The sequence below is a fragment of the Microchirus variegatus genome (assembly GCF_963457635.1).
Source record: "Microchirus variegatus genome assembly, chromosome: 6".
Taxonomy (NCBI): domain Eukaryota; kingdom Metazoa; phylum Chordata; class Actinopteri; order Pleuronectiformes; family Soleidae; genus Microchirus; species Microchirus variegatus.
The window spans coordinates 146,599-218,687 of record NC_139807.1 but is presented as its reverse complement, the minus strand read 5'-3'; the positions used below and the strand labels follow the sequence as shown (position 1 = coordinate 218,687).

The following is a 72,089-nucleotide window of genomic DNA, read 5'->3' as shown; positions in this document are numbered from 1 at the left end:
TGTGGCAGGTTTAGCAGGTTTAGCTGTACTGTGGCAGGTTGCATTAAAAAAATACCACGTTGCCTGACATTTTGTCCATATTTGGCACCAAACGCCACAATCTCTCGCCTCCTCTTGGATCTGTGCGACAGTTTCCTGCCGTCTTTTCCACGCTGATAATTCTTCAATCAGCGTGTGACGAGATTAAAAACAGAAATAAATATATATATATATATATATATATGTGTGTTTACTTGGCAGCTGTCACACATCATCGGGGAGGAGGAGGAGGAGGATGGAGGGGGAGCAGACATCTTAAAAGGCCCATGATAGAAACTGTAATGAGATCTTCTCTGTGCGTCACAGCTGGACTCTGAGTGGTTCAGTGGCCTCGCCGCCGATCTTTCCACCATAAATCTGGGTTATTTGTGCGTTTTTTTGTTTTTTTTGGTGGGCTAACTGTGGCACATGATGACGTTGTTAGAGCCGCACGCTTTGCTCAGCTGTGGGGAATTCAGTCAGATCAGCTCTGTGTGTTTGGTGCTTTCAACTCAGGCCAGAATGGTTCTTTTTTTGGGGATTTAATGCCAGTGTAAATAGCAAATAATGGAAGCATGACTTATTCAGCCTGACACAGACTCACTGTGGCGCATCCGTCTGTGCTAGTGTTTGCTGGAGGTGTGTGTGTGTGTGTGTGTGTGTGTGTGTGTGTGTGTGTGACTTCCACATCAATGTTTCAGCATCTCTTCTCTCTGGCAGACTCCACAGAGGTCGGGACGCCGCTCGCAGTGACTTCTTCATTTATAAAGAAGAAGAACTTCAAATACAGTTTCCAGGGTGTCGAATATAAAACTAAAAAAGCAAACGACTCGTCGTCTCGTCTGTGAACATTATTCAGACGTGTGCAAATTAAGGCTACGTTTACGCTTTACGTTTCCGTTTATATTAACCTGCATAAATAAGCTGTTGAGAGCCGTCATAACTACGCCAAGCCTGTGGGTGGCAGTGTAGGAAGAAGGATAAAGCAACAACAACAACAACAACAACGACCTCTGACCCTAGATGTATGGACGTAACTATACAAGTGACAGAGTGACAGCAGCGATGATCGCGACATCCCAAAATTCTCACTCCACTCCTCCGGGACAATAACCTCATTCTCAAAGTTCATCCACCTGACAGCTGTCCGCCCAGGACGGACACAATAGGTAATAAAGGAGCTGTGTTTGCAAATGCACACATGTAAAAATGATCATAACCAAATGTAAAAAGGTCGCATTTTTGGAGGGTAGATTGCCTAAAACTCTGTTTTCCTCAGTTTTTCTCCGTTTACATGCAAACGTGAAAACAGGGTTTTCCTAAATCTCCACTTTTACCAGAGTTTTTTAGAAAGAAATGTTTTCAGAGTTGAAAACGTTGCATGTGTGAAAACGAAATGCACAAACGTAGGGCAAAGTCTCTGTTTTAAAAAAAATACCCGTGCTAGTGTAAACGTAGCCTAAAGCCGCGCTTGTATAATAATAAACCTGCATAAAAAAACTTTAATTTTCACTGAAAAATTCTGCTGAGGAAAGAATCCCCCGGAGCAGAATCCACTCTCGTCTAGACTTTCACGCCCGGAAACAGACGAGAAGGCCTTAAAATAGAAAATGTTCACGTCGACGATCTAATCACAACTCATCAAACTCATTACTGAAGAAGATGGACGAGCCAAAGACGGAAAAACGGGGAAATATTTCACTCACTTCACTTTCACAATTGCTTTATCGAGATGATTTGACGATAGGTTTAATGGCTCCAGAGGAGTTTCATGTTTTCCTCTTATTGAATTAAATGATTTAATGAACTATTTATGTATTTATTCTAGTTTTGGGAAGAAGGCTGGAGTCTACAGCATTTAATTACATATGACTGTTAAACACTTGATTATACTGAAGCTAATTATGGGTGAAATTAATATTCATAAGGATTTCAAAAATAGGCCATAGTGGAACGATATTTGGTAGATTTAAAGGAGGACTTTCGTCATGGAACTGTCAAATGTTCCTTATTCTGTAGGCAAATGTCTGCATAATGTAGTGAATACTTATACCTAATATATTCGTATATACATGTTATTTAAAACACCTATGCATAAATGTTAAGATTTATGATAAATCTTTACAAAACGTTGGGAAAAAAAGTCTGAGGACTTCCCACGTAATCCCCCTGCGACCACACACACACACACACACACACACACACACACACACACACACACACACACACACACACACACACACACACACACACACACACAACACAACTCTCTATTTGGGAAGCCACAAAAATCAATCAATAGCAAGTCTAGACTTGATGAATAGCGGCCACAAGAAACACGGAGCGATTTAATCAGCCTCACACAGAGGCGAGTTGAAACTGGGTGTCAGGCCACAAACAGATAGAGAGCACCCCCCCCCCCCCCCCCCCCCCGAGGTTAATCTGAACTTTCAAAGAAATCCAATTAAAAAACGCCGCCGCTCAAGAGACAAACACTTGGGTGCATCTGACGCAGCGGCTTCTGTATACGGAGGGAAAATGAGGTATTTTCTCACCACGACACCTGAGGGAGAATGCACTATACGGTCTTATTATTAAAGTCTGTTCTGCTTCTTTTTTTTCGGCGCTGACACAAAGACCTCTGCGGGGGTCACACCAGGGTCGTTCTCTCAGGGCGATGCAAAGAAACGGATAAGAATACAGTGGCGTCCGTTAATTAATCTGCATTGTTTCCTGCAACACCAGCTATGTTACTTATGTCGTCATGTGCAATACAATTCTATTTTATTTCATACTTTATTGTTCACAGAATAACAATAAAGGGAATGGTGAATCTTCACGAGGAAGCACATGAAATGAAACATGAGACCAAAGCTATAATAAATGAAAGGTCCCCCCTTAGGTAAAGTCACAACACACTGGTGTATGTGTTCAGGGCAGGTCTCTGGTCTCATATTTTAAGTTTCAAACTGATCGGTCAATTTTCAGCCAAGTTACAGGGCACTTCCTGTTCCGTAATGGTGGAAATATTCAAATTGGCCGACTTCCTGTTTCATAATGGTGGCTAAATTCAAAATAGCCGACTTCCTGTTGAGTTTGGCACACACACCTGACCTCCACGCTAACTTCCCAGAGTTTTTGTGCACGTTAACCCTTCAAAGTAGACGGTAAAGGCTCCAGTTCTTTCTTTGATCGTCACAGAATAAGAACGAGGTTCACACTGGATTTCGATTAAGCCACAAAAGTCTACTTCAGTCCATCACGTTATTGTGGAAATATGTGACGGATGAAGTCATACTGAAGAGTTCTGGCGTTCAGTTGAGTAAACAGAGAAGTATTTAAAGGTGTATTTTTAAACTCTGTGTAAACCACAGCAGCACCTGCAGCAAACACTCAACAACAGAGCTGTTTGTGACTCACACTGAACGTGTGATCTGAGCTCACTCTCGTTAAACGCTCAGCAAAAAACCCACTTCTTTTCATCGGCGTTCCCTGACCGTGTGTAAGAGTTGGCCGTTTTTGTGTTTTTATGTAGTTTTATTGACCTCGTTTATGTTTTATTAGTTTCATATTCCATTTTTATGGTTTTTTAAATACATTTTCTGTCTTTTTCATGTATTTATGTGATGTACAGCACTTTGGTCGATTCTCAGAAATGTCTTTCATGGCAAACTCCATAGCCAGAAGTGATGTTGATGTGATGTTTGCCATCGTTTGGCTCATTTTGTTCGATTAAAAGAGATCAGCAACAACAGGAAGAAGCTCCCGTTACTGTTTTTCTCAACAAAATGCACCATTTAAAACGTAATGGAAGGATTTATCTTAATCAACATTGGATAAACAAGTGTTTATAGGTCAGAATCACTCCATGAATCCAACAAAAAAGCCACAAAAAAGTAATTTTTGCCATTTTCTTTGAGTAAAAACAGTAAGTTCTATCATTCTATGAATGACTATAATGTTTTTTTAATAAATAAATACATGAATTAACCCTTTAAGGTATGCACCAATAAAATGTGTAATTTTTTAAAATACAGTATTTCAGACACAGGCCTCTACCAAACAGTTGAGACGTCTGTTCATAATAAACCTTGTTTGCAATTCATAAAGTACAAAATTCAGAAGTCACATTAAGTGTTAGTGAGTTCAGCATTGATGCATTTTTCAATGAAATATAGTGACTTTGAGTAGGTTGAGACGTACCTTAAAGGGTTAAGTGATTAAATGAAGAACTTCCAGTGGGTTTCATTCAAAATTCCCCTCAAAACGACCAAAACCTCACTGTGAGACCGAGAGCAGGTGTCAGATAAATGTGAGTCGGTGTGACGGCGTCTGCTGGACAGGTTTTAAATGACGGGAGACGAGCGTGAACCTGAGGGAAATTTAGAAAAAGGCCGTCGGAGGCAGACGGAGCAGGTGCAGACGACACACGGACACGGGATTTACTGCATTAGAAGTTGAACGATGTTCCACAGCGTGAGAATTTGAAGCACCCTGATGGATGGACGCATGGTCGCAGATCTTAAAATTCAAAATGAAAACGACCTCTTTTCTTAAAAACACTCACTTCAGACTGAACGTCGTGACTTTGCCTGGTGTTTCCTCTTCACATGAAAGCCAGCATTTCAATTTCAAAGCCGCCTGTTTACTGGAAGCAGCAGCAGAATCAGAATCAGCAGCAGCAGAATCATAATCAGCAGCAGCAGCAGAACCACAGCCTCCTCTCTGCATAAATCCTGGCCCGTCTCCTGACTGTGGAACAAATGAGTGTCTTAAATTAAATTTGCGTCCATTAGACCGGCTGCTGTGGGTAATTGGTTTTCTGTGCGGATCAAAACGATCACAACTCAGGGTCTGGACGAGAGGAGATGTGGGCGGACGGAGACACAAGAGCACAGATGTTTCAACTGACACTGAGGGAAGAAGATACCAAGATATCACAGCGTTTGAGTTCAGTCTTCACCGGCTCAGAGGAACGAAACGTAGACGATCTTTTTATCAGTCGTTATCCATGAACGTCTTGTTTCTTAGTAAAGTCTGAGTGTAGCTCTCGTGCCGCTTTGTAACATCACTGCAGCTACAAAGTACGGTGGCCCAGAGGTGTCAGGCCAAATACAAACGCCACAACACAAACACAAAAGCACACATGTTCATTACATTCATGAAATTAGGGAAATACACTATTATAACTTAAATATTACATATGTTGATTAAAAAAATAGCGAAAAATGGCAAAATTATATTTAAAAAAGGTCACTTCACAACACTACTTTAGTTTCAAGACTAATTATTTGTGTTGTAGCAGAATTTGACCATGTTTACAGTCCAACACACGTAAATATCCTTCGTTTAACATTAAAAATCCAAAGAAATAAAGCAGGTAGTCCAGAGAAACGTGTGTGTGTGTGAGTGTAAATGTGCAGCAGAGGACTGATGGTGATGTCAGATCACCGATAAACAAACACCGGTCATTACTCAGGCTTCCTCAGGGGGGCGACGTAAGTTATGCAGCGGAGCTTTAATAAACTTAGACAGAAAAAAAAAAACTGCAAATGAAGCAAATCTGATGACAAACTTCACGGATCAACACAAACAAACTCAATCTTGCGTTTATTTGAATCTGCTCGGATCACAGCGTGATCTCTGATGATGAAATCTAAGACGATGTCTTTTCTTTACTCTTTTTTATTTATTTATTTCACGAGCCGAAGACATGAAAACTCTTCCATGAAGAGGGAACGTGGTGGCAGGAGCACTACGGTATTTATAGACGCAGCAAAACATCCTGTTTACTCCACTAAAGCCTGTATGGAGGATCATGAAGTATTCATGTTCCCCCCCTCAGTCTGCGCCTGCTATTTATGGTTTTATATATAAAGCAGAATCTGGATCACATGATTGTGAAGACAAACGTCCACTAACTGAGGTCAGAGTCTCTTTAACTGAACTCTTCTTTGTCCATTCGTCGTCTCTTTGTCAAACGAAAAAGGCCTAAATGCTGATGAAGGTCTCGTGGATTCAGCTGCTGAACGACGACGGGTCCCCGACTCACATTTGCATATACTCAACAATATGCAAAGCGGAGGACAGCGCTCATTTACATATGCATGTGTGCAGACGGTATCTGTTTGTGATGAGAGGATAAACAAAGCTGAGCTCGTTTCACTCCAGCAAAGCTCGTCGCGCTCCGACGCTCACATTTTTGCAGCTACGAAACACGGCACTTTTTTTTCTCTCTCCTGTCGCTAATGTGACGACTGAAGGTTTAAAGGTGATTTACTGTCGGTGAAAATATGCAAAGAAGTGGTGTTTAGCATTTAAATGTTACTGTGATCCAAAATGAAAGGAATTCAAGAGTCACACTGTGTTTATGTTCATACAGTGAACTCATGTACGTTTCCCTGCTTTTTGTTTTATTTCTTATTTGTATCTATGCATTCTGTTCTATTCTAATATTCATTGACAACATGTATGAAATAGAAGGAAAGAGAGCGATAGAGCATCTTCAAACCTTGGCTGAAGTTCCCTGTGTTGTTGCTTTTCAGGAGAAAATGTGTCCACTTGAGACGTTTTTGAGATGTGTGCTGAGGCTTTTTACTCCCAGTATTGTTTCAGTGTGACCAAAGCTCAGCAGCTAACTGCTCTCTGCTTGTTCTGCTGGTATATTTATGATATTATGGACCAAAACATGAACAGTGCGTGCAGCCTGCAAATGAAAAACGTTGTCATTTTAGGGCTGTCTCTTCGTTATGGTCGACCAAACAATGGTCGTTCAGTTCCTATGGAAACAAAACACACCAGAAACTCTATTTGAAGCTATGTCTTATCAAATTAAAATCAATGTTTTGTTGCCTCGCAAAAAACAACAATTATATTTACATTAAATGCCAATAATTAGTCATAATGGCCTCAAATGACGACCAGTGGTTGACCAAGAAAATCCTCATTCCTAATATTTTGTGGAGACACTTACTGCACCATTGTTATCAGATTTATTTGCAAATTTAAGTACGTTGTTGTCTCTCTGGTGAACAAACATATAATAGTATGTAATGAAAAAAGAAATAGGGGAAAGGAAAAAAGGAAATATTAAGCAAATATAGTAGAGTGACTGCTCTTTCTTCAATCTAACTCATTTATGTCTTATATATGATAAATATCTTACATATAGAATCTTTAACAACACTTTAATTTCACTTATACACAAATTATAGTCGAGGAACACAACTTAACTCACTGATAAATGAAACAGAAAACATTGGCTGATGTGTTCATAGGCAGTTGGACAGGTGTACTTAATAAAGTGGCCAACGATTGCACGTCATGTCGTGTGATTCATAAAACAATGGTTTAGTCAAAGCCGTGAGATCATTTCTGTCTTCAGATTAAACCATGAAATCTCTTCTCAGATCAATTTGATCATGAAAATGAGCAAAAAAAAATCTGTTAGTGTCTGAATCCGTGCAGAGTTAAGTGACAGAGAGACGACACTGATGAAGCAGTGAGAGCACAAAGGCACAAAGGCACAAAGGCAGCGCACTGAGAGCCAGGTCTATAACCTCAGAGCATGAATACTCATGGAATTGATTTATGTCTCCATTTCCTTCAGGGGGAACTTCAGTGAGTGTGTGTGTGTGTGTGTGTGTGTGTGTGTGTGTGTGTGTGTGTGTGTGTGTGTGTGTGAGACAGATTGACAGTGAAAACCTCAGAGGCTCTGGCACAAACTGAGCAGCAGTGGAGACGTTACACAAGTATTCAGTACAGCGGCAAACTAGGATTGTTTTTGTTGTCCAACTCTGGAGGCCATAGTAAAATATGACTGTCAAATTAAAAAAAATGTTTTGTTTTTACTTTTTTGTCAAATTTTGGACTTTTTAAAAAACTTTAGCCAAATTTGACAAATTTTTTATCTATGCTTTTTATTTCTTCAAATTTTGAAAAAAAAAAAATTCATTTCAGGAGATTTCACTATTCTAAAAGCTTAGAAAATGTCCTCATGTCCTCCCTCACAAGATCCTGTACTAAATGAACTCAAACATCAAATGTTTAGATTTGGACTTCACTGACACTCAGAGAGAAAGACTTCATTCAGCAGCTGGAGATCAAACCCCTGACCCTCTGATTAGCGCACAGCTAACTCCACGTCCACTCCTCACTCATATATTCTGCACGTTAAGAGAGAGAATAATTACCGTCTCGACACTTCCTCGTTTATCTTCCCCGTTTGTCCTGGGGTTTATTTGTCTTTGCCATATTTTTTTATTTTATAGTTTAATCCTCACGCTGTTACCTTTTATAGCAGCAGACGGCGTTTGTGTGTTTTTTAATAAGGACCTGTCTCTTTGATGAGGCTGTTTGTGTTGATGAACTGGCAGAGCATCACTCAACATCTGCACTTTCCCTGCAGTGAAAACAATGTGTGATCTTTGAAGCGTGACAGTGAAGAAGCCAAGTCTTCTTTATTTATTTATGCACCAACTCAACCTGTAAAGACTGAAGTGTTCGTGTTTTAAGTGTTTATTCACAAAGAAGTCGAAGCTGAAGTGCGGATGTAAAAATGATAAATTCAGCCGACCTTTGAAACCCTGTAACACAGAGCGTATCGCAGCGTACTTTGCGTTATCGTAAATACGCGGCGGTTTGTGCTATCGGAAAAATACCAGTGGTTTCTGAAAGCTGAGAAAGTTGTGCGTCAAAGCCAATGTGTGGTTATTACAGTAATTTCACTCACGCTGTTGCAGGAAGACGACGAATCAGCGTCTTTGTCTTTTATCCATTTTTTCCATTTAACAAATGTTCATACATCAAATTGAACACAAACACTGGTTTTTCTTGATTTTAAATTGTTAATACGCTATTTTAACATGGACTGAAATGTAAACCACTGACAGATGTTGAAAGTTATTCTGAAAAAAATGGGCAAAATTATGGTTAAAATAAGCAAAATATGTCCAGAAGCTTCGGTGTTAAAGGGTTAAACGTGGAAGAGCGATGCTTCGTTCACACCGGCTGCATGTTTTTTTCCCCGCTGGATCATTTGGTACATTTTGTCACGCGCTAGCAGCAAGTCGTTTTTAGTTCCTGCTCTGTCGAAGTTCCGAGTGAGCTGAGCCGACACTAAAACGTGACGTCAACAGATTTGCCGGCCACCGATTGGTCAGAGAGCGTCGTCACTGGAAGAGTCGCGAGCACAACGTCCGACGTAAGAATCAAAGCGAACGATACCGTAGATTAAAGTTGAAAATCCTTTTAAAATGTGCGTTAATCTCTGACATTTAGAGAATAAAATGTCTAAAATTCAACTGATTCTAATGATTCACTTACACCCAAAACAGCTGCTTTTACAAGTCACGCGTTTGTGCGTTTGTGTCGCGTATGAAAAAACAACGTTGCGGCAGTTTTGCGCAGCCGTGATCCGATGACTCCGCCCACGTTGAGGAGAAGGAGGAGGAGCTACAGTCATGGAAAACAGTGTCGAGTCGAGCCAAACGAGGAGGTTCCCCGGACTATATATGTAGTACGAAACGTGCCATAGACTTGTTGTTTCTGGTGTCGGAAACACCCCCTGGTGGCGACTAACTGGTACTTGTGTCCGTCTTTATTGACGATGACGCTGTTACGAGAGAGCGATAATTGTCTATATAAAAACAAAAAACCCTCCAATCACGATGTGAACGACACAGTGGATTCTGTTTAAAGCCCTTTTTGCTTTTATTGAGTAGATGTTTTTAAACAAAAATAATCGTAAAACACAAAAACAGTCACATGGTTTACATGGAAGGGTTTTGACGTCGCCTCTTTGTCTTATATGTGTATATATATTTATGTAAATATAAATAAATGTGGTTTTCACACAGGAAACACAAGACGATGAGCAGCGAGTCTATGAAATCACTTTATTCTCAGTGTGCGGTGATTCCATTCATTGTCTTTTTTTTTATGTTTTTCTCTCTTTTGGCAGGAAAGTTACAGACTGAAATCTCTGTCTAAAAGGTCATGCAGTGAGGCTAGAACAGGTGGAGCTCACACACACACACACACACACGCACACACACACACGCACACACACACGAGGACACGGATAACACAGAGTACATCAACAACCTTTGCCTACGTCGCACACCACACTGTTAGCATGCATACACTTTGTCAACGGATAAGAGGAGGAAGAGGAGGAGGAAGAGGAGGAGTTTCCACAGTATAGAAAATAATGCACATTTCTTTTTTTTTTTTACAAAATACCAAAACCACATCAGGACAGAAAACAGGACCGACTACAGACAGGAGGAGGAAGAGGAGGAGGAAGAGGAGGAGGAGGAGGAGGAAGAGGAGAACACTGCACCAGAGTTTAAGCATCTTCTCAACAACGAGTACAAAAGGACGACGGGAACGCGGCGGAAGAAGAGATAAAACATCGGACGCACAACGTTTACATTCAAGTCACATCGAGAAAGGAGTATAGTGGCGTCGCTTTTTCAGGCAGTTTTTTCTTTTATTTTGAAATCACGTCAACAATAATAATATTAATAATATTCATAATAATAATAAAAATGGCTGCTGCTGCGTGTATGAGCGTGACTTCAAAAGTGGGCAGTTTTTGTCGGGCAGTGGTTGTTGAGTGCAATCATATGATGGATGGTGATGGTTTTGGGGGCAGTTAGTGTAGCTTTCTGGTCAAAACTCTTGGAAAAAAACAATCATATTTTTAAAAATGGTTCTAATTTAAAACCTAAGAGCTATAGGTTACCTGAGAACTTCAACGTAAAGAAGAGAGAATAGTAACTGAAGGATGAATCTACGTCTACGTCTACCAGCGCTATTCTTTGGTCTGATAATAACGATAGTGTTTGTTTGTGTGGAATGATCTGAATTCACAGGGAAACACGTCAACCACGGATGGTTTTATAATATAATATATAATATATAGATTAAATCGCGGTCACAAAGCGCCGGCTAAAAGCGACGATCTCCAGCTTTGATTAAAAATACAGCGACGATGTGGCACGAAACGTTTAGAAAAAACCTCCCCAAAGAAGAAGAAACGACTGCGGCTCACAAAGACGGTTTTTGCTAACAAAAATAGCACATTTAGCGTTTCCATCCTCGTGTGGATTCCAGGCGGGAAGGGAGTTTGTGTTTTTATACACGGCAGCACGAGACTAAGAGTAGTTTTTAATCCAATCTGGTGGATTATTATTACGTCCAAAAAAACGACAAAAAAACAGTTGAAATGATTGAATTTGTGTTGGTTTAACTCCGGCTAAAAGGGCCTTTTTTCAGTTTGTGTGTTACCAGCATAAGTCTGGTGGAATGTCTGAAATATTAGGAATGTTGTTATTATTTTTTTATATAATTATAGAAGAAAAGGGTCTATGGACTCGGGGGTCTATGGAGAAAAAATGACCCTCAGATTGGAGCTATGAAAACCTGCAGTTTGACAAAAACAACAAATAAAAAACAAATCATCATCCCCTCCCTTTCCTCTCGTGTTAATAATAATTGTTAAATATTACGTCACACTGACGCACGGCCGCTAGCGCAGAGGCTAAAACAAGCTAACGTTTAAAACAACACACGCACGCAAACAGTAAAGAAGATTGTCTGTTATTGCTGATTCGCTCCCACAGGACAAAACTTCATTTTTTCATTTCCCGCTAACAATAATAATTATATTGCACTATTGTCACTGTCTGTTCACACACAGTTGTGTTTGTGAAGTTTTTCTTTTTGTCTTATACAAAAAAAAATAATGCAAATAAAAACTGTATCCGCACACACACACACACACACACACACACTTTTAAAACCACAAAACATTGAATTTAATTGAATCGCGAGTAAGATATTTAAAATGAATAATGGTTATGGAGAACATTTATAGTTTTCCTCCCCATGGAAGAACAATAGAGAGTCAGTGTTTCACCAGCTGTACAAAATAATAATAATAATAATAATAATGGACCAAAAAAACACATTATTGCCTCAAATATCAGTGTATTTATATAACAAATAAAACTTCACTTCACCAGTTAACTGCATGCTCAAAAAAAACATACTAAACGCCTTATTTTGACTCGTGGTTCACAGTAAACAAAGAACAATGGGGTGAATCCTCACAATGGAGAATTACTATAATAATATAATATATATATATACATCGTATGTATCAAATATTTAGCAAGAAAACACGACAGGAAGAAAGAATATGATATGGTTTGGATCAATTTCTCCAAAGTTAAAAATATGGCTTATACTCTTGTTATAATATGTCATATTTCACTCGTGTATATTTATATTTATTTATATATATATAAATGTATATATTTTGTTGTTGTTGTTATAATAACCCGAGTCTATTTACAAAAGAAAAAAAAAAGATGGTGGATGATGTGAACTGAAACTGTGCAGAAAATATAAATAACTAGATTTAATAAGTTAGTTAAGGGAGGTTTTAGCTCACAATTCCAGGACACTAAGGAGGAGGAGGGGGCGTGGCCAAAGGTGTGACTGCAGGTTTGGGGTGGGCGGGGCTTACAAAGAGACTGTGGGCGGGGCAGTACAGCATTGGTTCAATGTAAGAAGAAGTGACTTCACAAAATAAAAACCCCCAAAAAACCAGAACACTGTTACTTCTTATTGAACATATCCATGAGCGGAGCCGGGATGAACTTCATCACCGTGTCCACGATGCTCTCCTCCTCCTCCTCGTCGCCGCAGCCGGTCGGCACCGCCTTCTTCGGGCGGGTGAGGCTGCCCTCGGACGCCTGCTCCATGGCCGCCGCCGCCTCGGCTTCCTTCTCCTCCTTCTTCTTGATGCCGTACTGTGAAGGACAAGAAAAAAAGACAACACAAGGCTATCAGAGAGAGAGTTCACTCCATTCACGCAACAAAGCCTCTGTCGGCCTCTGGTGGTCGTATTGGCAAAGTGCAAGTGTGGAAGCGCTCACAAACAGATGCACAGAGACACTTAAAACAACATAGATGGAAAGAACCTGAAACTGAAGCTAAAGCTAAACCCGAAGCTGAACCTAAAACTGAACCTGATGCTAAAGCTGAATCTAAAGCTAGAGCTGAACCTGAATCTAAAGCTAAAGCTGAACCTGAAGCTAAAGCTAGAGCTGAACCTGAACCTGAACCTAAAGCTTAAACTGAACCTAAAGCTTAAACTGAAACTGAACCAAAAGCTAAAGCTAAAGCTGAACCTGAAGCTACAGCTAAAGCTGAACCTAAAGCGTAAACTGAAGCCCGAGCTGAACCTGAAGCTTAAACTAAAGCTGAACCTGAAGCTAAAGTCCAAAGCTGAATCTGAACCTGAGCCTAAAGCTACAGCTAAAGCTGAAACTAAAGCTGAAACTAAAGCTGAACCTAAAGCTTAAGCTGAAACTCAAGCTAAAGCTGAACCTAAACCTGAACCTGAAGCTAAAGCTGCACCTAAAGCTAAAGCTGAACCTGAACCTCAAGCTAAAGCTAAAGCTAAACCTGCTGCTCGAGGGCCAGACTGGGACAAAAAACTGTCACGATCTCCGTGTTCTTCTTCTTCAGTTCCTCACTGTCGTGAAATGATTGGACCGACCCGTTCGGTCTGTTGGTAGCGGCCGGCCCCCATGTTTTCCCTTTCACCCCAACCTGTCTAGGCACATGGCTGCACATCTTTAAGTGAAAGGGGAGTTTTTTCCTCTCTCCACTGTTTGTCTCTAGTGTTTGTTCATTGTGTGAACTGTTGGGATTCTCTGCTCTCATGACGTTATCATTATGCACAAAGCCTTGAGATAACGTTAACGCGATACAAATAACTTGAATTGAACAAACTCGACCTCTCCTCACAGAAACATCTGCCGCCTGTTCCCCTGGATGTTGACGACAAGCTGAGTAACCTTAAAATAAAATCAGATTTTTTCTTGTATCTCAAAGACTTCAAAGAGCGACAGGAAGCCGTGAGCTCGCTCTGCTGAAGACACTTCCTGTGAATTTTAAAATCTAAAGATAGAAACGTGTGAGGCGTGAACTCATCCTTTCATGCATTTCTGCTAAATTGCTAAGCGATTGATTAGCGAGCGCTCTGAGTAATTCAGATCTTCTTCATCAGAATGATGTGTTTTTCAAGTGGAGATGAAGGAGAAACATCTTTTTTTCCCCCTGGTTTTATTTGTGTTTATGTTTGTGTTTGTGCTCCTGACTCTAATCTCACCTTCCTGGATATTTTATGTCCTAATTACAGCGTTCAGAGTTCTCTCCTTGTGCAGCCGCGCTGGACAATGCTGGAGATTAGCTCGCAGACGAATCCCCGGACGCTCGCAGACTTCTATTAAATCAACGGCGTGTTTAGGAGAAAGCAGCGCAAAATTGCAATTTAAAACAACAACGGCCGAGGAATTAGCTTCAGCAGCGCCGAGGGTGAAATAACTCTCTGTGAAGTGAAGGGAAATAAAGAAAATTGAATAAAAACATTCATCATGTCGCTGCAGTGGGACTCATGGTTGTTACCTGTTTCTTTTTTACCTTTTATTGACTATTTTTGCCTCATAATTTACTCATATTCAGCTGGAAAACAGCCATTTTTTACTTAAAATCACTGCATGATTTAGCTCATTATTTAATTTTTAGTTTTAAATGAGGTTTTTATGTCATATTTTCACCCTGTTTAAATAAACATATATATATGAAATATGTATGAAATATCATTGTTTGATTTCCTTTTAAACCTAATTTACTATGGAAGCCCACAAGGAGGCGTCTCAAAATCTCGGAAAAACCTCAAAAAATGCCATGTTACATAAAAAATTGAAGTTATTTAATGCAGAAAAGAAAAAATCTCCTTATTGTTGATGCTACATTTTGGTCTTCGTGAACAGAAACGATCTGAAAACAGGCAAAACTATCAAACCTGACTGAGGGAGCGTTTGTATGTATACAGCAGCAGAGCAGAGCATAGGCTAGAGGTGTTTATTATCCCATCAAAGTTTTTCTTGATGTTGTTCATAATGGAATCATATCGTATCGTATATCGGGAGATAGGAGTTTGAGTTTTTTATATCGGTGTCAGGGACAAAGGAAGTGATATCGACCATGGTAAAACAAGTCGTCTACACAAAATAAACAAAATGGACGTCAAGACGCTCAGAATCTGTGGAAAGACAAGTTGTCGTTCCTTGGTGTTGTTTTGTCGCAAGCTCTGGATTTCACACCTTAAAAGTCCACCGTGGTTTGGGAATTCAGATCAAAACCACCTCCGTACAGTCTTAGAAATAAGGGTTCCAAAAGGCTCCTTCAACAAGGGCTGAGGTTCTACCTGGACCCATTTGCTTCTGAAAAACCCTTTCCCTGAAGAAAGGGTCTTTCAAGGGTTCTTGGTCACACTAACGGTTCCAGTAAGAACCATTTTGATCCAGAGAACCCTTTAAAACCCCTTTCCTGAATAAAGGGTTTTTTAAAGGGTTCTTGGTGGGGTTGGTGGGGGTAGGTTTCTCCTCAGATCTCATGTGTTTTTTTAGCTGTTCAAACTGACAAAACATCAAGCTAGCTACAATCTGGATACGCTTTAAAGCGGACCTAGACCGGAAGTTCCAATTAACGCTGTTTTTTAGTGTGTATCTGCGTCATTACCTTGTTTACGAAGCCCTGAAGGTTCTAAACAAACAGTTCAGCCACTGCTGAGAACGTCATTATGTCACTTCCGGGTATTGGCCAATCACAAGACAGTTGGGAAGGCTCTACGCTGGCTGGCCAATCATAACACACTGTCTTCTGGGAGTGAGATTTATGTCTGAAATATCGCGGCTGAGGAGAGCGTCAGTAAGGAGAGATTTCAATTGGCTCGTTTACAGCAACTATGAGGTTTTTGACCATAAAAACAAGTTAATGTATGTAAGTAGACCTCCATAACTAACATATATGTGCAACAGGACCACTCTATGTGACCCTTAAACATCCTATTTGTGCTGCAGTCCAAACAAAGCCTGAAATGTGAGCAGCAGATCTTCTCAGCGATGGACAGATTTCAGGCTCAGGACAAAAAAACCTTAGTGTTTATTGAGCTGAAAAAATGAGCCTCAACAATCAACTCCTTCACTTTAATTAAAGCCTAAAACCTCCCTGAGTCTCCGCAGACGTCGAGCGGTTAATATCAGTTGCGACTGCAATTGAAACCATGAACTTGTGAACCTCAGCTGCAGCAGCGGCTGCTCTAAGCCGATGGTTTTCCTCTGCTCAGTGTTCCTTAAGTTAAGTACATTGTGAGTGTGTGAGCTCTTTGGACCGAGCAGAATCAATAAGGCTGCAGAGCGCGGGGAGGTCAGCGCTCGGCTGAGTGAAGCTACGTCGTCAGGCGGAGACGTGGAAAACCAGGCCCGGAATCCACTGTGACCTCGGATCTGCCAGACGATCACTGATGTGATTCTGCTGCAATAAAACATCTGACTCATGTCTGTCTCTGCTGCTGCTGCTGTGAGGACGTCTTTAAAGACTTTATATAAGAAATTATATTAAGAAAAGTAAAGTCTCTGTTTGTTATAACAGCTTAACTAATGGGGTGATATCAGATTTGAGTTTTCCTGAAGAATTCTGAAGAATTTAGTGGAAATAATCTGCCGAGGGAGTCAGAAGATTTTGTTTGGCGGGAATATTTAATTCTTGTAAATTTAGTTAATTTCAAAAACAATAATGTGCTTTAAAATGAAGAAAAACTACCTAAAATTGACCAAAATGTAAAACTTTAAACGTTTCTTACGTAGATAGAATTCCTTTGCTTGTGGTAATTTACTAAAACGAGTCGATTCAGCTGATTTTTTAAGGATTTACACTTTAGTTCTTCTTATATTAGCACAAAACAATCCTTTCTTTTTCGCTCAATTTAGCTTAAGGCTGATATTTCGGGCCAAAAGATCGCATTTTCTACTGACCTTTGTCATCTAAGTTAGATCAAATATCGTAGAAAAATAGGATATTTAAGTGATAAAGTGTTGGTTTCAAGAAAGAAACTTGAATTTTCCGCACAATTTAAAAACGAATCTAAGAGGACAGATATTAACGCTGGTCGGTCATTTTTGGCTCACGGGTCGCCAGTTGCTAACCGCTGAGTTAGCTTCTTACTGCTAATTAAAGCTTAGCATCAGCTGTCGTATCTCATTAAGACAAAGTTAGATGCTTTTTCTTATAATCAAGTTATTTTTTAAGGCTTATTCTACTACTTTTACTTCTACTTTATCTAGTGCAGCATGTTTCCTCATAAGGAAAATAAAGACGTATGTGTGGATTTTCGCCTGAAACTCTTATATTCGGCTCTGAAAGTTGTAGAAGAGTTCCCTCTTGTCTTAATAAAGCAGAAGATCGGTGGATGAATCTTCTCTGTATCTATTGTTTGCTCTGTGCTCTCGCCTCTTCCAGCTCTGGTATCGTTTTATTCAGCCTCACAAAAGCTGGCGTCACTGGAGGCGAAGACGAGTCACGCTCAGTCGGCCTCTTCTTCCTCTGCTCGACGATATCAAACACTTTAACCAAAGGGTTCGCTGTCATGTCTTTTCTCTCTTTTCTCTCTTTTCTCTCAGTCGTCTGTCAGAATTCATCCAGAACTTAAAGTCAAGAGTCAGTGAAGTGAACAGAGCTGCTGCTCAGACTCTGAGCTCTTGTCTTTAAAGAAGTGTAAACTCAGCTCAAAGTCCTCGAACATTCGGTAAACTCTGTGTAACTTCATGGACGTGAAGGGAATGTAATAACTCTGACTTCCTCCGGAGGCACTAGATGTATTAAAGGGGTCCAGACAAAAGAAAATGTCAATAGCTTTACAAAACAACAACATTTGAGCTGAACCTGCACTTCCTGTGACTTCAAAATAAAGGTCAAACGTGTTTCAACAGCTAAATTCTTTAACATGACCTTGGGATCATTAGAAATGTAAGAAATGGAGCTAAAAATACGTTTTGCTTTGAGATGTTTTCATGATGTTAAGCCTCCACCAAACCCCATGAAAAAAATAAGTGATTTTACATCACAGCACACGGAGGTTGTGGATCCACTTCTGCCTCCTTTAGTCCATTCAAATGCGTTATTTTGTGACTTTGGTGTTTAAAATCCTTCACGTAGATTCACCTCAGTGACACAACCTTAACAAACGACGCAGCAGTTGACCAGCAGCTGTGGCGTTCCCACAAGCTAAAATCGCTTATATTTTACATGGAGTTTGGTGTGGGAGAGTGATCGAGTTACAGAGCTCGGGTTTACAGCCAGGAAAGATAACATAGACTTTAGCAGCCATAGATTTAGGGCCAATTCCAATTCCTATCTTCAACCCTCAATCTCAACCCTTAATCTTAACTGGCCTCAAAACCAAGTGTTGAGGGTTATTTTGTCACTTAGAAATGGGACACCCCTTAAATGCAGATACGTCTTCAGACTGTAGGGGGCAGAATAACGCCAAAGCTGCGTCCAGTCTGTCAACTCCAAAAAAGAAGAAGAAGAAGACATTTACGTCAGGATTATTTATTCTGATCCGTTCTTGATCTGTCAGTCAAGTTATTAGGTTGTCAGTTAGTTATAAGATGATACTCATACAAATATTCAGCTGACAGTTACCACACACCACGACTTATTGAAAAGTAAACCACACCGGCCGACTATTGACAAAAGATGGTAAAATAAAAATAAATGTTACTCAACAATGACGTCAGTAATCCATAATATGGGCCTAAACTAAGATAATACAATGGTTTTCATCATTGTTATATATTAACAAAGAAAATACTTCATTTGTATTGCACTCGTTTCGCTGCTTTCGGCCCCATCTTTGTTATGTGAAAACACGCGATGCATTCTGGGTAGCCCTTGCTCCCAAGGGTGGTCTCGGAAAATCTCAATATTGAGGGCGATACAGCCCTTAAACTTGACCCTCAACTTAATTTTTCTGAGAATCGGGACAGAACTTGCACTAGAGGGAGCATTTTTGAGATTTAGGGTTAAGCAAGGAATTGGAATTCACCCTTAGTCTTCAGATACACTACCATTCAAAAGTTTGGGGTCAACTACACAGTTTTTGTTGTGTTTTCCATTAAAAGTCAGACTTTTATTCATCAAAAGAGTTGCACAATAAATAGAAAATCTTGTCAAGACATTGACAAGATTGGAAATAATGATTCTTATTCAAAATACAAGGGTTTTCTCCAAATCTAACACCATTAGCAAACACAATGTACCATTAGAACAGTGTAAATGTGCCTCTATACACCTATGTACATATTCCATTAAAAACCAGACGTTTGCAGCTAGAATAGTCGTTTACCACATTAACAATGTATAGAGTGTGTTTATGATTCATTTAATGTTATATTCATTGAACAAAAATAAAGACATTTCTAACTTTTAAACGTTAGTGTATAATATAGATTTATGGATATATTTTTTTTACCTTATCTCTGATTCCCTGTCGGATATTTTCTCTCTCCGCCTCCATTTTTGCGTATTTAGCTTTCCTCTCCTCTTCCTGTTGCCTCAGCGCCTCTTGTCGTTCTTCCTCTTTCTTCTGGGCGTCGGGATCTTTCTCCTCTTCACCACCGAGCATCTTACCCATATCTTTGGTGGCTCCTGTTGTTTGACACAGAACGACACACACAGAGAAACACAAAGTTATAAACAAATCAAACAAGTCGTCGAGCGACTAATGAGCGACTGTTTGCACGAGACGGTGGAAATGTTGGAGATTCAGATCGCTCAGCAGACGCCGCACTGTGTCGGTTTTTAATCTCCTCACAGCAGCGCAATCTGTCCTCGACTCAACCGTGAAGAAGAAGAAGAAGAAGAAGAAGAAGAAGAAGAAGAAGAAAGTGCCCGACCACAGAGGGAACAGGAGGTGAGCGCCTCTGGATCAAGAGCCGGAGATAAAGACTGGATCATTAGCAGTTCTCTTGATCATCCTCGTGCAAAGCGTTCGTCCACTCAGACGCAGCGAGGTCAAATCCTCGAGAACAAAAGCAGAGTCGTGGAGTTTTGTTGAAGAGAATAAACACAGACAGATGTTTGTTCTGTGTTAGATCATAATGTTCAACAACCACAGGCAGCGTCAGGTTAAACCAGCTTTTATATCTGGTGTTTGTTACAGCTTTGTTCAGACTTTGGTGTTCCATGTTTGATGATGATGATGAAGCTTCATCACAGAGACTCTGGAACGATGTGACTGAGGAGATCAGCTCATTAAGTCTCTACTAACAGTACAAAATGTTAAATATTCAATATAAATTTACATATTTCTTCTTTTACACACACAGATAAAGGTTTATTTTTGGAATTATTGCAATATTTTCCTTAAAAAATTGATTTCCAGGCTCGTCTGTTAGGGTTAGGGTACTTTGTAATCATAAAAGCCAATAAATAAAGTTTATTATAATGAAAATCATGTCAAAATCTCTGGAATTGGATGTCAGGAAGAGAAAAATGCAAAATCTGACGGAATCCAAGCATCATATTTATCTCCTGCTTCAATGTAAATAAAAATCAGTGAAGAGCATTTTAGCTCAGTCATGTTATTATGGGCTGTTTATTTCTTCTTTATGGGTGAAGGAAATGGAAAGGAAATTAAGGTTCTTCTAGAACCTTCTAGAGCAGGGGTTTTGATACCTGAGGTCCAATTTAGGAACCCAACGTTGGACTGAGGGCCGCCAAAGGAAAAAAAAGGGAAAAAAACCTGAAATAAATCCCATTTGTAATCATTTTAATGACCAGATTGCAGTTGTACAGTTTACACTTATTACACCAGTAATGTTTAATAAACATTTAACAAGCTAATTCGCTCCTGGATTAAAACTATCAACTGTAATTCATTACAGGGCCGGCAGAAATGTTTCTGCGGGCCGCCATTGGCTCACAGGACGCACTTTGAGAACCAATGTTCTAGAACCTTCAGGTCTTTCCCAAAGAAAGGGTTTTTCAAGGGTTCTTGGCAACACTTTGATCCAGAGAACCCTTTCAAACCCCTTTCCTGAATAAAAGGTTCTTGGTGGAACCCTCCAAAAGGATTCCAGGGGGAACCTTTATAAAAAGGTTCTACCTGGAGCCAAAAAGTGTTCTCCTATGAGGTCAAGCCGAAGAACCTTATATGGTTCTACTTAGCACTTTTATTTATGTGTGTGTACTGCAAATATTCATCCAACTATTTTCGGTGGTGATAGTTTGGGAATAACGTAAGAAATTTCACATCGTTCCGCGCAAAAAAAACCCAAAAGGTTACAATAACTTTACTCATTAAAGTCATTTATTTTTAATTAATTACTAATTAAATCCATTTTTTGGGGGGGAATTTGAAGTTCTGGACCATTCATACGTGGGAATTCTGTCAGCTGGACTTCCTGTTGCGGACAGGAAGCCCAAGTTTGGTTCAGCTGAGGCCTGAGGGCTAATATTAAAGGTCTGAGACGTCACGAGTGGGCGTGGTTTAAACGTGAAACAATTTAGTGCGTCGACGTGGTGTAGCGTCAGTTTACAGAAACCGAATAATTGGGTAAAGAACAAGGAATCAGATAAAGAAGAACAGACTCTGAGCATATCACATAAAGTAGAATAAAGAGTAAGAACTTGTCTGTGCTTCCACATTTATTAGCTCTTGTTTCTAAGCTCAGTGTCTGGAAACAAGTCCGTGCTCGATCACTGGCCCGCTTCACCGCTTCACCACCGCGCTCACACACCACCACCACCCATCAGCGACCTCCGACTCCACTCTGTGCTCACTTCAAACTCACAGGAAATAAATTGATTTTGGTGAGGAGTGGACCTCGTGGAGCTCACCGGGCAGATTCAGAACACGCCCGTGAGTTCAGCTCACTCTCTTTCTTTATTAGCTCTTCTCTCTCTTCTTCTGCCTCTCAGACTCTGTGAAGGGGAACAAAAAACCCTCGACCATCTGCTCCTGCTGTGACACTGACGACGAGGCAACGTTGACCTTGAGCTTCTTGGCCGACGTCCCTGTGTTGACGGAGCAGGACGAGGCCTCAGCTCTGTGGTCGTATGTGACGTCTAATTAATGAGCGGCCGTGTTGTGATGTGTTGTGTGTTCTCGTCGTCACATTGTGCATCTCCAGGCTTCTCGTGTCACTGCAACATGTGTCGCTCATACAAGAACACGACATGCATTAAGTGGCCATTAGTGTCGAGTCAGGAGGTTAATGGAAGTGTCTTTGTCGCAGAGCGCCTCGTGTGGCGTCTTTGAATCTTGTGTTTTCTTCCATTAAACTGTTAAAATTCCATTTTTCTACTGACTTTTGTGTGCTTTTGATGCAATTCTACACTTGGTGGTCAAAAGAAATGATAAATTCTAGTCAAAATAAATAATCCAGGGCTACACGGTGAGGTGGTGGCTATCACTGTTGTCTTGCAGTGCCCGAAAATGAAAATTAGAATTTGAAAAAGTGATAAAAATGAACGAAATCAGTACGCGTTTCTATGACGACTGACCGGGAAAAGATGTTTTACGTGACTCCTGATTGTTAAACTTAGTCTCTAAAGTAACACTAAACTTTAAAAACAGAGACACACATACACAGTACACAGGTACGCTGGTTATTTGTTAGCGATGCTCTTTTCCTTTATTAAACAGACTGCTCCAGTTCCACTGTAGGCTAATGCTAACGGATCTATCAAGATCTAAGATCTATCATTTAATCTGAAAATCTACTCTTAAATTCAGTCAAGACCAATGGATTGAAGATAAAATGAGTGAGAAGATGATTTGCAGATAAAGTCTGGTCAAAATCTTTATATCACATAGGAAATAAAATGAAAAAGGTGATTCTTCCGTTCTCCCTGCTACAAGTTTCGTTGTAAAGAACTTTTATTTCCGTTCCACCAAAACCATGTTTGTGCACAAGATCAAAGCAGAACCTTGTTGTAAAAACCTCTCAACGATTCTCTCTGAGCTTTTGCCTTGAGCTAAATCACAAATGCTGAACAGGATGCTAAACTTCTCTGTGTCCAACTTTTCTTTCTTTCTTTCTCTTCTTTCTCTGCCTGAGGCCAGAGGAGATTTTTTTTTTTCCAGAATATCTTGTCATCACCAACGAAGCTGAAACACCATCCATCACTTCAGGGATAATAAATCCTCTCCTCTGTCAAAGTAGAACAGACAAACTTCTGACATTAAAACCTTTTCATCTCCACAGTCTGAAGCTACAAATAAAAAAAATAAAAAAATAATAAAACGACACGACACACTTGATACCTTGATACCGTTCCAAGTCTCGGCTCCTCATTAGCGCTGCAGCCCTAACCGCTACGCTAACTCATGCCTGAAATGGATGGATTCTGTTTTATTTATAGCCTGTGATGAAGTTATGATAGTTAAACGCACAGAAGTGTGTAATATCCCTGACCTTAGTTATTCTTGTTTGAATGTGTTAGAGAATCTATGTAGCCTTTTAGTTAGCATCAAATCATGCTTATTTTGTCCAGTGTGGGCTACTGTAAAAACATGGCGTTCCAAAATGGCCGCCTCTGAAGACCTGAAGTTATTTCATCTCACATGTTGAAGTTATTTCTGTCGTCCACTTGTTCCCGAGCTTCTCCCAAACTTCCACGAGGCTAACCTCAATGCTAAGACCTAATTAGCTTGTCTGATTGTGTAAAAGTAGTTGCTGTGCAGCAGCGTGAGACAGCGAGGCTTCTGGGAGCAAAACTCCCAGAAGCCTCGCTGTCGTCGAACGCTGACAGCTGTGGTCGTCTGGAAACGCCGAGAAAGGAGGATGTTTGAGTCTCGAGGACAGAAAGAAAAACACAAACTAACATTTGACTAATTAGAAGACGCAGTGAATGACTCGTCACAATCGCAACCAACGTGCTACCAAAAAACAACATAAGTCAGGAAAATGGAGTAGGACATTGAGGTTGGTGTGACTTTATAATACATTGCTTGTCATGTAAAGCTTAACTTTTGAAACAACCTGTTTGGTACGGTTGTTTTGGGTCCTGATAAACGACACCTACCAGAATGTGAGGGATTGGTTTAAGCATTTTTTAAAACAATATTAGGGGGCATTTGGGAGCATCGACCAGTGTTTACAAATCATTTCTGCCATAAGCAAATCACAAAAGGCTGCAAATTGAATTGTTCTCTTTTTGTTTGTTTAAAAATTGGCATAAAACGACACCTAGGAAAGATTCTTCTTCTGCGTATCCAGGTCCAATTAGAGGCAGAAGCAGCCTTAGCAACCTCTCCCCAGCCACTTCAGCCAGCTCCTCCAGGAGGATCACCAGTCCTATCTCCCAGGCCGGCCGAGAGATTTTAATCCCTGCAGCGCGTCCTGGGTCGGCCCTGAGGTCTCCTTCCTGGAAGGACATGCCTGAAAACACCTAACCCTAACCCCTGGGGAGGCGTCCTGGAGGCTGGATCCAAACCAGATCTCAGCTGGCTCGTCTTGTTGACGTGGAGGAGCAGTGGTTCTACTCCGAGACCCTGAACCCCTGAACCTCCTCAGATTATCTCTAAACCTGAGGCCGGCCACCGTACGGAGGAGATATCATTCTTTCGGTCATTAAAACCGAAAAAAAATGCCCGAAAATTAGAATTTGAAAAAGTGATAAAAATTCAAGAAATCAATATTTTTTTAACATGTAAATAGACGATGGGGTGAAGCACATCGTGGTGCAGCGGCAAGACGAGAAGGTCACCACTTTTGGAAAATGAAAGAATGAATGTGAGCGACTGACATGTAGCATGTATCAGTGCTGTCAAACCTTAACGCGTCAACGGCGCTAAACGGCGACAACGTTAACGCATGACGCGTTTTCATGACGACTGACCGGGAAAAGATGTTTTACGTGACTCTCGATTGTTAAAACGAGTCTCTGAAGTAACGCTAAACTTTAAAAACAGACGCACACATACGCAGGACACAGGTATGCTGGTTATTTGTAGCGCTCCAGTTCCACTGTAGGCGCGCTAACGGCGCTAAAAGGAGCTAAAGCAGCTAATGGAGCTATATGTAAGCTTTCGGTCATTAAAACAAAGCTAAAGATCATATCTAATCCATAGGTGCTGTGTGTTAGCAACTGCAGTGGCTGTCAAACAAATAAAAACAATCCTGATTGTGAATTCTGTCCGAATGGTTCAGTCCTCACTACCCAGCGCCCCCTATGGGCTTGATTCAGGCTTTATCTGCCTTGCCTTTGCATAATGATGCGATTGTTTTTCTAACCCTACCACTGAATATATCTGTTCTGCCCACACGTCATTAGTCAAAACACTATAACAGCAGGGGTTCAGTTGCTCTTTATCTTTACCCAGCCTGTGAATATAGACAAAACACAGAGAAACGATAGCGTTCAGTGTTTTCACCAAAGTCTGCAAACACAACACCGCCTCCGTCAGACCGAATCCATCGCACTCTGAACTGCAGAATGTCAGCCTGCAACGGAGTTAAAGAAAAGTAAAACACGTATTATGTGAACTCTGGTTCGTGTCAATCCACTCATTAGCGTCTGACTTGTGTGAACCAGCAGAGCAGAACCATGCTGTTAGCATAGCTAAACCCATGTTTGACACTGTCATATCAGCGCAGTGATGAGCGTGGAGAGTGTCCGTGCTACGTCGACTCATTACTGCTTTAAAGGGACTCTTTTTTTGGGTCAGCAGAGGCTTGAGGGCTGATTTTAAAGGACTTCTTAGCGGTGGAGGAGGAGCAGGAACTGAGAACAGGGAATGAAGGAAAGGCTGGAAGTTGAAGATGTTCCTCAACACGCAGTGGATTTGTCTCCACTGTGTGATTTAAACGCCAAGTTGACGTCACGTGGCTGAATTGACTTAAATCAGATCTTTTCCAGTTGATCTGGTCTCGTTAGTTAAGATTTAGATCAAATATACAGTATATATCCAATGTGTGGCACGTACTGAGCATTGTCGACAACAAAGAAGAGGAAAATGTTGTCCCTGAGAGCTGCAAAAGCTTCCATTTCTGAATTCCCCCCAATGGGAGATCAATAAAAGAACATCTAATCTCGCCAAATCTCCTCATCCACTGAGTGGTTTCCACAAATATCTGTACTGTTTGAGAGGACGGTCACGTTTATATCTGGCGTCTGCAGATAGAGAACAAAATGTACAACTCTAGATTCCCCAAATGTGAAAATGTGCGCTTGTTTACGTGGTTTTCCGTCAACTTCTTAAAGTAAGATCAAGTACGTGTCCTCCAGGTCCAGGAATATGGCTTCTAATTGTACAAAGGAGGACGAGGACAAAGAAGGAGAGACAGAGAAAACGAAGAGAGAGGTACAAAAGCAAGGACAAAGAAATCAGGTTATCAAAAAAAAAAAAGACTGCACTGTGGTAAATTAGAGAGATTGATCGGGAAATTGGGATGGAAATAATTAAGAGATTAAAGAAAAGAAAAGAGGACAAGAAGTAGAGACGAGGAGTGATAGCCGGAGAGAAAAGACACTCGAGGGACTCATGGAAACCAGGAGACCCAAGAAAAGTTCAGCTGAAATATAGTGACAAAGAAAGACAGGACAGAAAAACCAGAGCGAGAGAAAAGAGATTCTTCTTCTTATTCACCCTGTTTTCTGGAATATTAAGCAAAAATGATTCCACAGTCAAATCATTCCATATTTTACGCCTTATTGAATATGAAGTCTGACCCATATCAAACCAGAACAGGCAGAACACATAAAAAAAGTCTGCTATTTTACACTCTTTATAAGCCCAGATACCTAAAGCATAAAACAATAGTAGGAGAAACTCAAAATCACAGAGTTGAGAGAAGGTGAAACAACCAAGATCTTTACAAACCTGTTGATAACAGACGTAGATCTGTCCAAACTGAACCTGACAAGACTTTAGTTCCAATGTCAAAAGTCATAAAGTCCTCAAATGTCTAAATTCAATTATATATTTTAAAGGTTCACATCCTTTTGTGACAACAGATTTAACATAATTTTGTAAATTAATCTTGAAATTCAGTATCCTCTGCATAGAATACCACACCAAACGTCTCAAATCCTTGCTCCCTTTATTTCAAGGACAAGATCATTCACAGACACTAAAAACAAGGTGATCCAACTGATACTGATAATCCATAATTACCTGCTTCTCACAGGTGATACAGACTTTGTACGGATATAGTGTTTAGAGATATATACACTATCGTTCAAAAGTTTGGGCTCATCTATACAATTTTTGTTGTGTTTTCCAGTAAAAGTCAGACTTTTATTCATCAAAAGAGTTGCAAAATGAATAGAAAATATAGTCAAGACATTGACAAGATTAGAAATAATGATTTTTAAACAAAAATAATAATTTTGCCCTTTCGTCAAAAGAACCAGCAAAACTGTTTTCAGCTGTGCTAGCATCATTGCACAAGGGTTTTCAATTATATTATAATTAGAAAAACACAATGTACCATTAGAACAGTGGAAATGGGCCTCTATACACCTATGTATATATTCCATTAAAAACCAGACATTTGTAGCTAGAATAGACGTTTACCACATTAACAATGTATAGAGTGTATTTATGATTCATTTAATGTTAGATTCATTGAAAAAAAAAGTGCTTTTCCTTCAAAAATAAGGACATTTCTTAGTGAGCCCAAACTTTTGAACGGTAGTGTTATACAGATATAGATATTTTCACTGTTGTGTGTGACAATAATGTCCTCTTTTGTTCCACTGAAATTATAAACTAATGTTATAAGTTCATATATCATTGTTTGAGCTCATGTCGCTAACGTTAGCATTGAGCAGACTATGAATAGTGCAATAGTGTCTTCTACAGACAAAGTAGAAGAGAGACCATCTTCTTGCTTCACACTGGAGGAGCCACTGGACCAAAAGATGGAATAAAAGCATAATTGTGGGGGGAAACATCACGACCAGCTCAAGGACTCAGTGTTCCTGCTCTCACATCTGTCACATGTCCTCAACAGTCCCACGGCTGCCGACCGACACGTCTCTGCTTCAAACCCCTGCGGCCAAAACTAGCTGTACACCACCATCATCATCATCACCATCATCATCATCATCACCAACATCAACCTGCTGCCCCAGGCTGAGCAGGAAGAACTCAGCGGAAAGACCACCAAAGGAAAGCTTAGCATATAGAGCAGAAAATCACATGACTACAGAGAGAGAAAATAGAATCCTTTATGTAGGATTCTTATATAACGCTCGCTTCTGTTTCTGAACCACTGATTTACCGTATATTGCTCTTTTTCACCGTCATTATCAAACAAATCAAATGAGAGATTGGTGGTGGAGACCAAAACAGAGGTAAACAATTAGTTCATGTTTTTAATGATCATGGTTTATTCACCAAATACGAGGTAGAAAGAACCAATCTGGTTTTTATTAAAGTGCTAAAACTTCTTCATGTTCAACTTTTTAAAGGTCGTGAAGAAGTAACGTTTGCATCACAGCGCTTTAAAAGATCCGCCGCTCTGTTTCAACTCCTCCGCACAGATATTTTTTGAACACTATCAGACCTTGAGAAGATGAAAACCCTTTTGTTAAAGCAGCTCTGAATCACTTTTCACACTGAGCCGTCTGCGATGGTTCTCGTTGGCTCCATCAGGGAGATCAGTCTTGTTTTTTTGCTGTCCTTGGAGATTAAATGACACTTTGTCGAGAAGAGGAGGTGAAAGCCGTGTTTTGAACAAAAGGTTGTTTTATGTTGTGTGGAAAAAAAACCATATCTGGGTGGGTTGAATGGATTCTTTCATAGCTGAATGTTATGAAATCCTCTGAAGTGTCCTTAAGCTTGACAAGAGGTCGACCTTTCCTTTGTCCTGTTACTCTCATTGGATTTTCTTTTAAAAACCTCACTGAAAAATATCAGAGTTTGAAGGCAGAGTTTGTCTTCATAAAGATTTGTCATCTCTGATAACAAGATCACAATATGCAATACTGAAAAAAATTATTTTGGAGATATTTGCATCAGATTTGACTAAATGTCCTTATATTCTATTCTATATTTATATATTTATGCTCTCAGATTGATATGAAATGATCCCATGAGACCAAGCACAATGTGATGTGTTGTGATAAATGGAGGGCTTGTGCTTCCCGATCCACAAATCTCAGTGGTACGTAAAAAAGAAAAAAAGAAGGTTGTGGTACATCACTCCTGTCCTTTATCACCCGCTCACAAGCATTATCATTGGACGGCAGCCTCCCAGTGTCTGGGAGAACAGGGACAGGCTGCATTTATCACCAGTGAGTTTGGCACCAAGGACAGGACATGTCATCTATCCACACAGGCACAGGGTCTGGTTACCATGGCTGCAGAGGACATTACAATGACTTACCTTCATTTCCCTGTAGACTTACTCGAACCATAACCATACCTGCTGCTAGTACTGACCTAACCCTAACCATAAAACACCTTAAAATGTAATCATTTATATTTTGTCCCCATAAAGAAAACTGTCCCCATAACATGAGTGTGGAAACACACATAGGTCCCCACAACATGAAGAAGACATGTAAACACATGTAAACCTGTAAAATCTGTTTTCTTTGGTTAACTTTTGTTAAATGTGATGACAGAAGAGCTTGACCTCCAACTTAATTGACCTTACTGGTTGTTTTTTCGACCAGAATTTTAAAATAGGCACCCCTAGCGGTCACATGAGGAACTGCAATCTGGTGACTTAGGTGTGTCGTCATCGAACAGCTGCAACAAGACGTTGACAAACAAACTGTGTACTGTGTTTTATGTGGTATTTCTTTGGTAAAATGGCTGGTTTGTCTCATTCTTCTCTGTATGATCCATCACCCTTTTTTGTACAAATTCCTGCAAAATGTGATTTTAAAAAAAACCCACTAAACGTTGACAAACAAAAAAAAGACAAAAACAAAACAATTTTCTCCCACTTAAACCGCAGTCTTTCCGCGGTAATTTCCCAGCAGCTGTGTCTTTTCATGGCGAGCGTCACTCGCTCATCACCGTCTTTGTACGAAACACAAGTCGCCGCGTGATGAAGCGTTTCGCTAACGACACGTTACGCTCGGGAATCTCGCCCGACTGCGAGAAAAGTTCATACTTAATTACTGTGGAGTCACTGCAGTAATGAGTCATGGAGGTGAGGCGGCAGCCGGCAGGGGACTGTACCACCTACAGAGTCACAGGGGGAGGTAAAATACCAGCAGCGGAGACATAAGCCGACCATATAATTACAATGGAACGTCCATTTTTAGTTGTATATGAGAGAAGTTTGTCGTCCTGGAGGAAAAGAAGTTTGGAATTTAAGAGAAGCTGATGTAAATCCTCATTACCATAACATGTATGGTTTATAAATGTAATGTATGTAGTTATACTGAATATATGAATTTGTGTAAATAATAATGTTTATCGAGTGAAGACACCTTGAGGTATAGTTGCAAAATAATTCATTAAAAAAAAAAAAAATATGAGGAATGTATATATATTTTTATAAATAGTTGGTTGTGCCACCTGACATTTTCTTTGTTGTGAAGTTAAAAATACTGTTAAAAAATGAGTTAAAACAGTTATTCAATATATGAGACATGTTCAAACACATTGTTCTGGACTCTTTTTTCAGCACAAGCTACAATCTGATGAAAAGATAGTGTTTTTCTTCTCTTATCCGACTCTATAAACACACCTGAGCAAAAAGTACTCACATTTTGTTTTAATCATATTGAATTTGTGAAATTTGGAAATAAGTCCAAGTCTATTTTGTGACTTTTGTACAATTATCTCTACTCACATTAGATGCTCTACTGTCTTAATTCTAAATAAATTAACTGCAAAAAACAAATCAGATATAATTAATTTTGAAGGAAGTGGAAGCAGTTGTTGTCTGTTGAACGGCGACTATTCACTCTTCATTTTTACTCTGTAATTAACAGTTAATTAACGGATGAGTCTTTGAGATGAATGAGATCTCATTAAAAACACTTAAACGTACGTTTGGTCCACGTGTCGATCCAGTGAGTCAATCACATGATATACAGTACGTTTACATACATAAACATACAGGAAGGAAGGAAGGCTCTGATTCCCCCCCCCTCCACACACACACACACACACACACACACACACACACACACACACACACACACACACACACACACACACACTCAATAATTACACAATACTCATGGTAATTAGTCATAAGTTTTGTGTAGAAGTGGAAATGATGATGGATGATATAATGATGACAGGAATAAAAATACTAAAAAAAAATACAGCGGCAACAAATTATTACCAGTAGAAACAGCAACATGATGTTTTATAAGAAAGAAATAGTGAGTTACAGTCACATAGAGCGCCATCTACTGGAGGGGTGGCAGATGACCGCAAAGGAAAAATATGATATACTGTATGTATAATGTATATAAATAAAAATCTGACCATGGGTGCCTTTGCCTTACGAATAAACATACCCAATAATATATATATATATATATGTGTATATATATATATATACATATATGATGTTTTAAGGCATCAGCATCACTTTTATTATTTTCTCTTTAATCATTGATGACATTAACTGACCTGACATCTCCTGTTGTTTTATTTTCAGTAATCACACTTAATGGTTTGACCTAATTGACCTTTATATATATATATATATATATATATATATATATATGTGTACATATCACACTTAATGGTTTGACCTAATTGATGCTATATTTTTACACAGTTTGACCCACTTTTATTTGCTGCAGTGAGACGTTTTTTTTCTTCTTCTCAAATAAACAGAATCTTAGACAGTTTGTGTCGCTGTAGAATTAGAATTAACTGGATGAGCTTTTTTTAGTTGAGGAAATCAACATGAATTGCTAGCGGGTAAATTGCTAAAGTGCATCCAATTGCTTCTTCTTTTCTTTTTTTTTTGCACTTTGATTTTGATGAGGCAAACTTTTGCATAACATAACATCATAATCACAGCTTTTTAAAGGCACGGAAGATTAAAGCCCTAATCTTCAATCTCACAGTTTTGCTTTACAGATTTGATGTAAATTATATGTTTGAATTTTTAGATTATGGTTTAAAAAAAAAAACCCACTGACGACTGATTCCTGAAAAATACGAGGAACTTGAGACAAACCAGAGCTGAAGAGCAGAATAAATCCTGGATACTTTCATTTATTTATCTAAATACAACTCTAGTCTGAAATGATGTTTACATTTCTATCATATGAGTGAACAGATACATAAATGGAGCCAAAAAAATTTAATAATGAAACACCAATCACAGTTACCAGTTTTATACCTGAATTAATATGTTTCATGTGATTTACGGTCAGTGTTTAATGTTTTTATTATAGTTTTTACTGTTTTTATGGCATCATGTTTAACATTTAAAGGTGCCATATGTAAGAATGTGGCCAAAAACAGTTACTACATTCATATTCAAAATACTGAGGTCTTTTAGGTTTCGTTTTCTGACGTAACTGGCAACCCCTGGTTGCTCTGCAGCTGAGACTCTACTGACTGCAATGATTGGTAGATGGCAGTAGGTGGCGCCACATGCCAAAACATGATTTCAAAACATAAACATGATTTGCAGTCTGCAAAATATTTATTTTAATGCAAATATTTTGTCTGTACTGTTGTTGTTGGTGAGTTCAGTTTGTTATATGAACATTATTCCTGAGTCTCTGTGACATATTAGGAGGATTTTATCATTTATTACATAATGCACCTTTAACAATTTCTGTGTGAATTATACCTGTGAAATGTGAAATATACTAAATAGATTTCTCACACTAATAAAGGACAGTGGGTTTCACTCACATAGATATGCAATAACTATTTTTAAACCATTTTTAAAAATAGCATTTTAATCTTAAATTGTTTATTTAAATTGTATAATTATTTATTGAATTTTTTATTTTTGTGAATGTTATGTGAATGTTACTGTTCTTTTTATGAGAGTCAAAAAACCTTGCATTGGCTTCAGTGTTTGAGCAACTGTGCAGTTACACAAAATCAAATGGTTTCTCATTTTTATTGTGTTTGTGTGAAGCATAACTTGCTTTGTGAACAAACAAATTAAATTCTCATCCAACAGAATAAAAAAAACAAACTTAAATTGTCTTTTTTTTCAGTTCAAATAAAGATTTACTGCACGAACTTCACTGATCGACAGCATATTGTTTTCTAAAGTAATAGAAATTGATCCGCACTCGTGGATAATCAATGTTTCGCCTTCAGACATCTGTTGGCTGTGTGTGTGTGTGTGTGTGTGTGTGTGTGTGTGTGTGTGTGTGTGTGTCGAGGTCACTTTATCAGTTTAAACGTGCCAGCCTCTGATCGAGCTGCTGCGTTGCCCTTGAGCAAATCACTGAGCCTCCAGTGGTGAGTTTCAGCAAATCAACAACCAAACTGTGTGTGATTCTGAACGCAGCGGCGAATTCAAATGAATAAATAAAGGTATCAGAAGGTTTTTATGAAAGGAAAAATCTTACACCAGCTGTGGCTTGGGTTCTATCATCTGTGTGTGTGTGTGTGTGTGTGTGTGTGTGTGCATACATTAAAAAACATGTCTAAAAATAGCGCGACAGATGGCTCATTAAAGGCATCTTGTGCAAAGTCTTTGTAAAATCAAGGACAACGTTTGAGTTTAATTTTCCCTAATGTAACATTTGATGTTGTTGGTTTATCAGTTGGTTTTTACGTAGAAACCATTTCTCAAAGATAAAGAAAAACCCACTTTCTGTATGTATTATGTGTAGAGCCGTGGTTCTCAAACTGTGGTACGTGTTCCACCAGTGGTAAGCAAGCTTCCTCTGGTGGTAATCAGGAATACTGTTCTACTGTATATACCAGGGTATAATAAAATAATAATACATTTAAAGTAAAGTTTGAGAAGTGTGTTGATGCCGCCCATTGAAGATCACTCTGACAGTTCAATGTGCGGCATCAACACAATGATTCCTGATGAAAACCCTATAAAAAGCGCTGAATTAATTAAACCTTAAGAGTTCCTTTAAAAAAACTAACTAATTTGTTCTAAGTTGCAGAACATGCAGCACTTTGGAAACATTGTTGTTTGTTTAAAATTGTGCTATATAAATAAAGTGGATTGGATTGGAACATACCACCTTCCAAAAAACTACTGTAAAAACACACACACACACAGTTACTGTACGTGTTGATTAACTTGACAAATATTCACCTTATTTTCATCTTCTATTCATACATGTGTGAATACCTGCAGTGTGAGGTTTGAAATCAATTAACAGTTTCACTCGTTAACAGTTTCAACTTCCTGTTTCTGCACGATATGCTAATGATTACAAATAAACACCAAGAACACCTGGAAGTTAACTTATTTTCCCTTGACTTAGAGAAACAAACTTAGTGCTTGTGTGTTTTTCTAAAAGTAGTTGGTAAACAAAAAAAGTTTAGCGACACAAAGTGAAACGCCTGAATTCTCCCACATGCATCAGCAGAAAATGGTTTATTTTATTTATTTATTCTGGCAAACAGAAAATAAACCGTGAACGAGATTCCATCAGGATGACATTTGCATTCTCAGAAACAACATTTTCCACATTAATGCAAATGCTATGACGGAAAAGGCTCCGGTTCCTTCGCTTCCACTTCACTCTTCAGTCTTCACACTGAATGTAAAGATGTGTCACACACTGCGGTGGATGCAAATAACGCAAATAAAAAAAAAGACTCATTGTGGCGTCAAAAACGCGGGTCAAAATCTACATGATGTACGTGGTTTATATTTATATAGCGCTTTTTTAGTCAAAGCTGCCCATTCACACCCATTCACACCCATTCACACATACATACATCTGTCAAACCCATTCACACGTGGGGTTATCAGCATGTAGACTAACAGAGATGGGACTTTGTGACCCATTTTCAGCGTTTTATTCCTGAGAAAGCACAGACTAGACGATCCAGTCATCACACAGGACCACACCCACTTTCATGGAGGAGATTTCAGGGATATGAGATCTCACGGAAACGTACGTTGATTTAACGTGACTTCAGAATACAAACAGACACGGAGGCGAACTGTCGTTGGCGTCGTCAGTTCATAGCTGTTCACGTTGTTTGTGTGCGATGTTTTGCGCCGAGAAGACAGAATTGAGTTGTTCTTGTACAAGTTATGGCTTCTCAACTAAAGCACTGGTCATTGGTTATCGTCGGGTCACTGTTCAGTCGTAAAATATCCATAAATGTTTAATACTTATAATTTGAAATCGGGAAGATTCTGATGAGTCTGTTAATCCCTCACACCGCAGCATAATTTAGTCAGATAATCTGACACCCAAAATTGTCAGAAGATCAGATTTGGCCCTGAAATCTGGCCAATTATCCTCTAGTGTGAGACGGACTTAAGGCCACCATTAAATGTGTGGTTTAGCAAAATATTTGGGCCGTACAGAAAGATATATTTAAACTTTTGATTATAAAGTCATATTATTATTTTCAAGCCAAATCTCTGAAGATTAGCTTCAACCTGCGACCAGATGAAGAGCACTTTGTGATTTGTTATACTTCAGTTTGAGCTTCACAAATAAAGTATACCTTTAAATAGACATAACTGTTCCTCCTCCCTTTTCCTTTACTGTGAAAATTCACTGGATTGAACACAAATTGTTGTGATGTGATTCAAAACACACAAATCTGCTTATTGTCCCCACAGGAAGATCCTGATTCCTGGTTTTAGCGGCTTCAATGTTTTGGTTCGAATGGTTCAAGTTTTTTTTTTTTTTTTTTTTAATGTCTACCATTAAAATCCAATCTGACAATTATAAGCCAGGATAATCGGGTGAATCTAAACTCTAAATCAAATTCCACGCTGCTGCAGCGCCACCTTTAATGAAAGTCATGTTTTAGAATCTGCGGCTCCTCCTGCTGCTGCTGCTGCTGCTGCTGCTGCTGCTGCTGCTGCTGCTGTCGCCTTCCTCAACATCAGCATCACCATGCTGATGTTGTTGTGATGTGTTGTGAATCCTCCTCCGGTTGTGGATTCTCGGGATTATTCGCACACGTTGATCCCCGAGACCCGAGGCCTCTGCTCCGCTCTCACCCGGCAGTTATGCTTTTAGCTCCCATTCCACGAGTCCTGCCTCCGTATGCTAATGTCAGCAGCGATGATTCGATCCTCAGCGCCTCCTGACGGCTCCAGAGAGCCTCAGTCTGTGAATTAGCATCGACGCAGCGGTGGCTTTCGCCGCGGCGCGTAATCACACCGGGCCTCGTCCTCCTCTGCCGCTCGTCAATCACGGGAATCGGATTTCAGCGATAACTCGCAGCATTATTCAAACATGAGCCTGCGTCGACCTCTGCGCCGTCACCCGTGGCTCGGATTTGTGCGAGATTTGCGGGCGCGTGAAATGTGGAAATGAGTGAAGACGGCGCACACATGCAGAGCAGCAGCGTGGAGCTCCACATGGTAATGGATTAGGCTGCACTTCCTCAATGTACATATACTGTATTATATAAATATGGCTGCCAGAAAAGTCATAAATACAGTTGTCACTAAATATTGAAGAAGGAAAGTGTGTTTTTCTGTTAAATTCACATTTATTTTTCCTTTAATAGTCATTTTTATTCTCTTCTGCACTCAATATATGCAATAACAGTCAATAAATGAATGTAGCATCAAGAAAATTGTAAATAAATTATAGTTAAATTTGCACTCGCACATTTTGAATTAGGGAGAATTAAAGGACCAGTGTGTTGGATTTAGTGGCTTCTAGAGGTGAACTTGCATTATTGCACTACGGTGGCCTTTTGGGTCGCAATGCAACATGAAGAAGGCTCCGCAGAGGCAGGGTTTGTCCATTCTGGGCTACCGTACAACAAGATCTCGCATTTATTTACTTCACGTCACGTTAGCAAAGATGTTCTTGAAACTGTCTAAAAGACTTCCAGAAGCAGTGAAGTGGTGAAGTTTCAACATGGTGTGGACACGAGAGGCTCTGCTGAGTGAGCTTAGCTAGTGACAGATTGTAGCTAGTGGATTACCCCGGATTTCCACGGATTTCCACTGTACGCGTTACAGCCACGACACGTCAGCGGGTTAACCCTAACCCGCGCCGCAGCGCTATCGATAGGTAGCAGTTCTATTTTTGCAGTTGCCGCTGCTGAACCGCGTAAATTTCAACAGAGCAGATCGCACCAGACAGGAAAAGCGACACAGAATCAAAGTAAAACATTTCCGCCCCCCTTTCAAAATAAAACACTATATGCAGGTCATTAAGCCTGTCACAACTTCACATCAACATTACGTCGTGACCGGTGCTACCAGGTCAACAGTCAATTAATCTCGCATCCGTACGAGATTATCTCGCGATCTTCCGTGAATACCGCCGGCTCCCAAGGCTCCGCGCCGCTGCCTTAACACGCCCGGTGGGGATTGACGCTGGAAAGAGGTCACCGCCGTTCCGCGTCCAGTGGAAATCCAGGGTTAGCCTCCCTGTTTTTGTTTCCCTGGGTCCAGTTCCACCACAACATCAACACAATATGAATCTATTCCGTGTACAGTAGAAGCAAACACGTCGACGACATTCACCGCTTACGATTGAATGCGGCAAAACGGCGCTAGCTCCTTCAAAACGGCAGCTCGTAAAGCAGCAGGTGAAAGCAACAGGCGGGTTAACAACACTCTGAAAGTAAAAATAGTCCCAGTGAAAAGCTCCTGCTGCGTTACCCGTGAAACAAACAGGTTTTTTTTTTTTACAATATATAATCGTAAATTTCGCTCACACCTTCCTCACAAGATCACAACTCCCACTCGTCGCCCTGTGTGAGCGTGAGAGTGAGAACTAAACCAGGGAAACCAAAGCTTTGTCCATATATTTGAGTTCTTTTACTCTTTTCCGTCTCCGGTTAAATCACCAACGCTGTGACACATGCAGCCACTTAGGAGTGAACAGTGCGACTGCAGCAGGAAAATCCCAGCATGCATTTCCCCCTGACTGACTTTTGTCAGTAAACGCCGCTCTCTCTCTCTCTGTCTTGATGTTTTTTGAGTATTTCTCGTCTGAATCCCTGCGTCTCCTTCGACTCTTTGAAGTTTTTACCCCCAAAAGAAAACGAGTAAAAGCAAAATTAAGAAGCGAGCCGGGAATTGAGGTCAGCGTTTGGATTCCGTGCGTCTGAATGTTAAGAATATAATCCCCATGTGATGGGAAATCAAAAACCACTCAGAAGAAGAAGAAGACGACTGAAGTGTCCGCCAATGAAAGACAGAGGAAGCGACAAGAAATTGGAAAATAGAGAAAGGTTAGAGCTCGAGACGGTGGACGACACACAGGAAGTGGAGTGTGACGGAGGTCGCTGACTCATCCGTGCTAACCGCTAACCGCTAACCTTGTCGGGGCAGCGAAGGGAAAGAGGAGCAGCACAGAATATAAATGCGTCTCCTCTGTAAGTGGAGCTCAGAGAGCTGCTGCCTCACTTTACAGCCTCTTACCTGCGTTTAACTAAACCTGGCAAACGCAGAGGCCGATGGGAGTTTGAACAGCACAGACTCAGAATCTCCTGCTGAGTCCACCGTGGAGAGAGTGGTTCAGCAAAAAGCTTCACAATATTTTAGCCAACTTTCACGACTGAATTGAAGTGGTTTAACAAAGTTTTGGCTCCTGTGGCGACCAGAGAACACAGTAATGAGGCTCTTAGCAAAATGTGTCATGTGGAATTGGAATTTTAACCCTCTTAGACCATCAGGATAATCAGCCCGCATGGATTTATTTTGACTTTATGGGTTCAGTATAAGAGTTCTTCTGCCCCTTTTTTGCAAGATAACTTTTACTTTTGATATCTGGCAGTTATTCATTCAACCATTTAGGAATTACGCTACTGCTGACGTCGCAATTGTGTGATGCGCTGGTGAATCTCGGTCGTTCTGCAGAAAGTCCTGAGGTTCTACCGTAATGACAATAATGATATTTGGGCACCATTAAAGCTCTATTTATCTGCTTTCCTGTATCCGTTCATCTTCTACCACTTTATCCTCCACAAGAAGGTCACTAGATGTCACAAACAGAACGGTTAACATCTACACCATCTCGTATTTGTCATTCAAAGCCCCGCGTGATTAAAAACCCGCTTTCCTGGCATTTCTGCGGGTTAGCGTCCACTTAGAGTAGGGGTGTCAAAGTCAAATGACCTGGGGGCCAATGAACAGCTAGAATGGTCAATAGGGGGCCGGGCCTAGAAAACAAAAAGTGGGAGAAAAAAAACCCAACTTTCGTCAACTTTTCGATGTGTCTAGCTCATTTACGATGGGTGAAAATCGCTAAAATTCAAAAAGGCCGACTTCCTGTTGAGTTGAGGCCATGCATGGTCTTCCCGCCAAATTTCGGGGAAATTCGGTGGAATTCAATCTATGCCAAAGTTATAGGGCAATTCCTGCATCGTGGCGAATGGTAAAATTTCGCCAAGGGTTGCCGTGTTCACGCCGTTTTGAATACGCAAAACCTTTTTGCTAACATTGCTCATACATAGATTTGTTGAAACGTAGACAGACTTGTACATAGATTCGCAAATAGCCGAAATGGACGCCAAAATTCTAAAAGGCTGACTTCCTGTTGAGTATGTGTTTAAAAGACAGTGAGGTTGTGGCCCATGTTTTCATTATAACATAATATTAAGTGGGGGGGCCGCATGTAATCGATTGGGGGGGCCCGCATATGGCCCGCGGGCCGGCTGTTTGACACCTGTGACTTAGAGCATGTAACTTCATTGTGCGTACTTCGTGTATCATGTGAGTTACATTCATGCAGCGTAAAGTCTTATACAGACCTGGGAAACTGAGGGTTTTTCAAATTTTCTTTTTTCAAATATTTTTAACCCATATTCACACATGAATTTAGCTGAATAAACGCTGGTTTTGTTTGGTCCATCACAGCACTCAGCCTCTGTTAGCATCACTCTCGACGTCTTGTGTAGTACCCTAGCCTAGCGGTTAGCTTTGCTACCTTATTGTTACACCGATGAAGGAGGTTTAAGAGTTTCTGTTTTGTGACCAAGATTTTTTTAAAAGCCAACAAAAAATAGTTTTTTATTCTGGTGTTTTAACCATAAACATAAAAACAGCTGAGTTTGAAAACACAATCACATGTTCACCTGCTGTGGTCTGCGCTGAGTCGCCTCTATCTAGGAAAATTCAAGACGCTTGGTGGTACGACAAATTTATTCTGTAAATGTGCTTTTTTTAAGAGAAAACACTTCAGGTACATTTAAGGTTGAGGTGACTTTGTTAATCCCTGTGGGGGAAATTCATTCCTCTGTAATTATTCTTTACTAGGGACTCTCCTTCCTTCCTTCCTTCCTTCCTTTCCTTTCATTGGGAGTGACCAGGCTGAACAGGATTAGAAATTAGCATATTTGACAGCCCAGGCTGAAGATAAAGGTTTATAGATAAAGTAAGAGAGTCAAGGTTGTGATGGTTTGGCCCACGTGGGAGCGTCTGATCCTGCACATACACTGCCATTCAAAGGTTTGGGCTCACCTATACCTTTTGTTTTTGTTGTGTTTTCCATTAAAAGTCAGACTTTCATTCATCAAAAGTGTTGGAAAATGGATAGATAACATAGTCAAGACATTGACAAGATTAGAAATAATGATTTTTATTCCAAATAAAACTGTTTTCAGCTGTGCTAACATCATTGCACAAGGGTTTTCTAATCATCCAATAGCCTTCTAACGCCATTAGCAAACACAATGAACCATTAGAACAGTGGAAATGTGCCTCTATACACCTATGTACATATTCCATTAAAAAGCAGACGTTTGCAGCTAGAATAGTCGTTTACCACATTAACAATGTATAGAGTGTATTTATGATTCATTTAATGTTATATTCATTGAAAAAAAAGTGCTTTTGCTTCAAAAATAAGGACATTTCTTAGTGACCCCAAACTTTTGAACGGTAGCAGAGCCATCTAGTATGTGAACACATGGACAGACTCCACCTGCAGTTGTTGTGGAGTCTGAACTGAGTCTAAATGAAGGTCAGGAGAACAAAATACAACAACAGCATCAAAAACACATCTCAGAGCTTCTTCACTATAAATGGACTGACACTCCATCACAGGAGGCTGCCAAGGTGAGTTGAATGAGGACACAGTGAGGTATTATTAGACAAGGGAACAATGTTCTTATCCTGGAAGTCTTTCCCACTAAAGGAGACTCATTAGAGCCACTTTGCTATTACGTCTTCCACCATCAAGCCCTCGTGTAATTATCGCATATTTGGGGGAGGTTGCCCATGTAAACGGGGAGAATGTGTGAGAGTATTTTAGGAAAACGTGCATCTTCCCAGGAGGGGGGAGTGCATATAGAGGGCAGCTTTACAAACGTCTGTGAAGTAAATACAGATCCACGCTTTGCTGCCGATGCAATGCTCAGCTGTGGTCGACTTCTCTCTTATCCATCGTGACAGGCTCAGTTTCTACGAGTCAGAGACCGCGAGTGATTCATAAAGTGCTGCAGCGTACGAATCAGGACATGAACGCGTGCGACAGGAGCAGCTCGCTCGCTCGGAAGGAATTAACCTTTGTTCTCCCGGACTACGTTAACCCATTAAGGCCTGAAGCGCCTGGAAAAAACGTCTCTAAAACCTGAGCTTCAATGTCTACTAAATGACTGACTTCTCAGCCTCTGTAGCAGATATAGGAACACAATTCAAAAAGTATTTGAGAGCTCACACCTGTGGCTTTCCTGTGAAATTGAGTTTATTTAGATACAAAAATGTAAAAGTAAAGTGAATAACTATTTTCAATTAAAAAACAGTAAGAAAATAAAGTCATATCAACTTGTGTCAGTGCCTTGATTTAGTCCTGATGAAGAACAAGAACAGCATGTAACGACTGGAACAGTCTGCTTCACATTTGACTGTGATAGAGCTTACATTGCTGTGGCATCTGCAGGTAAATCCACTGTCACCTCTGGTGCGCGATTGTAAACACTCCGTCGATTACGGTGGTATTTATCGTCATTACCTTGTTTACGAAGCCCTGAAGGTTCTAAACAAACAGTTCAGCCACTGCTGAGAACGCTGTGTTTAATTGTAATCTCAGGCTCAGCGAGATCTCTGAAAAAACCCGGTCCGGTTACGTAAACAGCGGTTCTCCTGAACAGCAGATCGTCCTGCTCCGGGCACTAGTCCGGGCACATCCGGTTGCGTACATTGAACCGCAGAAGAAGAATAATAACGTCCGTTGTGGAGGTGTTTCACGAGAGACAGTGTCTTCTGACTCTGGGTCTGACTCTGGGTCAAAGGTCGTCAAAGGGACTGAGGCGGGGAGTCGTGAAGAAGCTATTTTTAAACACTGTTAAAACAATGTTTTGATAATGAGGAGCAGTGCATCCACCGTTCCAGAGGGGGGAGCTGCGCTTCTGAGAGCGGGTGTGCTGAATATGTCACTTCCGGGTACTGGCCAATCACAAGACAGTCTCTACGCTGGCTGGCCAATCACAACACACTCTGTCTTCTGGGTGAGAGAGTTGAGTCTGAAATATCGCGGCTGGGAAACACCGTCAGAAAAGACAGATTTCTATCAACTCGTTTACAGCAACTAGGAGGTTTTTGACCATAAAAACAAGTGAATGTATGTAAGTAGACCTCCATAACTAACATATATGTGCAACAGGACCACTCTATGTGACCTTTAACCGTAAATCCCGGTCGATTTGTTCAGCGCGTTCAAAGTTATCAGCGATGACCTCATCGAAGACGAAACTCCTCAAAATCGCCGCCTTCAGAAATCTCGCCGCTGTCAAAGTCTTCCATGTTTTTGCGCGAAGTCATTTCAAAACAATGTCGCGAGGAACCCTTATAGGCCCCCAAAAATTGACCGCTTGCCCGGAGTCAATGGGTTAAACCCCGAGGGGGGAGAACGTTGACGGAGTGAAGTCGTATCAGAGCAGCTTTTAGGGAGAATCCAGAGCAGCAGCATCCAGTTCATGTGTAAGACCAAGTGTTTGAGTACATTATTGGTCTCCAGCGACAGGCGAGAGCGGTGAACTGCACAGATGAAGTCGACCGTGCGTGACCTCGGTCATAAAGACGCTTTGAAGCGACTGACTCAGAGTTAAGTCTCTTTGATGTGATGCCACACATCAACCCCCCACCGCCGCCCCCCAGAGGGCGAGGACTGAAGAGGAAACTAATTGATCAACACTTCTCGCGTCACGTGACTCGATATCTCTGCACGCCGGCAGAATCGTTAGTAATTAGCAGCTTTGCCATGAGCGTAGCGTCGCCGCAGCTTCATAAATTAGCCTCAACTCGCTCATCTCATCATCACTTCTTCTTCTTCTTCATAACCTTGCTCCCATTTTGTTTCACATGACACACACACACACATATATATGGCTTGCTTTGGTAAAAACTGAACACAGCTGCAGGGACTTAATGGACTATGTTCAATTTTATATTACTGGATGTATATCTGCAATATACTGTGTGCTTTATTATTTCTGAAGGTTGCACCACAGCAGTGTCTGTAACATGTTCAGGAAATCAGTGATAGAGGGGAAAATATTGAGAATAATAAGACGAGAAAGTCTTATTTATAGTAAAGATGGAGGAAGGGAAAGAGGAGAAGAAGAATAACAAGACTTCCTTCTTACCACTCCTAAATAATAAAAAGAGGGATTGATAAAGGAGGAGGGGAAGGAGAATAAGTGGAATGAAAGATTAAGAACCATAAGAATAGGATTAAGGGAAGATGGAGGAGGAAGAAGAGGAAGAAGAAGGTGGAAGGAGAAATAAATGGAGAGAGAGAGAACAGTTGGATGCTGTTCATCTCTCCACGGCAGACGTTTTTTTGAGGTTGTTGTCGTTGTGTCTTCATTAGCTGCTTAATGATCGTTGGTAATGAAACCACGTGGGTTTTCATGCTGATGCTGCGTTTGTTCGGCCGCTGGAAGACGACGGTGAGTCATTCTGCAAACATGGAATATAAATAATGTTTACGCTCCACGGTCACCGCCGAGGTCGTGATGCCGGACGTCAATCGGTGAACGCAGAGGTTTAGACTCTGAAAACTAAGGACTGACGAACAACAATGTTATCATGAATTGAACAGATTAATATTTATGAAGTTGTAGATATCCTGGATGATAAACTTTCTTTGATAGAATAGGTCGGTGTCATCTGCAAAGAAATAGACAAATCTCTCTGGATTTTGCAAAAAAATAAGAATTTTCTCCAAAATAATTACATTATAGCTAGGTTACTTGGTTCCCAAACCAAAAATCAGGCCAGTGAGGAGAAGATAATAATATCTACACCTAGTCCTTGCTCTGCCCTGAGGTCTCCTCCCAGTTGCAGGTGTTCCTGGTAGCATCTTGACCAGGTTCCTGAACCACCTCAACTGGTTCCTTTCCATCCAAAGGAGCAGTGGTCCTACCCTGAGTCCATCCTGGATGGTTGATCTTCTCACCCTATGTCTAAGGGACACTCCAGGCAAACCTTCTGAGAAAACCCATTTCAGTTGCTTGTATTCACGATCTCGTTCTTTCGCTCATGACCATCGGTGAGGACAGGAACAAAGGTTGAATCGGGAGCTTAGCCTTTTAGCTCAGCTCATGTTGATCCACTGGATCCAGAACTTTACCAGCTCGTAGCTATTACCATCTCACATAAACATGACAAGGAAATTCACCCTGATCTGTTAAGATGTCGCTGACATTAACACATCTGAACTTGTGAAACTGGACTTTTACATGATAAAAGACAAGGATTTGTTAAAGGGTATATTCTTACCAAAATGTAGTAGCCTACACTCTTAGAAATAAGAAATGATAGAGGTAATAGGAAGTAGAACCACCCGTTCTTCGGCTTGTCCTCATAGGAGAACTCTTTTTTGGCTCCTTTTTATAAAGGTTCCACCAAGAACCCTTTTAAAACCCTTTATTCAGGAAAGGGGATTTAAAGGGTTCAAAATGGTTCTTACTGGAACCATTAGTGTTACCAAGAACTCTTGAACAAACCTTTCCCAAAGAAAGGGTTTTTCAGAAGCAAATGGTTCCAGGTAGAATCTCAGCCCTTGTAGAAGAACCCTTTTGGAACCCTTATTTCTCAGTGTGTAGGAACATACTTGGCTGATTGCCTACCCATCACATATAGATAGATAGATCCACGCAAACATGACCTCGACAGAAGAATAATGCTTGTGAATATGAATATGTGAATATGTTAATGTTTCTGTGAATAAAACAGACAAACTGTACACAAACACACTCATGTGTATGATATTGTGTTTTTGTATGTGAGCGTGTCAGAGCACTCCAGTGTCCGTCCACTGCTGCCGTCGCTTCCATCTATAATGTTCAATCTCCTCCGTCAGCTTTCATGCTGCTCTTTTTACGGCCTGTGGGAAACGTTCCCCTCTTTTGTGGCAGCTTCGTACAGTAGATATGGACAGAGAAGATATCTCCTCTCTTTTGTCTTGGAGGACAAAAAAAAAAAAAAAACTGGCATTGACAGCCCCGGACTCTGCACTGCGGCGATAACAAAGCTGCCAATTCGCTCTCATAATCACTCACGGCAACACAGAGACTTATACTTGCTCTTCAGCGTTGACCCTCAGGCTGCTATTGATTCTATCATCTTTTACCTCTGGGGGATTACAGCGCCTCGACCATGTCGCACAAATTGCTCAGAGCTAATGTACGTGAAATGTGCGGGGATAGCCCGAACGCCGACGCTATGGAAACCACCACCATCTCTGTCAGTGTGTCAGTGTGTGCAGCCTGGACGACCTCTGGGCATCGAAAGGTCGTGTTTTAATGTTCGACAGAAGGTCGTAATTCTTCTGACCTTCTGGCCATGAGCCATTATATATAAATCACCAAAGCTATGAATGGCTGTGAGGACAGGCCTGTGGTGCAGCATCTGCATCAATGCGCTCTGTTTAGCATCACAATCGGAAGCAGCTTTCAAGGACTTTTTACAACCGATGGGAAAAGATAATCGAACAGAAACTGATTGAGGTTTTTCCACCAACATCTGCATCTCCATTTGGTTCATTCAAGCATGGGCGCCGTTTACATTGTGTATTGAAACATGTACAGCAAGAGGAAAGTGAAATAGATGTTTTAAAGACAAGAGTAGACGCTACAATTGATGAGAAACCCAAAAGAAATGGCTTTATTTTGCGTAAATGGGACTAAACGGGAATGTTTTTAATCATTAAGCCCAATTTATACTCCTGCGTAAAGTGCTCTACGTAGGTTACGCAGAGTCCTCTGCGTCGTCTCTGACTGCACGAAATACTTTTTAAGTGTCCGTCACTCCGTCAAGGGACAACGGAGACGGCAAGAGCTGCGATTGGTCCTCAGGACAGACCGAGATAACGCTGCTCTGTGTCGGCTCACAGTGAGCACCGAGCGTCCACAGAGGCGGAGCTGATCACCGCCGACAACGTCACTGCCAAACTATAAATACGTCATATCTTAACACACACAGCACATGTTTAGACTCTAAATGGCTAATTTTCTCGCCTCAAATTATCTTAAAACTGCGTTCCGTGACACAGAAAAGTGAGAAACGGCCACAACAACAACAGTCTTTCTCTCTCGGATGCCATTGCTCACTGAAGCCAAAAGCACAACAACCTTGCGTAGTGACTCCTACTGATCGGGAGGGAAATTGCAGTGCGTATCCGACCACGGCCACAACGACGCAGAAGTATGAAGGCTCGAGGCGTCTCCGTGGTGACGCAGTCGGATAATGCATTACGCAGTCGGAGAAGTAAAATGTGGCCTTTAGAAACGATACGACATCTTACATCTTGAATTCCAGTGCAAAAAAAGTCTTGAAAATTTTTATTATTTGCTTTGTGTGCCGCCTTTTTGCCACATTTGGGGTTTTAAAAACCAGGAGAGATAAAGACCTGAGCCTGATCTGAAGCCTAATCTCTCAATTACGTGTTCATGCAGATTGTCGCCATTTCAAGGTTCCGTCCCGAACCAATCAGAGCTAAGTGAGAGTGGACTTCACAGGCCTTAAACCATGAACGTCCATCAAAAACAACGGAATAAACAAGGCAAAAAAACAGATTTTCCTTCCCACATTTTCTCATGTCTTTTCTGTATTGATGTATGTTGACGTCTAAGTGAACGGACACTGTTTTCCTGTGTCAGTTGCCAGGGTAACTGCTGCTTCCTTCTTCCGGTAGAGCGGCAAAGGCGTGGCAAAATTTTTTTTGTGGCTATAATTTAAGCTACGAGCTTACAAACCAGTGGACTTGCCCCCTAGAGGCCATTCAAGAGATTACAAGCTTCATTTTCCACACCCAGAGAATAACTTCCTTTTTTATTATATACAGTCTTTATTTAATACTTTGCACTTTGCACAAACACAACTCAGATAGATAATGGCCTAAACCAGATATATGGCTTTACCCGACCTTCACAAAGAAGTCAGATTTCTTAATACTTTAAACGCTAAATCCAAGACGTTTTCCAGTTTCTTTCATTCCAACAAATTCCATCTAAAAATAGTCTCCACATACGTCAACACAATTCCAACTTCCTTTGCTGTAGCCGTGTCATTTTCTAGTTTTGTGGAGAGCTTTTTAAAAGTGAGGTTTATTTTAAATCCGCTCTTTGGTGAAACTGAAACGGCTCCTCTGTGGTTCATTAAAAAAAGCAGCGACGTGGTTTGTGAGTTAAGTTTTTTCACAGCCAGTGACTCATTTAACTGCTCCCCAAAAATCCATTTTTACCTACGCAAACTAATTAGAGGAGCATTTTGTCAGTCGGCTTCGGCTCGGCGACTCTTGGATTTGTGTTTTCTGGTGGATAAATTGGCTCGACTCTGTGTCTCGATTGCCACTGATTGAGCTTAGAATTTTGTTTATGTTTAGTAGAGAAACTGCATTTGGCTAAAAAGCCCAGTATTTAGCAAGAGTTGTATTTCCTTTTGCCGTATATCGATATTAAAGTTGCCATATGTAAGAATGTGGCCAAAAACAGTTACTACATTCAAATTCAAAATACAGAGGTCTTTTAGGTTTCATTTTCTGACGTAACTGGCAACCCGTGGTTGCTCGGCAGGTGAGACTCTACTGACTGCAATGATTGTTAGACGGCGGTAGGTGGCGCCACATGCCAAAACATGATTTCAAAACATAAACATGATTTGCAGTCTGCAAAATATATTTTTTTAATGCAAATATTTTGTCTGTACTGTTGTTGTTGGTGAGTTCAGTTTGTTATATGAACATTATTCCTGAGTCTCTGTGACATATTAGGAGGATTTTATGGCCAGTTGCTGTAGATTTATTACATAATGCACCTTTAAGAATATCACAGTTCCTTTGAAAGCACCAGGAAAACCATCCGAGTGAACCATCTCACCGTTGACCCGTCCTGTGTCGCTAATATGCTCCGACCTTCTCCACGAAGCTGCAGAAAGCTTTTTAGCGGTCGGCAGAAGTTGACCCTCCCACTCAGGGGCAGCCACAGCCTCAGCAGTCTCTGCTCAACACCCACAATCACCTCAGCCTGGATGTGAACCTTCACAAAAGGCTTCAGAGTGAAGCTGCTGCAGCTCCACAGAGCTTCACATTCAGTGCTGCACAACTGTTCGTGTTCCTGTTTTTAACGACCTAGAAAGACGGGAGTGTTTTCAGCACATTAGTACAATCAGTGGAACGTCATTACATTACATTACCTACAGAATGTTCTTGAGGAAGAGGAACCACGAGAAGAACCAAGAGAAACAGAAACCAGAGGATTTGAAGTTACTGCAGAACAATCTCAATTATTCAGATCAATGATTCATGATTATTTAAAGGTGCATTATGTAATAAATCTAAAGCAACTGGCCATAAAATCCTCCTAATATGTCACAGAGACTCAGGAATAATGTTCATATAACAAACTGAACTCACCAACAACAACAGTACAGACAAAATGTTTGCATTAAAAAAACATTTTGCAGACTGCAAATCATGTTGTGGCATGTGGCGCCACCTACCTACTTGATTTCAGTGTTTTTCTCCTCTTGTTTCTGTACAAATGCTGGCGTGGGGCTGTTCTTTGAATGTTTAGTCGTCTTAAACCTCTTAGTAGAGCAGATTATTGCAGATTATTTTCAGGAAAATCTTTCACAAGTGGAAAGAAGCACCAACATTTGACTGAATGCACCTCTTGGGTCATTCTTTGGAAAAATCCCATTGGCCACGTACATTTCAAAATGTAGATTTCAGTGATTTTGGTGTCAAATGATAGGAAATCTCTCCTTTCTGCCATTTACTCTACTTACTTTACATTATTCCAGCAAAACGTTGATTACAAATGTCCAGAAATGCTCAGTGTATTTGCTCATGAGGAGCTGAATCCTTTGCTTACTACTGTGCATATCATTTGTGCAGCGTGGCATACGACAAACAACCTATAAGTATAACCTGAACATCACAATCTATGGACATTTAATCTACCTGCTCTACTATCTGATGTTTTGGCCCTTTTTTGCAGCCATTTTCAGGGATTAACTGCTTAGAAATTGGAGTTTGGGGGTTTTCTTGGACAGATGCATCAACAAGAAGCAGGAGAAGACACATCCAGACGAAGAGCAGGACACTCGCCCACTCACTGGCTGTGAATAAGCTCGCGATGAGCTCACTGTGAAACACTAGAGAGTCGGCACGGAGGAAAAGTTTCCACTGGAGTGACTTTTGAAAAAAGAAAACTGGATATTTCCACAGAGTCCTTGTGGATAATTGATGGCGAACTTTGGGTGAACGTAGCTGCAGATTTGTTTTAGAATTTGTTTTAATGAATACATTAAAACGTTCAGGACTGAGGCTCGTTATAGATGCAGAATTTGAGACAAAAAAACAGCTCACTCTACAAAGATAAATCCTCCGAGCGAACACTGTGACTCGTGGGTGTCCACACACACACACACACACACACACAGGCTGCAGCCTGCTGTGGACGCCACATTCACAGCCTTTTAAAAGCTTCAGGTTCAGCATCAGGTTTGAGGGAGGAGGCTTAAATCCCCCAGAGTCACCACCTGAGCTGAGGGATAAAGATAAATTGCAGTATGACTCAGCTCTAAAGGGATATGCAAGAAAGCCTGCGGCTACAAAACAAGGAAAAATAAAATGGCATGGATGTGGAGGGGGATGGTTGGTGTTGGGATTCCACACTAAACTGCATTTTTAAGTCCCTGTGGACGTCTTCACACCTGTGAAATCTGCTCAGCAGCTTTGAAAACACCGACCCGGCCTGTTGTCAAAACAGTTACATAAGCTGCAGCGTTCATACGGATGTAGCAGCGATGCTAAAGATGCTAGATAATGTGGACCGCCGCCAATGGCGCGTCACAAACACACGTGCAAATATTCCCAAACACTAACAAGGATTGTAATCCAGAGGGCTGTAATAACTAATTTGGAATAACTAATAACAATCTGTTGGAATTATAATAGTATCATAGTCTTACCCATTCATTTCCAATAGCGGTCATTTTTGTTTGAAACCACTCAGAAGTCAATGAAAGTGGTGGACATCGATGATATCATGAGGTTCTGAGGCAATACCATAAAAACCTGAATATACTTCAAGATGTTCACAGTTGGACAGTCTGTACTAGTCGGGGACGTCTACATCGTCTCCACCTCTTCTGTTGCTCGGTCCAGAGCAGAAGGACGTGGGAGGATTTTCCCCTGGAAACAAACGGCAACAAACTTCAACTGATCGGTATCACGAGGGCGTTCTTCTTCATCGCCCTATTCCAACACCACACACCACATGCTGCAGCTTATTAATCCATGGAAACATTACACACAAAGTCGTGAGCGCATACATTTTTAGCCTGGCTTCACACAGTCGGAGCGACGCCACAGAAACCTTGGCAGCGTTTGCGATGGAGGGCGATTGTTCAGGACACTCGGCGTGTGGCGGCCAGCGGGACGTGAAGATCGGCCCGAACGCGGTGGAAAAAACACAGTGAGGGTGATTCTTATAGGAGAACATATATACGAAGGGTTTGTGCTATAGTGTTATGATTCAAAAGAGATGTTCAGAAATCCAGCAGTGAATTCATATATTATTCAACTCGCTGTGGGAACAGCCGGTGGTTTTTCACTGTGGACACAGAGACGACACTTCAGAGGTTTCTGAGCACAGAGCTGAGGATCCAGCGTCTGCTGCCTGTTACTGACGCTCACCGATCACTGATTGATTCACACCTGGGAGGACAGGTGAATTCTGTTAACACAAATTAACCAGGTTAACCAGCAGCAGAGAATCCAACAGGAGGAGAATCATCAAAGACCAATTCCCTGCTCATCATTATTATTATTATTATTATTATTATTATTATTATTATTATTATTATTAATAATCTGGTCTATGTTTAAAAACAGCGCCAAAACCAACATAGGTTAAACTCAATTTTAATCAATGTGTGTCTGTGTCTTCTTCTCTGAGGGAATCACTTGTCAGTGATGTCGTAATTCAAAGCCGCCTCTTGGTGGACTCTACGATGCCAACCTGACATATTGGAGTTATTGGCAGCCATTTTGGATGCTGGTCAAGAGGGCGCAGTGAAGGTAAGCTGTTGCTTTGCACCTTCGACGCCAACAAAATTACCACTTCTCTCACTGAGCACAGTGGTGTAGCATGCTACACCAGAGAGCCAAGGGGGAAATGGGTGATTATCAAGGGAAGGAAGACGTCACGGCGCTTATTTCAGGCAACATCGGTTCCTTTAAAATACTGCGATTCTCCTCGACACGTTTTTATTATGTTATAAAATAGTGCTGAAATAAACAACAAGTTCAAACTAGGCAAGCTAGCGCCTATCCAGTTGTACTAGTGCTTTGAGCTAGCATCTATCTTGGTCTGCTAGTGCATGATGCTAGCATCTATCTATCTCAGTTTGCTAGTGCTTGTGTTTTGAGCTAGCATCTATCCTCCTAGCTCTGCTAGTGCTTAGCATCTATCTATCTCAGTCTACTAGTTCTTTGAGGGGACTGTACCTATGTTCCCCGGGTCCTATGTTCCCCGCTTTGTATGTGACAGGGGAACATAGGACCCTTTCTCTAACCCTAATCCTAACCCTACCCTTTTTCAAAAAAAGGGTCCTATGTTCCCCTGTCACATACAAAGTGGACCTTTTTTGGGAAAAACGGGGAACATAGGACCCGGGGAATATAGGTACGACCCCTTCTTTGAGTTAGCATATCACTTGGTCTGCTAGTGCTTTAAGATAGCATCTATCTATCTCAGTTTGCTAGTGTGTTGCGCTAACTTATCTTGGTCTGCAAGTGCTTTGAGCTAGCATCTGTCTCAGTGTGCTCGTGTTTTGAGCTAACATCTATCTTTCTAGCTATGCTAGTGCTTCGCATCTCTCTGTCTACTAGTTCTTTGAGTTAGCATATAGCTTGGTCTGCTAGTGCTTTAAGATAGCATCTATCTCAGTGTACTCGTATTTTGAGGTAGCATCTATTGATCTGCTAGTGCATGGAGCTAGCATCTATCTATGTTAGTTTTCTAGTGCTGTCTATCTCAGTATGCTAGTGCTTTGTGCTAACCTATCTTGGTCTGCTAGTGCTTTGAGCTGGCATCTATCTCAGTGGGCTTGTGTTTTGAGTTAGCATATATATTGGTTTACTGGTGCCGTGAGCTAGCAGCTATCGTGTTCTGTTAGTGCTTTAAATGAGCATTTATCTCATGGTGTAAGTGTAATGAGTTAGCATCTCGCTATCTTGGTCTGCTTAGTGTTTTAAATATGATTCTAAATGTAAATACCTTCATTATCAACACATTTTCAGGTTGCGTTTGACAAAAGATGGTTCTAAGAGAGAACTTCAAGGTTCTAGTATGTTCTAATATAAGACCTTCTATATGGCAATTATGCCTGCTAGGAAGCTAACTTGCACTTTTACGTTAACCAAAAAGCATTTTTCGCCTCAAAAAAGTGTTTTTCCTGTCACTCCATTGACGTCCTGCAGAAAACAAGAGCCTTTTATTGTAGCTTTTACACCTCAGTGCTCAAGTTCCTTTGTTTTCATCACTTTTATTTATTGTTTTGTTCAGTCCCATCTGAAAAACTCCTGTATTGTCCTTTTTAAAAACATTTTTTTACTCTTCAGACCAAAACATAAGTGGTGGTTTGATGTGAAACGGCCGTAAAGTAGCAGCGGAACAGCGACGTTGTGTAATGTAGAGGAGGTAAAAGAGCGCGAGGCCAAACAGTGACTCATGCTCACAGTGCAGTCAGAGCTGAAGGCTGTGGATGATGGAGCTCTGCGTGTTCTGCAGCTTTATGGAGATGTTAAAGCTGCACTAGGTAGGAGTGCAAGATTTAAGAGTATATTTGTGAATAAAGTGGAATTTACTAGTATTTCCTCTCTGTCTCTGATGATGACGATGATGCGTCATGGTTTCTGACGGTGATTAAATCACTTCCTGATTGCACGCACTGCCCTCAGTCACCTGCAGGGGTTTGTTCTGGTCATTAGGCGACGACAGTGACACGTGCCGGAGAGAAAAAAAGCAGCGGTCGGCGAAAACTTTCACGCCCACTTCATCTCTCATCACATCAGCGTCCTCAGAGACGCAGCAGGTCCTCAGAACATCACTGAGTCCTTCTGCCCTCTGCTCCCACAGCGCCCACCCCCCACTGTGAGAGCGTGTGTGTGTGTGTGTGTGTGTGTTTGTCGTTCCACTGCTGTGAGGACCGGCGAGTTGTTGCAAGGACGTTGCGTTCGATCGTCACAACTCCAAAGACGCTGCTTCAGGGTTAAAAACTCTGTTTTATGTCCAGTGCACAGATAACACTGGGTTACAAAAAAAAAATGTGTGTCGTCTGTCTTTTCAACTGAATTCGGACCATTTTGCACCGCTGAATCCAAAAGACTAAATTGATGACATTTTAGTGACATTATACCACATTGAATCGCAAAATAAGCACGGTAAGCAGTCTTTATGAAGCCTGGAGCAGTGGTGTATTCACCGCAGATCTAGCTGAATACATCAGGCTTATTTTACTGAATTTAGCCGTAAAAATCACCCTTAAATAATCACTTTAGATACGTTTTCCTGTAATAACCACTTGGTGATTCCACAACAAAACACAAAAATCATGTGTTCCTGTCCAATTGTTTGTATTATTTTTGTTTTATATTGTGCGTTTTGTGTCTTTCTTCTTGAATACCTGGAAACTAATATTTGAATTTTGGATTTTAAAAACTGCCTCTGCTTACATTTTGGTTTTAGTGGTTTTAGTGCATTTTTATTGTATATTATTGGTAAATAATGTGTGCACCTTTAGTTATGACAAAATGTTGCAAAATATAAGAAAATAAAAGAAATTACACAAGTATAAAGTGCATCATAAAGGTGTTCACTCTCCTGCACCAAAGTCCATTGAGAAAAATCAGCGATTTATACCATCACTGCACACAGAGGTTGTTGATCCACTGCTGCTTTTATCAGTTCAATCAAAAGCATTATTTAGTCACGTTTGTGTTTGAAACGCTTTCCCACTGATTCACTCAAGTCACACCAACGTTAGCAAATGAAGACGCATCAGTATACGAGGCAGATGACTAGTGTTCACAGTTTATGTGCTATATAATTATCATTAAATATATATAGAAAAAAGTCTTCTACATGGCTTTTCAGAAATATAGAGTGAAACAGAATAGAAACTTTAATTAGATTATTTAATAAAAGTGTGTCAGGCATCATTCCTGTGTGTGTGTGTGTGTGTGTGTGTGTGTGTGTGTGTGTGTGTGTGTGTGTGTGTGTGTGTGTGTGTGTGTGTGTGTGTGTGTGTGTGTGTGTGTGTGTGTGTGTGTGTGTGTGTGTGGAAAGCAGCCAGATGGTGTTGTCATGGATTCTTGGCATCGATCACGTTTTACATTTACGAGCTGCTGGTGTGAGCAGCGATGGCAGCGTTTCCTGTCTGAGATTATTGATTTAGCCGTTATATTTGAAGCTAACGCAGAGGTTGTTGTTTTATTTTTATTATTATTTTACTCTCTACGCATTTGTTTATACTGTCGTGATGTCAGAGAGGGAAAATTTAGACTCAAATAAACAAATGGGGCTTAAATGGAAGTAAATAAGCTGCTCCCTTCAAAATAAAACCAAACGGCTGCCAATCAAGAATGTCTATTCTACTAAACTATCATCTACAGAAATGGACATTTTCAAACATTATCACTAAGTTTTTCCACCTTGAATGGTAGAATCTGGAATGACCCATTCTGAAATATGTGAGAAGACGGTGGCAGTTTTCAGTTTTCCAGGACGCTTTGTTCTGTTGTCGTTGTTTCCTGTTTTATTTTGAAGTTCTTCCATGCGTGCACCATGTCATAGTTTAGCTTCCTGTCTGTTGATTGTCTGCCCCGCCCTAATCTGTCTCACCTGTGTGTGATTGACTCCGCCTCCTCTGGTGTATTTAAGTCTCTGCTCTCTGCTCAGTGTATGTTTGTTTCTTTGGGGTTTGTTGGGTTGTCTGTTCCTCTGTGTTGTTATTTTTGCATTTTCGCTCATTGAATTCAGTCTTTAAAAACTGTGTTTGGGGTAAAAATCTGACTTAAAGACGCAACTTTAGCAAAACTCCTCCTCAAACGCTGCGAGTCAAAACGCACCTGTTTTAACTCACAGAGCAGCAGCGTTCCTGCAGAATAATGAAGGCTGTACCTCTATGCACCCACACAGAGACATTCTGACTGTAGAGGGTGCTCCGCGATGCTAATGCTAATGCTAACGCATGCTATCCACTCGTCCCCTGTCGCCGCAGCCTCTGTTTACGCTGTTAACCGCTTTCTAGGTCAAAACATGAATCAGTAATAAGCACCGGCGTCTCTACAGCGACGCAGGTGCACGAGTGTTTTTGATTCCCCGAACTCACCGTCGAGATCAAGGAAGAGGAAGAGGGGGAGGAAGAGGAAGAGGAGGAGGAGGAGGGGGGAAAGAAATCAATTTGGTGGCGTAATTATCTCAGGGAAGCAAAAAAAAGACGTGGTGTATGTGTTTGTCTACTGTGTGAAAAGTGTGCACGCCTGCGTTTGTTCGCGACGCTGACAGCGTTTTCCAGTGAAGCCGTTTGTCTAATTTAGTAAATATGGATTTATTAAACTCCTCCGTTAATGAGCGCAGACGCAGGAAATCACTCACAAGACACTATTACAGGTTTCGAAAGTGCAGACGACGTGATATCAATATCACACAATATTGGCTTTAAAATCTGCTGCCGTATCCTAACCGTCCTTACGTCACAAATATCTTGTTTTTTTATGTTGAAAATCTGTGAAATCTCATTGTTTTGGCATCTTGATGGAACATTGAGATGTACGCTATTGTTCAAAAGTTTGGGCTCACTTATAAATGTCCTTATTTTTGAAGGAAAAGGTTATTTTTTTAAATGAATATAACATTAAATGAATCATAAATATACTCTGTACATTGTTAATGTGGTAAACGACTATTCTAGCTGCAAACGTCTGGTTTTTAATAGAATATATACATAGGTGTATAGAGGCTCATTTCCACTGTTCTAATGGTACATTGTGTTTGCTAATGGTGTTAGAAGACTATTGATGATTAGAAAACCCTTGATCATTATTTCTAATCTTGTCAATGTCTTGACTATATTTTCTATTCATTTTCCAACTCTTTTGATGAATAAAAGCCTGACTTTTAATGGAAAACACAACAAAAATTCTATAGGTGAGCCCAAACTTTTGAACGATAGCATAAATTTAAGCTAAATATCACCTTAAATTTACTGAATAGGTCATTTTCACTACCAGAGACTTAGGCCCCTTTTCCACTACGGTCCCGGCTCACCTTGCCTCAGAACGGCACAGTTCAGGTTGATTTTCCACTACAAAAATAGCACCTACTCAACGTGGGCGGAGTCATCGCGGCTCCGCTGCATGAAACTGCCGTGATTTCGTTTTACTCGCGATATTTTAGACATTTCCATGGACAATGTTACTACTTTTTTTGGATTTTTAAGTCTTTTTATTTTAACTTTAATCTACAGTTCGGCATTGTCGGACAGTGACGACACATTTTAGTATCGGCTCAGCTCGGTTGGCCACAATGTCAAGTGGAACATCAACATCTTCACTCTGTGTTTATCTTTGAGAGTCAGGTGAAGGATTTCTGTCTCCTTCTCCTTCTCCTTCTTCTTCCTCTCCTTCTTCTTCTTCCTCCTCCTGATGGTGTTTGTAGAAGCGTTATTTGCAGTCGCAGCGTGAATTGAACACAAACAGCGCGGCCTCATTAGCATAGAGATAGCACTGTGTGGAGCCGTTATGACATTTTTCTCTTTTAAAGTGCTCTCAGAACCACGTGAGAAATGATTCAGAACATGAAGTGAACTGTTCTATATGTATGTATGTATATATATGTGTGTGTGTGTGTGTGTGTGTGGGGGGGGGGGGGGGGGTAATAAAGCTGCTGTGCATTTATGACACCATCAAACTGAAAGGGTTTCCCCAGACGACGACGACTGAATGCACAATCACTCCCTGCTTTTCAATAAGTCAGCCGAGCTGTTTCCTGGTGAGCTGTCAAAGACAAAGACGCAGAGATTCTCTACACAACATATCAACAGTGTTTAACGTCAAATTACAGGATTTATCCTGGTCTTTTCCTCAGAGAGATGCAGCACTGTTCTACTTATATCCCCCTCACCACACTGACATTTAAACACATCTTTAAATCGCTAACTTTACCTCTTAAAAAGTCCAAGTTTCCCCTGAACAACAACTGGAACTTGAGCTTATAGTCAATTTAATATTTAAAAATGTGTTTTACTGTGATTAAAAAGCTCTGACTGAATCATCAGTGTCGTCTGGAGAGATTCCTAAAAACCTGTATCCTCTTAAATGACCATCAGGGGGCGACACAACTGTTTTCTTATAAGATAAAAATACGATAAAAATAATCCTAAATTCGTCCCACATTTGGAAACAAGCGTGACAAGAAATGTGTTTAAAAAAAGAAGAAGCAAAATTTGAAGTGCTATTGCAAAAGCTGCCACCAGGGCGGTGCTATATTGGTACAGAAAAGTCTCCGGGAAAATTCACTTCTACGCCTCGCTTGACTCATATCGTCCATTTTGTAAATTTTGCTTCCATTTAAAGTCAAACTGACTATAAATTTTGGGGCGTGGCTACACCGTGATTGACAGCAGGTGTCATGCGTTTTTGTTTTTCAATAAGCTCCACCCCCTCACTTCTTCCCCAGCTCCACCCTCTAATCCATTTATGGTCATCTCTGCTCTGTGAAAAACAACACAAACAATAATCTATTTTAAGAAAAATCTCTGATAGTTAAAATAAAAATGTTAATGTGTGTATAAACAATATACTGCCAACTAGTGGTTGGAGGTTAAACTATTTTACACCTCAGCCTCAAAATGTATGGATTTAACCAAAAAAGGACCAGAAAATGTCCTGTAACTAAGTGTTTTTCTTGAATTTTCCAGAATTACGTGCAATATCTGTCGGTTATTTACAACTTACAACTTCTTAATGTCAGAATACTGTTTTAACAATTTCAAATGAAGGAAAAACAAAAAGGTTTATTCAGAAAAAAACACAGTCTTTGGGTGGAATTACCGTAATAACCACATGTTGGCGCATTAAAGTGTAACTTCTCAGCTTCCAGAAACCGTTGGAATTTTTACGATAGCAAAAAAACGTAGCGTAATTACGCTAACGCTAATTTTGCGATTGTGCCAACGTGACGTCGGTGATGTACGCTCGGCGTTAAAGGGTTAAAAAGAATGAAATCCTGTGATATTTAACCGTATCGATGTTTGGTTTCCGTGTGTTTAATATCTCATTCTCAAAACTGCTGACGTTGCTGGAAATCACATTGAACCATTTCTGCAGCTCATGTTTTTGTTCCATTTAAACTACGACATAAGCAATATTATAACCCTATTTTTCAAAAATAGTGTGAAAAATTATTTAAAAAAGACGACAAATAAAATGATTTATCAGCATCTCAGAGCATGATACGGTTTCCAAACGGATGCTCCACACCGTGAAGGATAAAAGCCCACGGAGGTTCTTCAGAGGGCGAGCGATATCATTACCGCACGTCAATTTATCAGGATTACATTGCCTCCGTTTCTATGAGATGCATTAAAAAAAAACTGGGCCGATTTCCACCGTAAAACATTATTCCTACGCCGTCGTCTCAGCCAAAAACCACTTAAGTGTGAAGGAACTCATTTGATCGGCTCACAGAAAACTGCCCACCCGTGCACTGAGGCTGCTTTTTTAATGGAATCCATGTGTTATAACGTGGACACGTCACACGTTATCTAAGCCTGTGGGTTTTTTACACGTTGAAAAGAGATGCTGTTATATTTGAAAATGTGAGCAGACGAAAGCATGGTATAAAACCACAGTCGAGCCGAGGCGACGCTTTACACAGTTTAAATCAAAATCTAATCAAAAAAGAGAAGCGATTTCGCACGGCAGCTCGTACGAAGACGGCGGGAAAAGCCTGTCGCTTGTAAAGCCGCTGTGCATTTACACAACAACAACAACGCTCGTTAGCAGAGAGCAGGTCGAGTTTAAAAAGGAGGAGGAAAAATAAAAGAGAGGACACACACACGAGGGCTCGTACAAGTCACTGATTTATTGACGTTATTTTGTTTAAGTACATTAATGCATTAACATTAAGAATTATATCGTTATTATAAAAACATGAAACTCAGTAAAAAAAAAAGCTGTTTTTCTCTCTCTCTCTGGGCTTGTAAACAAATCAATTCACCAGAGGGGGGGAAGGTTTATGTGGTTACGCACTATATCTTCATATACTTCTGTTCTCCAGGGTTCTACAGCTAATCCTAATTAGTCCTTTAGGCTAATTATGTTTTGACCACACACACAAGCAGGAAACAGCATTTTACACTTACGCTAGCTGTGCATGAGCGGTGAAAGAAAACATCTATTTTTTTTTAAAAATGCATCGCAAATATGTCTCTTAAATGATGACGAAATGTTCACAAATGAAGGAAAAAACTTCACGCTAGAAGCACACAATGCGTACGTTGTGTGAAACCAAAGTAAAATACTGCAGCAACAGCATGTTAGCATGTTAGCGCCCGGAGGTGGACGATGAAAAAGTGACGAGGAAACAAAACGGACTAAACATGAAGCTCATCGCAAACTCTTTTCTCGATTTTTGTTTCATTCCTCGCTTTCCGCTCTGCTATCAAGCCGTTCAAGACATTTGGAAGAAACCGTAACATTGCTCGAGTAAAGCGAGATGACTGCAAACAGGTTGGAGTTTGACTGAAAACTCACGAAAGGTTTTCCCATGTGATTGTTACACACAAGAAACAATCATTCAGTGGTTTGTTGTAAACACACAAACGCTCTCACAGTCAGGTCTGATAGTTTTGCTTGTCAGAGCCTGTTTTTAGATATATATGATAGATATATGTCTGCTCAAGACAAAACGGAGGCAGATCTATTTGTATATATGTGTGTAAAACAAACAGTAAAAGTTACGTACTGCAGCTTTAAGTAAAACCTCCAATTCCTTTCACGGCCCTGAACAATTCTGCTTTATCCACAAAGGCCAAAGATCTGTTAACTTTATTTTTTATTTATTTTATGGAAACGTAAATCCGCTCAACTGTGATCTGCGTCAGGTTTGTGGATTTGTATGTAAGTGATAGTGATCATGTTCTGCTTCACTTCCCTATCCTTCATCACCACGGCTGAATTATACCGGAGCAAAAACAAATCTCCGGCTCCATCTGTTCGACCGGGCAACACGTCCGACTGAAGCAGGCGCTCTGTCTTTGTGGAAATGAAGATGAAAGACGTTCAGACTGTGTTTCACAGCGTGTTTGGCTGAAAAGTGATCGCTCAGTGAGTTTGTGTTTAAAAACAACATCACCCACATTTACCACAGTTTCCTGGGTTTGTTTTTCCTTGAACTTTAGAGCATTGCATCTACCAAATATACAGTAATGCTTGTTTAGGGTACATTTCAAGTACCTTGAAAAAAAAGTATCTTGGAATGACTTGAAATGTTCTATAATAATAGCCTAACGCTAACCCAAGAATAATCTTAAAGAATTTTTGAAATTCATGAAATCATCCATTTGCCCTGATGCACTTTGACAGTGAGCTGAGTTTCTTCAAAAAAAAAAAAAAAAAATCTCGGAATGACTTGAAATTTACCATCATAATAGTCGGCATCGCCCTGAACAAGGATCCGTTGAAAATATTTGGAAACCACTTAAGGAATAATTTTTATGAATTGTTGAAATTCATGAAATGATCCATTTGCCCGGATGCACTTTGAGAGTGAGCTGACTTTCTTCTTCTTCAAAAACAAAAAGTATCTCGGAATGACTTGAAATTTACCATCATAATAGTCGGCATCGACCTGAACAAGGATCTGTTGAAAATATTTGGAAACCTCTTAAGGAATAATTTTAAAGAATTTTTGAAATTCAGGAAATGATCCATTTGTCCTGATGCACTTTGACAGGGTACAGAATTACACAGTTCATATTTTTACTGGTCAAAAAGTTGAAACTCAGACCTTAAAAACCTGTTAAATTGCAAATAAACAACCTAGAAGTGCAGCAGACCATTTGAAGTCATTTCCACATGGTCCAGGAGAGGGTGCTGTCAAGGCAACTTGGCCTTAAATCCACGTTGAATGCCCTTTTGGCCGATCAGAACAATCACACAGTGTTTGACTGGAGAAAATGGAGGACATGAGTTAAACTTGTCGCTATATTTATCGACTTTTGTTCCAAAACGGCAGAATCTATTGACTCTAGCTCCGTTCCATCGACAGAAAATCACTACACGAAATCTTCTAAAAAACAGCGTGAGGACATAATTTTGACTTTTACAACATAATCAGCAGAGTCGTCGACAAATCTGCTGACTCACACGTTAGCTTAGCCGTTAGCGCTGCCCCAGATGAGGCCGTGAAGGAGGCGCAACGTGATAAAGTAGATTTTTGGAAAAACTACGATTAAAACCTTGCTTCTTTATATTTATTCTGTAAGAAAACATGATTTTTTTTTCAAGCAGAAATTGCAGCATCACGACAGCAACTGTGAGGAAAAGTACCTTTTGTCCTTTATGACGTCTTTCAGCTGCTGTGTTTTTATGACAGCGATGAAACTGGAACCACTGGGGAAATGAAAGTTTTCTTTTTCATCTGCCCTGAAATTTCACACTTTTAAAACTCTACCAGGAGAGGTGACTCAGAGAGAGAAATTCAACTTTTATTTCAGTATCTTTTAAGAATCCCTGGCTCTCTCTGTGTATAAGTATAAATATAAATAAATATATATATATATATATATATATATATATGCATTGTGCACGGACGCTCTGCAGTAAATAATCCACTGTTATTATTTCTGTTTACTCACTGAAGTTTGTCCTCTTAGAGAAGGTTTACATGTTTGTGCAGCAGCTAGAACAACAATGGCTTCTTCTTCACTGCGTCTCTGTGATGTTTTTTCTCTGCTGTGGTTTTTAAACCTGGAGGGAGACGTGTCACAGTAGACCCTCTGTGTGTGTTTGGCTGGTTTTCCTTATGTTGTGGGGACCTATGTGTGTTCACACACTCACAATATGGGGATGTGTGAAAAAAACAAGTCCTTATAACGTAAATTATTACATTTTAAGGTGAAGACATGTTTTGAAGTTAGGATTAGGTCATTGGGTAGTAAATATGAAATATGGTCTACAGGAAATGAACGTAAGTGCGTTTGTAGGATTTGATGTTGGTTTTTTTGTCTGTTTTCATGTCTTCATTGTGTCGTTTGCCAGTTTCTGTGTGTATTTCTTTGTTTCTGTCGACCGTTAATCTGTGTCTGATTTATATGCTTGCACACACACACACACACACACATTCTCGTACAGCGTCCTTCGAGAGGACTACAGATGCTACAACTGAAGAGATGAATCGATGACTACATTAATCGGCAACTACTTCAATCCGTTTGAGTGTTTTTTCTGATTTTGCAGCTTCTTATATGTGAACATTTTCTTATTTTCTGGTTTCTTTGCAAAAAAAACGTCTTCACAGATCAACATTTTCCATTATTTTCTGGCAAACCAAACAACATAATCCATCAACGCCAAACTCTAACCTTTGGTCTTAACCCTCAAAAAGCTCCTTGAAGTTGTGAGGAACAGTCAGAATGTCCTCACAAAGACAGGTTTGTGCAGCTGTTCTTCTCAGGACTACAACAGTTCTGCCTCATTAGGACCAGGTTTGGTCTTACTGGTCTTGACAATGTGAGTGTTTCTGCCAGAGAAGAATAATTCTAATGAATTTTTGAAATTCAGGAATTTATTTTAGATGACTTTCTTCTTGAAAACAAAAAGTATCTCAGAATGACTTGAAATTTACCATCATAATAGTCGGCATCACCCTGAACAAGGATCTGTTGAAAATATTTGCAAACCTCTTAAGGAATAATTTTAATGAATTTTTGAAATCCAGAGAAAAAAAAACAGGTCCTAAAGAGTCAACACATACAAGAATAACACACACACACACACAGGTTTCTCCTGTGGCTGCCTGATTGAGGTTTCTCTGCCTCGCCCAGTGGATTTACTGTAATCATCAAAGGACTGGAGGGAGGAAAGAGAAGCATGTGAAGTAAGATCGAGGGATGAAGGTGCAGAGAGAGGGAGTGTGACGAGTGTCGAGGAAAGAGGGGAAGAAATGTGACTGAGAAAATGTGAATCTAAGGAATTGGAACGCAGTGTCTGAGGGAGGAAGGAAGGAAGGAAGGCATGATGAACGATGGGATGATTAGACCGAGGCCAGGTACGAGGGGAGGAGGAGGAGGAGGAGGAGGAGGAGGGAAAAGATGGGACCTTTAAAGGCTGCAGAGGACGACAAACATCTCCCATTAAAGAGAGATTACAGCCTCGTGTTGGTCCACAAGCGACTGTGCAACCTCTGCCTTCAGCCGCTCATGATATAACAGCCAGTTTTTAAGATCTATTTGTCACTTTTCATCTCCTCCTACAGCCTGGTTCTGCTCCTCCTCCTCCTCCTCCTCCTCCTCTGAGGCCAGAGATGCTGAAGGAGGAGGAGGAGGAGAGAGAGAGAGAGAGTGAGGGAGAACAGAGGAAGCAAACTCCTGTTTACGAGCAGTTTTGATGATGTCATTTGCAATAAATCGTCCCCACGCTCCGTTTTTCCAAGTCTCACAATAACACACACGCGCACACACGCGCACACACACGCGCGCGCGCGCACACACACACACACACACACACACACACTAATGGCCTGGCAGATTGAATCAATTCTTCATCCGTCGTCGCTTCCCTCGCTATATAAGCTACGGTCGCCGTCTCCCAAACTGAGGTCTGGGGACTCCAGCAGACCTGTAAGTGGCTCCATGAGGGTCCGGAAATCCAGTTTACGTTAAAGTCTTGGCTCGGACAATTTTCACAAACCTTTTAAATCCATATTTTCCAGGTTTAACCAAAACAAACAGCACTAGCTATGAAAAAACATGTTGTTTTTCCTACTTAGCATCATATGCTAACTATATAAATGGCTTGTAACAGAGCCACAACTGGAGGTCAGGAAGTCCAAGAGACCGCGGGACACAAACAGAGCTAGCAAGATGGTTTGCATGAATCAAATTACATTTAAAAATTGTATATTTTAGCCAAAATAGTTCTCATATATAGCTCAGACTTGGTCTATATAGCACAAAATGAAAATATAGTAGATAAAGTAGATAAGTAGATATACCAGATAAACATAATCCAAAAAACGCTGCCATGAATCTAATGTTTGTTAGCATGTCTTGTAGCTATGCTAACCACAACAAACCCTCTGTTTAGTTTCTTGGACACACTAAACCCTCGTTCATTAGTTTCCCCACAAACGGAAGACAATTGCTGACATGCTAACACTTGACTGTGCTCCGGGGCAAAGTAACAAATACATATGCTGACTCATTAGCCGTTAGCTGAGACATGAGCAGTACAGAGTAAGTAGGGAAAAAAAATGCTGTCACACACGGGTGTGGGTTGTTCTCAAAAGAGTAGCGCTTCGCGTAATGTTCATTCATACCTGATTTTTTGTAAAACATGTCAACGAACTGCAGACAAACACATAGCTATGGCTAAGAGCCATGCTAGCTATACAACTGCTGGTGATGATGTCCCATATTGGTTTGTTTGTTTTTGCTGGACTTTCCGACATCTAAAAAGCACCGTGTGGAAGGAAGTATTTTGTATTTTCTACACAAAAGACGGCAAAGTGACAAATCGATTTGCTGACTCGCCTGTTAGCTTAGCCGTTAGCTGAGGCGTCACAGATGAGCAGCCCCACAAGGGTTTAACCTTGACTGACTAAATAATAGTCATATGTGTGTCCATGTGAATTAAGTAGACAAATATCTTAGTGTATAGCATATCGCTTAATATTCAGTTTAACTAAAGTGCAAAGTGACAAACAAACCTGCTGACTCACCTGTTAGCTTAGCCGTTAGCTGAAACATCACAGTTGAGCAGCACAACAAGGGTTCAACTAAGATATCATTGAAAAATACCACTACATTTATCAATTACCTCTTGAAGGAATAGTGTATCATGGTCATATTCAGTCAAATTGTCATTTTTGGAGAGGTTTTTTTGTCGTTTTTAATAATTATTTCATGTTGGAAAGTCCAGTGTCTTGTTTCGTGGGCATAGATTTAAACCATTACTCCATCTAAACGCAGCTTCAAGAGCAACATGTAGGTGTAAAAATGAGAAACAGTGAAGGATTGGAAATGAAATTGAGCTTCAGTCTCTTGTCTTTCTGTCCATGAAGTCTCACTTCAGGGGGAAGTTTTTTTTTATTTATGACCCCGACTTTTCAAAAACAGCGTCAAAGGTCACAGGTGACTGATGAGTTTCACGCCCACGCCATCGCTGTGATGAACACACACACACACACACACACACACACACACACACACACACACACACACACACACACACACACACACAGGCTGGGTGTGAACAGATGGAGTGTGGGTTTCTCCTCAGAGTGTGAGATAATAACCCACAGTTAATCCACCGCTCACTGAAAACTCATTACTCCTTAAAGAAGGAAACAGGAAAACCGTGTTTTCTGGCAGCGATGGAGAGAAACTCCTGAGCCTCAGGTGAAGACCTCAGCACCAGAGGAAATGGCTTTTATGTTAAGTTCAGCAGCTTTTGACTCGACGTCTCCACTGATGTGTCCAGTACACACACACACACACACACACACACACAGCTGTGTGCGTAAATGAATGAATGTGTTTCTACAAAACATTTTCCCCATTTTTTTTGTTTAAATGTCACCAAAAACGATCAAATTTAACCAGTTGTCTCCAGATCTTTACAATTTTAAATCAAAATAACTCTATAACACGACCAAATACTGTGTTTCTAACATTTTAAAGGTCAAGTGTGTCAGATTGTACAATGATTTTGTGGCAGAAATTGACTAAAGTATGTTTGTATAAGTGTAAAATCTTGCTAAAATAACAATCATAGTTTTATTTTCGTAGGGTTTCATCTGTAGTTTAGTCAAGGCCCTTGTTTTCTGGAGGCGGCCATCTTGCAACGCCATTTTTCTCTAGCATCTCTAATGGCCTTAAAGGTACAGTGTGTAAAATATAGCATTTTTTCTGGTTTTGTATTTCAGAAATTTTGAATGTTTTTATCAATTTTTAAATGCACAATTTCACCTGTTGCACCTCAATTCTTGCTGCTCTTGCATAATGAAATAATTTAATTCTGTACGATTACATGTTCGACATTTTTTTAACTTCTCCTGTAGGGGGCACTGCTGTCCAGGACAAGTTTCCCTCTGGGACAATAAAGTTGATCTTGAATGTTAACGATCCCTCACCTCATAATTCCCTTGCAAGTGCATTTGAGAGCCTTTAGCCTAGCCTTCATTTAGCATCAAAACATTAGCTTGTCCCTTGGGGGCTACTGTAAATACATGCTGGTCCAAAATGGCCGCCTCGGTCGACATGACCCAGCTCCTGATCATTATGTATAAATTGTTGTTTTTTCAGTATATTAAAGTGTATTTTACACACTGGACCTAAACAAGTTTGGTGTTTTGAGGCCACAGGTAATTACACAAATACTTCTGATGCATAAACCAACATAGAATAAAGTTGTGTTTACATCCTTTCTGGTATGTGAGGGCCACCGTAGAAGGAGTGTATCATACATTTGATTTAGTTTAATGGTAAAAAATAGCATTTGAGCTCAAAGATTCATGCAACAAAGCAGCCGTTAGCACAGCACGGTGGATTTTAATGAAGCCACGTCAGTAAAGTGCGAGACGGTGAGAAATGAGACACTTTCTCTGTCTGCATGGCAACACTGTAACGCCATCACACACTTTATCTCCATGTGTCTTTGATCCAACTTTACCTGCTCGCTCATATCGAACACCACTAAATTCATCCTGTGCCGACGTTACATTTAAATATACACATTTGTCATCTGAAGATGGGATTTTTTTTCCACCTCCTCGTCTCAGAAGTTTCAGATTGGAGGAAGTTTCTAACAGAAACAGATAAACCGACATAATCAACGCAGCGCAGTGATCTGGATCTCACACATCACACTCACAGTTGCCTCTGACTCATTTACCATCTGCTCTTGTTTTCATTTCACAACTCCAACTTTTAATTTAAACTCATTTTGAGCCAAAAAAAAAAGCAAAGAAACGCCGCTCCTTCAGCGACTCTAACAGGAAACTGTGTCCTTTCAGCCTCAAATGTAATATTTTCTCTTTACTTCTTCAGGTCGGTGAAAACAGAGCAGTTCTTATTCTGAACGTGAAGCTGAAGCCACAGTTTCTCACTCACTGGATCATGAAATGCCCTTTTGGCCACATCGCTTCGGTCTATATTACAAATCACCAGCCTGTTACTGTAAACTGTGCTCAGTCTGCCCCAGGGGTCAACTGCAGTGTGTGTGTGTGTGTGTGTGTGTGTGTGTGTGTGCGTGCGTGCGTGCGTGCGTGCGTGTGTGTGTGCAGCCAGCAGCACAGATGTGGAGGGAAAATGTGAAAATAAGGGAGGAGGAGGGAGGAGGGAGGTTCCTCCTCTGCATCTGAGATCGAAGCAAAACAATGATGCGTGAATCGCGTGTGAAGCCGGGCGAGAAATTGGAAAAGGCAGCAAATGTCAAACAGCAGCAGAGAAGAAGAAGAAGAAGATGAAGATGAAGAAGTTTAGAGGAGGAAGTGAGAGAGAGAAAATAAAGAAGATGAAACTTACCTCCCAACGCTTGTTTCATTACGAAATTCATGACGACGACGACGATGGCTTTTAATTCCCTGCCTTCCTGATCCGAGCAATGTCACATTCACTGGTTGCAGAGGGGGGAAAAGTGCAGGAGTTCCTTTTTTTGTTGCCAAATCTGCCAAAAACAATAAAGATTTAATGAAAATGATCCATAAAAGTACATTTAAATCATTTTAAAAGCACAATAAATCAGATTAATTATGTGAAAACTTCACTTCAGACAACGGCAAACATGGATTATGTGAGATTATGCACATAAGTGAAGTAACTGTGAGTCACGGACACGCGGGAAATTTGTGCGTCAGGCACGTTTTTCTCCAATGCGTCAAGTGAAGGACACGGAGGTCAAGGAGAGACAACAACAACAACAACAAAGAGATCCTGCAGCTTTGACGCAAAGATGAAGTTAAATAATGTTATTTTTTAAAGAAGAATCCGGACACTTTTCTCTGTGTGTGTGTGTGTGTGTGTGTGTGTGTGTGTGTGTGTGTGTGTGTGTGTGTGTGTGTGTGTCGGGACCGTGCGCGCATCACCGCGGTCACTCACAGCGTCTTTGCGTGAGAAAAGTGGCGCAGAAAAAGTCCCTCGGCTTTTTGCAGGACACTGAGATTCTGTGATTCTCTTCTCTCTCTATATATAAATCTATATATCTATCAGAGATCATGTGGTAAAACTTTCCGTCCTCCATTAGAGGACACAGTGGACACAGTGGACACAGACTTCTCACTCCAAAAATAACACGCAAACCAATAAATGACCGCGCGTAATTACGCACCGAGCTCGCGTGTGAACGCTCACACGTTACAGTGAATTACAGTGAATTTTTCCTCTTCTTCTTCTTTTTAAATCATGCAGGGAAAACCACACACACATTATAGACACTTCCTCGTTTCAGCACCACACAGAGTGGACAGCTCCTTCCTCTTTAAAAACCAAACGCTGTGGAAATGAAATGAAATGAAGGAAAATCAGGCGTCGATTTACCTCCGTGTTGTGTTTGTGTGAAATCCCACTCTCACACACACACAGTGACACACACACACTGACACACACGGAACCGGGATCAGAGGGAAGCTTCAGCTGTGGATCCTCCAGCAGACAAGTTCTCCTGCAGCAGCAGAGGAGGAAGAAGAGGAGGAAGAAGAGGAGGAAGAAGAGGAGGAAGAAGAGGAGGAAGAGGAGGTGAAGGATGATCTAAGTGCTCGTCCCTCGCATCTCCGACTGCCTTTGCTCTCGGGGCTGGAATGAATATAAAAAAAGGACGTCCTTGGTGCTTCCTCCTGCTGCCGCCTCGTCTTCCTGCACACACACACACACACACACACACACACACACACACACACACACACACACACACACACACACACACACACACACACACACTTACACACTCACGAAGAGAGAAAGAGGAGGAGCAGGAAAAAGGGGGTGGAGCCTTTGCAGAAGGAGAAGCAGCTGCCGCTCACACCGTGAGGAAGAGGAAGGAAGGAAGGAAGGATGGAAGGAAGGAAAGAAGGACACAAATGTCCCACGGTAACGATTCTCTGAGCGATAAATGAATGAAAGAGCTGTGATGTCCTTCAGCCTCCTCTTCCTCTTCCTCCTCTTCTTCTCGGGAATGGCGGGAATATCTTCCTCATTTCCGGGTTGTATCAGTCATATCTCACAGGTTAGTGATGCCGTGCGTTGGCGATACGTGACATAAATCGCGATAAATCCTGTACAGTGGTGATGATTTAGCAGCGTCTGTTGCAGGTGATAATCCCTCAGCTCAGTGTCACTGTTTTATTTTTAATAATGACATTTAAAAGACAGACATCATATATTTATACAAACATAGAAAACATATCAAACACACATGTGCAATGTGCAACCAAAAACTAACGTTAGGAGAACGTTTCCTTGTCACCCACATGAGAACCTAGGCAGGAACCTTCAGGGAACTTCCCCACAACCAAAAGAGAACATTCTTTAAAGGTTGTGACAAAAAAATGTTCTTGGAACTGAAAGTGCTACCAAACACCAACGTTAGGAGAACTTTCCATGTCAACCTCAGGAGAACCTAGGGAGGAACCTTCAGGGAACGTTCCCCACAACCAAAAGAGAAAGTTCTTTAAATGTTGTATAAAGATTGTGACAAAGTAATGTTGTTGGAACCAAATATGCAACCAAACCCTAACGTTCGGAGAACGTTTCCATGTCAACCACAGGACAACCTAGGCAGGGACGTTCGACAAAAAAAATAAATTGAAATCTCGAGTTTCCCAAAAAAAATTGAAATCTCGAGTTTCCCAAAAAAAAGTTTGTTTTTTTTCATTATTTTTTTGGGAAACTCGAGATTTAATTTTTATTTATTTTTTTTCATACATTTTTGGAAACGTGAGATTTCAATTTTTTTTGGAAAAACTTTTTTGTCATTTTTTTTTTTGTCATGTCACTTCGGGGGCTCCTTATAAAACACATTTTGTCTATGTGCAGATATTTCGGTCAAAAACAAGAAAGAAATAGTGGAGAAAATGTGGGAAACCAGTGTATTTCAGCAAACCTTTCATTTCAAAAGCAGTCTCAGGTGAACTGATGAACACATGCAGCTGTCACTCGTTCACTCGTCAGCTCCTCTGTCTTTTAAAAGCAGTCGTGTGTCGACGCCAGAGGAAGAAGCAGCAGGAGGAGTAAATATCTGCTGTTTCTGCTGCTGCAGGGGGAAAATCTGGGAAATGTGAATCTTCTTAATGAACTCTTATCACGACTGAACCACTGTTTGTTTCTCTGTTAGAGAAGATCAGACCTTTTTTAGTGACCTAGATCCAGGTTTTACTGACGCTTCCATGTGTCGTCCACTCATTGTTTCATCAGAACTGGGCCACGACACAAACTGACCACTGTGTCTCCACACGTCGGCCAAAACTCAAGCAGAAAAAGAGTTTTTCTAAAAAAGAACTGGCCCAGATTTTTTGCACCATTTCAGGCTCAGGATTCACTGAAGCACATGTTTTATTAAGTCTGAGTGGATTAATGTCATTTATCAAAGTGAAACTGGACAATATCAAGACTGAGTATTCAGAACAGCAAGTTATCCCAATAATTATTAACATTTTAATTTTAATAGAACAAGGATGAAAATCAAAATGATCCAATCCATTATTTCTTTTAAAAGTATTTTATTTGTTATAATATGAGAGAAAATTCATGTTTTTAATAAGAACCTTTTTAGAATGATAAATAAATAATAATGTACAACTTGAGTTAGGTTTGTTTGTCAGTGTTGATTTATCAGTTATTGATGATGTTGAATATAAGTGGCTTTAATCCATTTAGAGTAGTATTAGAAGTATTAATACTTCAACATATAGGTAATAATAATATTGTTAAATACAGGACAGGACATCAGAATTTTGGGGGAAAAAATGTAAATATTTACTTCACAAATCTGAATTTAAACACGAAAATGTGATTTTGTTTAATTTAAAAAGGGAAACCTACAATACAATGAGAACAGAAACCATTCTATTTTTGTTTTCCTTTATTTATTTACAGTTATCAAAAGCTGGAATACCTGTTTTTACCTCACCTCACTCCTTTACCCCAGTTTATCCTTTCACCACAACCTGTCTAGGCACATCACTGCACATCTCTGATTCTGGTTCTGTCACAGATTTCGTGTGAAAGTGTTTGTGTGAACTCAGTGTGTTTCTCTTCTCTCTATAAGGTTATATTATATAATGATATAAGGGTTGTTTTTGTTCTTCCCATGTACAGAGCCTTGAGATGATGATGATGATGATGAGGATGATGATGATGATGATG

General features: G+C 40.6%; 1 protein-coding gene across 1 annotated transcript; it reads right to left on the bottom strand.

The window, feature by feature from the left end:
* Positions 1 to 12,644: 12,644 nt before the first annotated feature.
* On the bottom strand, positions 12,645 to 68,394 carry cplx1 (complexin 1; the record flags this gene model as incomplete). The annotated part of the gene is made up of 3 exons (XM_083891815.1): positions 68,256 to 68,394; positions 19,415 to 19,590; positions 12,645 to 12,839 (listed from the first exon to the last, which is right to left on the bottom strand). The coding sequence occupies exons 1-3, from the start codon at positions 68,284 to 68,286 to the stop codon at positions 12,645 to 12,647; spliced, it is 402 nt and encodes a 133-aa protein (XP_083747941.1). The 5' UTR covers positions 68,287 to 68,394.
* Positions 68,395 to 72,089: the final 3,695 nt, after the last annotated feature.